The sequence below is a fragment of the Ricinus communis genome, chromosome 2 (genome assembly GCF_019578655.1).
Source record: "Ricinus communis isolate WT05 ecotype wild-type chromosome 2, ASM1957865v1, whole genome shotgun sequence".
Lineage (NCBI taxonomy): Eukaryota > Viridiplantae > Streptophyta > Magnoliopsida > Malpighiales > Euphorbiaceae > Ricinus > Ricinus communis.
This window is the reverse complement of record NC_063257.1, coordinates 33,980,674-34,052,762: the sequence shown is the minus strand read 5'-3', so window position 1 is coordinate 34,052,762 and position 72,089 is coordinate 33,980,674. Positions and strand designations below refer to the sequence as shown.

The 72,089-nt window shown below is 34.1% G+C and overlaps 1 protein-coding gene, 1 long non-coding RNA gene, 1 other non-coding gene and 1 pseudogene across 3 annotated transcripts; all 4 read right to left on the bottom strand.

The window, feature by feature from the left end:
• Window positions 1-34,754: 34,754 nt before the first annotated feature.
• LOC125369110 lies at window positions 34,755-40,202 on the bottom strand. Its single transcript, XR_007214602.1, has 2 exons — window positions 39,802-40,202; window positions 34,755-39,700 (listed from the first exon to the last, which is right to left on the bottom strand). It is a non-coding gene; the product is annotated as an uncharacterized LOC125369110 (long non-coding RNA).
• Window positions 40,203-45,381: 5,179 nt separating this feature from the next.
• LOC125369340 lies at window positions 45,382-55,575 on the bottom strand (annotated as a pseudogene).
• A 43-nt stretch (window positions 55,576-55,618) lies between these two features.
• On the bottom strand, window positions 55,619-56,542 carry LOC125369339. Its single transcript, XM_048371351.1, has one exon. The coding sequence runs from the start codon at window positions 56,282-56,284 to the stop codon at window positions 55,619-55,621; it is 666 nt and encodes a 221-aa protein (XP_048227308.1). The 5' UTR covers window positions 56,285-56,542.
• A 7,239-nt stretch (window positions 56,543-63,781) lies between these two features.
• LOC112534030 lies at window positions 63,782-63,888 on the bottom strand. The gene has a single exon (XR_003078356.1). It is a non-coding gene; the product is annotated as a small nucleolar RNA R71 (small nucleolar RNA).
• Window positions 63,889-72,089: the final 8,201 nt, after the last annotated feature.

The following is a 72,089-nucleotide window of genomic DNA, read 5'->3' as shown; positions in this document are numbered from 1 at the left end:
TTGACAAATATACTTCTTTTGCGGGGTTGTTTTCTCATATTTTAAAATTAACTCATTTAAAGGGTTGTTTTCTCATAGTTACAAATTTATAAAAATTATGGGGTTATTTTCTCATATTAAAAAATTTAACCCTTCTAAGAGGCTGTTTTCTAAGACTCGCTATTACACTACTTTTACGGGATTATTTTCTTAGATTCATAAATATGCACGTTTTACGGGGTTATTTTCTTATATTGATAAATATACCACTTTTACAGGGTCGTTTTCTCATATTAAATTATTAGGACTATTATGGGGTTGTTTTCTCAAATTCATAAATATACATGTTTTACGCGGTTATTTTCTTATATCGACAAATATACCCCTTTTACGGGGTTGTTTTCTCATATTATAAAATTAACCCATTTAAGGGGTTGTTTTCTCATACTCACAAATATACCAAAATTACGGGGTTATTTTCCCCAATTGATAAATATCCCCATATTACGGGGTTGTTCTCTCATATTAAAATATCTACCCCTTCTACGAGGCTGTTTTCTCATATTAAAAAATTTACTCTTTCTACGAGGTTGTTTTCTCAAACTCGCAATAACATTAGTTCTGCAGGGTTGTTTTCTTAGATTCATAAATATACATGTTTTACAGGGTTATTTTCTTATATCGACAAACATACCCTTTTACTGGGTTATTTTCTCGCATTATAAAATTAACCAATTTAAGTGGTTGTTTTCTCATACTCACAAATATACCGCAATTACCGGGTTATTTCCTCAGATTCATAAATATCCTCGTGTTACGGTGTTGTTTTCACATATTAAAAAATTTAACCCATCCACGAGGCTGTTTCCTCATATTAAAAAATTTACCCGTTCTACGAGACTGTTTTCTTAGACTTGTAATGACACAACTTTTCCGGGGTTGTTTTCTCAGATTCATAAATATACAAGTTTTACAAGGTTATTTTCTTATATTGATCAATATACCACTTTTACAGGGTCATTTTTTCATACTAAATTATTTGCACTATTATGCGGTTGTTTTGTAAAATTCATAAATATACACGTTTTACGAGGTTATTTTCTTATATTGACAAATATACCTCTTTTATGGGTTTATTTTCTCATATTAAAAAATTAACCTGTTTAAAGGGTTATTTTGTACTGACAAATATACCAAAATTACTGCTTTATTTTTTCATATTAAAAAATTTACCCCTTCTAAATGGTTGTTTACTAAGAGTCGCAATTACACTACTTTTACAGGGTTATTTTGTCAGATTTATTAATTTACACGTTTTACGAGGTTATTTTCTTATATTGATAAATAAATCACTTTTACGGGGTCGTTTTCTCATATTAAATTATTAGCACTATTATGGTGTTGTTTTTTCAAGTTCATAAATATACACATTTTACGGGATTATTTTCTTATATAAACAAATGTACTCTTTTTATGGGGTTGTTTTCTCATATTATAATTAAGGGTTTATTTTCCCATACTCACAAATATACCACAATTACGGGGTTATTTCATCAGATTCATAAATATCCTCATATTACGGGGTTGTTTTCACATATTAAAAAATCTACCCCTTCTACGCGGGTATTTTCTCATATTAAAAATTTTAATCGTTCTACGAGGCTGTTTTCTCAGACTTGCAATTACACTACTTTTACGGGGTTGCTTTCTCAGATTTATAAATACACATGTTTTACGGGGTTATTTTCTTATATTGACAATTATGCCACTTTTACGGGGTTGTTTTCTCATATTGTAAAATTAACCCAATTAAGGGGTTGATTTCTCATATTCACAAATATACCAAAATTACAGGGTTATTTACTCTAATTTATAAGTATCCCCATATTACGTTGTCTTTTCTCATATTAAAATATTTACCCCTTCTATGACGCTGTTTACTCAAACTCGTAATTACATTACTTTTACGGGGTTATTTTCTCAAATTGAAAAATATACACGTTTTATAGGGTTATTATCTTATATTGATAAATATACCACTTTTACGGGGTCGTTTTCTCATATTAAATTATTAGCACTATTATGGGGTTGTTTCTCAAATTCATAAATATACACGTTTTACGGAGTTATTTTCTTATATCGACAATTATACCCCTTTTACGGGGTAGTTTTCTCAAATTATAAAATTAACCCATTTAAGTTGTTATTTTCTCATATTTACAAATATGCCAAAATTTACGAGGTTATTTTGTCCGATTAATAAATATCCCCGTATTATGGGGTTGTTCTCTCATATTAAAAAATTTACCCCTTTTACGAGGCTGTTCTCTGATATTAAAAAATTTACTCCTTCTACGAGGCTGTTTTCTCATACTCGCAATTATACAACTTTTGCGGGGTTATTTTCTTAGATTCATAAATATAAACGCTTTACGGGGTTATTTTCTTATATTGATAATTATACCACTTTTACAGGGTCGTTTTCTCATATTAGATTATTAACACTATTATAGGGTTATTTTCTCAAATTCATAAATATATACATTTTACGAGTTTTTTTTATATTACAAACATGCCCGTTTTACGAGGTTGTTTTCTCATATTATAAAATTATCCCATTTAATGGGTTGTTTTCTCATACTCACAAATATACCATAATTACCGGGTTATTTCCTCAGATTCATAAATATCCTCGTATTATGGGGTTGTTTTCTTAGACTCGCAATTACACTATTTTTACGAGGTTATTTTCACATATTGATAAATATACACGTTTTACGGAGTTATTTTCGTATATTGATAAATATACTACTTTTACGGGGTCGTTTTCTCATATTAAATTATTAGCACTGTTATGGAGTTGTTTTGTCAAATTCATGAATATACACATTTTATGGGGTTATTTTCTTATATCGACAAATATACCTCTTTTACGGGGTTGTTTTCTCATACTCACATTATTCTAAAATTAAGGGGTTATTTTCTCCGATTGATAAATATGCCCCTCTTACGGGGTTGTTTTCTCATATTAAAAAATTTACCCATTCTACGAGGCTGTTTTCTCAAACTCGCTATTACACTACTTTTACAGGGTTATTTTCTCAAATTCATAAATACACGCGTTTTACGGGGTCGTTTTCTCATATTAAATTATTGGCACTACTTTTATAGGGTTATTTTCTCAAATTCATAAATATACATGTTTTATGGGGTTATTTTCTTATATCGATAAATATACCACTTTTACAGTGTCGTTTTCTCATATTATAAAATTAACCCATTTAAGTAGTTATTTTCTCATACTCACAAGTATACCACAATTACGGGGTTATTTCCTCAGATTCATAAATATCCCCGTATTACGGGATTGTTTTTACATATTAAAAAATTTACCCCTTCTACGAGGGTGTTTTCTCATATTAAAAAATTTACCCATTCTACGATGCTGCTTTCTTAGACTCGTAATTACACTACTTTTACTGGGTTATTTTCTCAAATTCATAAAGATACACGTTTTACAGAATTATTTTCTTATATTTATAAATTTACCACTTTTACGGTGTCGTTTTCTCATACTAAATTATTAGCACTATTATGGAGTTGTTTTCTCAAATTCATAAATATACACGTTTTACGGGGTGTTTTCTTATATTGACAAATATACCCCTTTTATGAGGTTGTTTTCTCATATTATAAAATTAACCCATTTAAGGGGTTGTTTTCTCATGCTCACAAATATACCAAAATTACAGGGTTTTTTCTCATATTAAAAAAATTTACTCATTCTACGAGGCTGTTATCTTGGACTCGCAATTACATTACTTTTACGGGGTTGTTTTCTCAGATTCATAAATATACACATTTTACGGGGTTATTTTTTTAATATTGATAAATATACCACTTTTACGGGGTAGTTTTTTCATACTAAATTATTAGCACTATTATGGGGTTGTTTTCTCATATTCATTTATATACACATTTTATGAGGTTATTTTCTTATATTTACAAATATACCCCTTTTACGGGGTTATTTTCTCGTATTATATAATTAACCCATTTAAGGGGTTGGTTTCTCACACTCACAATTATATCAGAATTACGGGGTTGTTCTCTCATATTATAAGATTTACCCCTTCTACGAGGCTTTGTTCTAAGACTCGCAATTACACTACTTTTACGAGGTTATTTTCTCAGATTCAAAAATATACATGTTTTACGGGGTTATTTTCTTATATTGATAAATATACCACTTTTGCGGGGTTGTTTTCTCATATTAAATTATTAGCACTATTATGGGGTTGTTTTCTCATATTAAAAAATTTACTCCTTCTATGAGGCTGTTTTCTCAGACTCGCAATTACACTACTTTTACGGGGTTGTTTTCTGATGATGATTGGCTTTGATTGTGCTTTAGTGCAAGTAGGAGATTGTTAGAGTATGCCCTAAAGACAAAGAGTTGTCAGATTATCTATGTTAATTTATACATCATAATGGATGGCATACAATCATACTAAAAGAACTGTTCGACTCTAATGGTAGGAATAGTGGGGTATTTTTAAGGAATAATCCAAACCGTTAGAGATGAACACCATGGAATATAAACACAAATGTAAGAGAAATTATAAAGCGAGTTTATAATGATGAGGTTCTCATTAGATATGTTCCTGAACTTTGTTCATAATCGATGTTTGATCAAGAATTAGATATTGATCGTTGGATATTGATAAAATGCTGGAGACTACTAATGCATTATTACTTACTTATGAAGTAAGCAATCCGTCTCATAAGGTTGAAGAATAGGAATTCTGATATAAGCATATGGGTGCCTGTTACAAGAATAAGTTCATTGAACACGACCTCACTGAGTAGTCCATATGCAATTTACTCCAAGTGTCTATGGACAATACTCTTATGATAATCATGTAAGAAATGATCCTTAGACTTGAGATAACTATATATTATCTTATATGAGGATTACTATACTATCTTATGTTCTTCTATCCATGGAGCGCTCAAGCAATAGTTATTGAGTATAGTAAGAGTCATATGAAGATAATAAGTTGTCAATAAAGAATTCATTGCCCAAGATAATATGCCACGGGACTTATCATAATGATTCTTGATATGTTTTAACATGGAGATCCTTGGACAAGGTTGTATGAATGAAGATTTTGAAAAAGTGTTTCATAGATCTTATTCAAGATGTTATATGCAATTATCAAGAACAAATATGGTTCAATTATAGAGTTGACATTTGCATCCATTCTTTATGAATCAATTGGGATAAAAGTACAATGAAAGGATTGAATTAAATTATAGGATTGTTCACTGCAAAGGTTGATTAAAGCACTTTAATCATTCCCACACATTTGGGTGATCATGATGCATTGCTAGATGTCAATCTTGATATGTGAATATGGATTAAGTTACATTAGAGAATTAACATTAAATTAAAGAAGTTTAATTCATAAACCATAATTATTGCCAACATGTTAGGAACCTTTTGGGTCACACACAAATAGGCTTTAAGTGAGGATTAAAATGAGGCTTTAAGCATTAGGCTTAAGATCATATATATTAGGCCTAATTAAAGGTTAATCAATTAAGAGCTAATGGGCCTTGTATAATGATGGGTTTATTATCTATGGATTAGTTCTTATATTAGTTAAAGTCCATTTAGGATAACAAAGCCCAACTTAATGTAAGCTAGGGTTTTGTAGAAACCTAAACCCTTAAGAACTTTGATTAAAGGCCATATATATAGAAAGAGATGCATATGGGGCGACAATCTTAAGGGTTATGGTTTAAGGTTGGTGGCACATCTAAGAAAGAAAAATATTTTCTTTGAGATACATAACCTAAGTGAATCAATCAATAAGATTAATTGATTCATCCCCCTTGCTTAGAACAAGCATTCAATCTCCAACATCTCTTCTCAATCTCCTAAAAGTAATTTAGTGAGATCTTTGCTTAGAAGCTTGTATGGTCACTTGAGTAGCTTTAAAGTGCATCAATCATCTTTGAAGAATCAAGAATCAACATAGCAAGAAGCACTCCTTGGACTGGCCGAAAACTCCCTTGTAAGCATTCTCTATCTTTTGCTTGTTTTGTGTGTTATAAGTATCTTAATTAATGAGATCCTTAGTGAGAATTGAGAAAAATTTTAAATTGCTTCCGTTGCATCTTTCCTTATGTTTTAATATCAATTCCTAATAGATATGTTGATGACCCAATATTTCTCAAGCTTTAAAGCACTCATCAGCATGGTTTAAAAAATAGCAAATTATATCTAGAACAACAAGAGTTCTTATTCAAACACCCAGTATACAACAATTGATGCTAAAAGGCTAAACAAACTTGCCTAACAGAAGATGTAACAGTTTTCATAAGAAGCATAAAAGAGACTAGTGCATAACTAAGCTCTCATATATCCAAGATCGTCATCTGAATTTGGGCCACCCTACTGTCATTTAAGCCTTTAACAAACCTGACCTAGCTGTTCAACTTACAAAATGTCTTAAGATAATTGAACAGGTTGAAATGGATCAAACCATGTACATTTATCCAACACCTTGGGGAGTTTGATTCTAGTCCGAGTCTAAGTCCAAGTTTAAAGAGTTCTATTTTCTAGAGCCTGTAAACAAGCCTTCATCGCTTATTTTCATTATTAATAACGAGTCATTAAAAAATAAAAAAAAATTGAGAAGAAATTACTAAAAGGAAACATTGGAAAATATTAAAAGAAATGAATGAGATACAAAGCTAAAGAATCATGAGAATAAAATGATCCAATTGCATGATCCATAAAGAGTTTTGACACATTGCGAAGATTAGCATTATCAATAATCACAAGTTCTTTTATGGAATATCAAACTTCCACACAAGCCCTTCTAAAAGGCAACCAAATCTAATGCCTCAAATCCAATCCAAGTCCCAAATGATTTAAAACTGACCTGAATCACAATAGACTCAAAATCAGATTTGATTCATTCTAGAGTTAACTAAACCAGATACCTAATGTTGGTTCCTAAATAAAATAAAAGACTCATATCATATCTGAGTTATTCATTATCCTTCCATATTCAGAAAAAGGCAAGCCTAACTCAAAAATATATTTGAGTCATTCATTATCTTATTCTTTTCCAAAAGATAACCAAACCCCGAATTCCTCAATACATACCTTGAGTCATTCAAACTCTTCTCAAACTATACTCAAAATTAGATTTGAGTCCTCCACCACAAAGCCCTTTCGAAAGGGAACCAAGATTCAAAATCATATTCGATTCATCCCCCATAAAAGCACTTTCTAAAAGGCAAACTTGACTCAAATTATATCTGAGTCATCTTTCAACCTGCTGTTTTCTAAAAGGCAACCCTAACTCAAAATCATATTCGAGTCATCCACTAAAAGCTCTTTTAAAAGACAACCACAACTTAAACTTACATCCGAGTCATTCATAAATGAAAACTAAAATCAAAATCAAGTTATCCCATAAAATATAATTGAAGTCATTAAGCAAGACCTCCAAGGAAAATCAAACTTGTTAATTGAACAAACTTTTAGGTTCATGCAATTTGGATAAGTTACCAAGGTTCAATATTGCTGTAAAATAAACGAACAAATAACAGAATTAAAAAGATAGAAGCTCACTAAGTTAAAAATTCAAAAAAGCAGCTTAGGCAAAAATTAAAATAAAAGAAAAGAATGAAAAGAGAAAGATAAAAATCTCCTTTTTAGATTCATCTTTAAGGATAAAGAACTCTTGGGTATCTCTAAGTCAAGTTGTCTCCTCTTAAGAGTTGAATAGTCTTAGAGTCATCTTTTGTGTCACCCTTGTAAATATACCTCCCACTAGAGTTAGCCAATTGGTTTCAAAGAGTCATCTTCTATTGTCATTTAAGAATCAATTAATTTTCCTCCAAGAGTCCTCTTTCAGGTCGCCCTTGTATATTGATAAATATACCACTTTTATGGGATTTTTTTTTCATATTAAATTATTAGCACTATTAGGGGGTTGTTTTCTCAAATTCATAAATATACACGTTTTACAGGGTTATTTTCTTATATAAACAAATATACCACTTTTACGGGGTTGTTTTCACATATTAAAAAATTTACCCCTTCCACGAGGCTGTTTTCTCATATTAAAAAATTTATCCGCTGTACAAGGCTGTTTTCTTATACTCGCAATTACACAATTTTTACGGGGTTGTTTTCTCAGATTCATAAGAATACACGTTTTATGGGGTTACTTTCTTATATTGATAAGTATAGCACTTTTACGGGGTCGTTTTATCATATTAAATTAATAACAATATTATTGGGTTGTTTTCTCAAATTCATAAATATACACATTTTACGAGGTTATTTTCTTATATCGACAGACATACCCCTTTTACGGGGTTGTTTTCTCATATTATAATATTAATCCATTGAAGGGGTTGTTTTCTCATACTCACAAATATACCAAAATTACAAGATTATTTCCTTAGATTCATAAATATCCCCGTATTACGGTGTTGTTTTCACATATTAGAAAATTTACACCTTCCATGAGGTTGTTTTCTCATATCAATAAGTTCACCTGTTCTACGAGGTTGTTTTTTAGACTCATAATTACACTACTTTTACGGGGTTGTTTTCTCAGATTCATAAATATACACATTTTACGGGGTTATTTTCTTATATTGATAAATATACCACTGTAAGTTGTTTTCTCATACTAAATTATTAGCACTATTATGGGGTTGCTTTCTCAAATTCATATATATACATGTTTTATGAGGTTATTTTCTTATATGGACAAATATACACCTTTTACAGGGTTGTTTTCTCATATTACAAAATTAACCCATTTAATGGGATATTTTCTCATACTTACAAATATACCAAAATTACAGGGTTGTCTTCTAATATTCATAAATATACCTTGCTTACTAGGTTATTTTCTCATATTAAAAAATATACCCCTTTCTACGAGGCTGTTTTCTCAGAGTCGCAATTACACTACATTGTAGGGTTGTTTTCTCATATTCATAAATATATACGTTTTATGGGGTTATTTTCTTATACTGACATATATACCCCTTTTACGAGGTTGTTTTCTGATATTATAAAATTAACCCATTTAAAAGGTTGTTTTCTCATACTCTCAAATATACTAAGATTACAGGGTTATTTTTTCTAATTGATAAATATCTTCGTATTATGGTATTGTTTTATCATATTAGGAAATTTACCCCTTGTACGAGGCTGTTTTCTTAGACTCGCAATTGTGCTACTTTTATTTGGGTTGTTTTTTCAGATTCATAAATATACACGTTTTACAGGGTTATTTTCTTAAATTGATAAATATACCACTTTTACGGGGTTGTTTTCTCATATTAAATTATTAGCACTGTTATAGGATTGTTTTTTCAAATTTATAAATATACACGTTTTACGGAGTTATTTATTTATATCAACAAATATACCCCTTTTACAGGGTTGTTTCTTCATATTACAAAATTAACCCATTTAATGGGTTGTTTTCTCATACTCATAAATATACCACATTTACGGGGTTATTTTCACATATTAAAAAATTTACCCTTTTGTACGAGGCTATTTTTTTAGACTCGCAATTACACTACTTTTAGGGGTTGTTTTTTCAGAATTATAAATATACATTTTACGGGGTTATTTTCTTATATTAATAAATATACCACATTTACGGAGTCATTTTCTTATATTAATAAATATACCACTTTTACGGGGTCATTTTCTCAAATTAAATTATTAACACTATTATGGGGTTATTTTCTTAAATTCATAAATATACACGTTTTACGGAGTTATTTTCTTATATCGATAAATATACCTCTTTTACATAGTCATTTTCTCATATTATAAAATTAATCCATTTAAGGGTTATTTTCTTATACTCACAAATATACCAAAATTACAAGGTTATTTTCTCCGATTAATAAATATCCCCGTATTATGGGGTTGTTTTCTCATATTAAAAAATTTACCCCTTCTTCGTGGCTGTTTTCTCAGACTTGCAATTACACTATTTTTATAGGGTTGTTTTCTGAGACTCATAAATATACATGTTTTACAAGGTTATTTTCTTATATTGATAAATATACCACTTTTACAGGGTCCTTTTCTCATATTAAATTATTAGCACTATTATGGGGTTGTTTTCTCAAATTCATAAATATACAAGTTTTACGGGGTTATTTTCTTATATCGACAAATATACTCCTTTTACGGGGTTGTTTTCTCATACTCATAAATATACCAAAATTAAGGGGTTATTTTCTCCGATTGATAAATATCCCCGTATTATGGAGTTATTTTCTAAAACTGATAAATGTATCCCTCTGGATCATCAAATAACACTCAATTTAGAGCTTCCTAGCTCAAGATATTATCAAAACTGTCACAACCCCACCCGTGGGCCCGTGACCGGCACTAGGGAATAGGTAGGCTTAAGGCCACCAAAACCCGTAGTAAGCCTGACACTCACTGATTTAAACAAATCTCATCTCAAATTAATATTATTAAAGCCACAAATTATCTTAAATGCTACATTTTACATAAATACTTCGGTCTGCCAGAAAAACTAGGCGAGACCTGAAACTCAGAAAATTTACAACTGATACATTTACTATTACTACTGCGGAGAATCTAAGATTTACCAATTTACATACCAAATCAAATACATCACCCGATGATGAAGGAGTCAAGATTCTTGAATAAGAGTCGGCGGAGAACTAACGATCACGAATCCGAAAAAACATAAATGGAGACTCGGTCTGAGAGTGAGTTAAAATCAAATAATCTAGGGACTATTGCTTCTTCCTCGGAAAACATAGATTATTCAAATCAGTATATCAAACCATACTATAATCATACCCTATTATTTCCTTCACATAAAATATTAATCATTCAAATCAAAATATCAACCATGCACGTAAATACAATCCATATTATAATCATACCACAATAAATTAATAAATGAATAAATAAAAATATATTTTTACTTTCACGGGACGAGTGGCTCAAGAGAACCCTAAACCCCAAAATCTAGTAGCCATTCGGCTCTCTTAATCCAATAAGATCGGGCGCCCCGAGAGCAATGCTCGACCGGGGACCTTACCTCCACCGGTCACTTAAGTATCCAAATAAGAAATCTAGTAGCCATTCGGCTCTCTTAATCCAATAAGACTGGCCGAGAGCAATGCTCGACCAGGGACCTTACCTCCCGTAATTTACTCAAATCAGCCCAGAGAGCCATGCTCGACCGGGCAAACCCATAAATATCTTATTACATGTCCATGATTATTACCGGCAAGACGCGTCCCTGATGTAACCCATCAGTGGCATGTTCTACAAGCCACATTTCCCAAATCGCAATCACCACATTTAATAAATATTATTGTCTAAAGAAGTCATTCAACTATATCAAAATAACGATTAACAATTTTAAAGTAAGACATCATGCAACTCATGTGGAAAATCGATAATATTTGATATTATTATAACATTACTAATAATAATATTTATATTATCTTCAATAATCCGAGTGAAATTATTTATGTTGCGATACTAATAACCATATTATGCATAAACCTTCAAAATAACATATTAAATTCGGACTTAGCAATAGTGCAACGATTAAGTGACTTTAACTCACGGGCGACCTCCTAGCTCGCTCCCGGTGCCTCGGTTGGAGCGAGCCGAACAAACAGATCATCTAATCACGGAAAATAATTTATCAAAACGCTGAAACAATCGATCATTAATCCTAGGTCTAGACTCCTGGGGTATCTAAGAATCTCGACTCGGAAAATTCTACGAAAATCCGTGAACCTCCCTACAACACGAACATTACCCCCCGTAAAAAGCGGGTCCAGGACTGCCGGAAAAACACTCCAAATATCCAACAATTTAAACAACGGGAGTCGGGTCCCCAAACTTCACTATTTCCGACCACACAAAGACAAAATACGACTATGGCAGGCCAACTGACAGACAAATATTTTGACTCACAAAAATCATCAAATACTCAATATAATCCAATAGACACAAATTTAAAATCAAGGATTTCCAAAAATTAAAGGGCCAAAGAAAATTAGGGAGCGCTCGGTCGCTCGGTCGACTTCGCCTCGGAGTCCGATCGACGATCCGAACACACCATCGGACTACAACGGCGATGACGATCCCCGCTTCCGATTTTTCGATCGACACCGATCATCCGGAGAGATTTGCGGACGATCTCGACCGTCGATTCAAACGAAGCCCGATCGCCACGAAACCGGTGCCATCGCGAAGCTTGAGGCCGAGGAGAGTCGGGATACGTCCTCCGATCGTCCATCCCCGGGAGCTCGCCGAAAAATCGGAAAACACGCCACCACTTCGCCAAAACTCTCTCCTACCACCAAAACCGAAGCCGGCCGCCAAAAGGAAGCTCTCTAAGGGGAGCTGGGAGGCCTTGGCCGCCACACGCGCGATTCCCGCCATTGGCCAACAAGATTTCGCGCCGGAGCTCGCCACCGACGTCTGCAGCGTCCCTCTCTCTCTCTTCCGCACTCTCTCTCTACCTTCTCTCTCCCCGATTCCATTTCTTTCAATATCGACATTAGGCCCCCGAACTTTTCCTTATTACAACTTGGTCCCTCAACTTTCTTAATTACTTACAATTTCATCCCACAGAATTCCAATTTGACCCCCAAACTTCTTTTTAGACTTTCAATTAAGCCCCTAACTATTTAATTTGGGCCAAATCCGAATTATTGAAAATACACAATTATAAAAATACCCCTGACCGACATATTTATTTACAAAAATACCAAACTCACAAATTTCCATTAAAACCCCATAAAAATAACATTATACTTTCAATCCTTATTCCAAAATAAATTTCCAATTTAGTCCTAACACACAATTAAATTAAATAATCAAATTCCAACTTAAAATTTAATACTACTAATCAATTATAATACCAATTTTCCCAAAATTCTTTTATAAAAACATCCTTTATAATTTCTTCCAAAATTTTTCAATATATAATTTTACTTATATAAATATGCATTTGGGAAAATTTTGAATAACCAAAATATAATCATTTCAAATTAAACCCAATAATAATGAAGCTAAAATTAACTTAAATAAAAACTCATTATTAAATATATAAAAATTCCGGGTGTTACAAAAACAATAAGACTGAAAAACCAGAATCATCAAACTCGAATTCTGTAATTTGCCCTAATTTAAATCAACCAAAACATTAAAATTACTTACCAAATCAATCACCAAAGGCTTCTAGGATGAAATTAAAGCTTGGAAATTATTTTTTATCACCAATTTCACTTGCAAATCAAGCCTAAACTTGAAGGATCAAGCAGCCCCCTTCAAGCTCTCTCTTTTTTTTTTCTTCCTTTCTCACCCTTTCTCTTTACTTTTCTTTCCATATGTGTCTCTAGAACCAATTTGGGTAAATAAATGGTAAATTATTCAGTTAAGCCCTTAATGAAATGGCTTTGTTACCTATAAACCCTCAAGCTTTCAATTGTGCAATTAAGGACAATCATTTGGTTCAATTGAATCCTTTCCACTATAACTATATCTATATATATATACTAACTTATACTTAAATTCTATCAACATATGTAAATGAAATGTAAAAATGCAAAAATGAATGCATATATACCTATAGCTAAAGTACAGGTGTGACAATACTACTTTTACAGGATTGTTTTCTCAGATTCATAAACATAAGCGTTTTACGGGGTTATTTTCTTATATTGATAAATATACCACTTTTACGGGGTCGTTTTCTCATATTAAATTATTAGCACTATTATGGGGTTGTTTTCTTATATCCATAAATATATACGTTTTACGGGGTTATTTTCTTATACTGACAAATATACCCTTTTTAGGAGGTTGTTTTCTCATATTATAAAATTAACCTATTTAAGGGGTTGTTTTCTCATACTCACAAATATACCAAAATTACGGTGTTATTTTCTTCGATTAATAAATTTCCCGTATTATGGGATTGTTTTGTCATATTAAAAAATTTATCCCTTCTACGAGGCTGTTTTCTCAGATTCGCAATTACACAACTTTTACGGGGTTGTTTTCTCGGATTCATAAATATACATGTTTTGCGAGGTTATTTTCTTATATTAATAAATATACCACCTTTACGGGGTCGTTTTCTCATATTAAATTATTAGCACTATTATGGGGTTGTTTTATCAAATTCATAAATATACACGTTTTACGAGATTATTTTCTTATATCGATAAATATATCTCTTTTACGGGGTTATTTTCTCATACTCACAAATATACCAAAATTAGGGGTTATTTTTCTCCGATTGATAAATATCCCTATCTTACGGGATTGTTTTCTAATATTTATAAATATACCCCCCTTACGGGGGCTATTTTCTCACACTCGCAATTACACTACTTTTATGGGGTTATTTTCTTATATTGATAAATATACCACTTTTACGAGGTCGTTTTCTCATATTAAATTATTAGCACTATTATGGGTCGTTTTCTCAAATTTATAAATATACACATATTACGGGGTTATTTTCTCATATTCTAAAATTATCCTATTTAAGGGTTTGTTTTCTCATACTCACAAATATACTAAAATTACGGGATTATCTTCTCTGATTTATAAATATCCCCGTATTATGCAGTTCTTTTCTAATATTTATAAATACTACCCCTCTTACGGGGCTGTTTTCTCATATTAAAAAATTTACTCCTTTTACGAATCTGTTTTTTCAGACTCGCAATTACACTGTTTTACAGGGTTGCTTTCTTATATCCATAAATATATACGTTTTACGGAGTTATTTTCTTATACTGACAAATATACCCCTTTTACGGGGTTGTTTTCTCATATTATAAAATTAACCCATTTAAGGGGTTATTTTCTCACACTCACAAATATACCAAAATTACAGGGTTATATTCTTCGATTGATAAATATTTTCGTATTACGGTGTTGTTTTCTCATATTAAAAAATTTACCCCTTCTACGAGGCTGTTTTCTCAGACTCGCAATTACACTACTTTTATGGGGTTGTTTTCTCATATTCATAAATATACATGTTTTACGGGTTATTTTCTTAAATTGATAAATATACCAGTTTTACGAGGTCGTTTTCTCATATTAGATAATTACCATGATTATAGGGTTGTTTTTTGAAATTCATAAATATACATGTTTTACAAGGTTTTTCTTTATATCGACAAATATACCCCTTTTTCGGGGTTGTTTTCTTATATTATAAAATTAACCTATTTAATGGGTTGTTTTCTCATATTCACAAATATACCATAATTACGGGATTATTTCCTCAGATTCATAAATATCCTCATATTACGGGGTTGTTTTCACATATTAAAAAATTTATCCCTTCTACGAGGCTGTTTTCCCATACTAAAAAATTTACTCGTTCTATGAGGTTATTCTCTTAGACACGCAATTACACTACTTTTACGGGGTTGTTTTCTCAGATTCATAAATACACACGTTTTATGGGGTTATTTTCTTATATTCATAAATATACCACTTTTACGGGTTCATTTTCTCATACTAAATTGTTAACACTATTATGTGATTATTTTGTCAAATTCATAAATATACACGTTTTACGGGGTTATTTTCTTATATCGACAAATATACCCCTTTTACGATGTTGTTTTCTCATATTATAAAATTCACCCATTCAAGGGATTGTTTTCTCATACTCACAAATATACCAAAATTACGGGTTATTTTCTCCAATTAATAAATATCTCTGTATTACGGGTTTGCTTTCTCATGTTCAAAAAATTTACCCCTTCTACGAGACTGTTTTCTCAGACTCGCAATTACACTACTTTTATAGGGTTGCTTTCTCAGATTCATAAATATACACGTTTTACAGGGTTATTTTCTTATATTGATAAATATACCACTTTTACGGGGTCCTTTTCTCATATTAAATTATTAGCACTATTATGAGGTTGTTTTGTCAAATTCATAAATGTACACGTTTCACGGGGTTATTCTCTTATATCGACAAATATACCCCTTTTATGGGGTTGTTTTTCTCATACTCACAAATATAACAAAATTAAGGGGTTATTTTCTACGATTGATAAATATCCCTGTATTACAAGGTTGTTTTCTAATATTTATAAATGTACTACTCTTACGGGGTTGTTTTCTCATACTAAAAAATTTACCCCTTCTATGAGGTTCTCTTCTCAGATTTGCAATTACACTATGTTTACAGGGTTGTTTTCTTAGATTTATAAATATACACGTTTTATGAGGTTATTTTCTTATATCGATAAATATACCACTTTTACGGGTCGTTTTCTCATATTAAATTATTAACACTATTATGGGGTTGTTTCCTCAAATTCATAAATATACACATTTTTCGAGGTTGTTTTCTCATACTCACAAATATACTATAATTATGGGATTATTTTCTTAGATTCATAAATATCGCCGTATTACAGAGTTGTTTTCACATATTAAAAAATTTACCCCATCTACGAAGCTTTTTTCTCATACTAAAAAATTTACCCGTTCTACGAGGCTTTTTTCTTAGACTCGCAATTACATTACTTTTACAGGATTGTTTTCTCAGATTCATAAATATACACGTTTTATGGGGTTATTTTCTTATATTGATAAATATACCACTTTTATGGGGTTATTTTGTCATCTTAAATTATTAGCACTATTATGCGATTGTTTTCTCATATTCATAAAGAAACACGTTTTACAGGGTTATTTTCTTATATTGATAAATATACCACTTTTACAGGGTCCTTTTCTCATATTAGATTATTAGCAGTATTATGGGGTTATTTTGTCAAATTCATAAATATACATGTTTTACGGGGTTATTTTCTTATATCGACAAATATACCCCTCTTACGGGATTATTTTCTCATATTTAAAAATATACCAAAATTAAGAGGTTATTTTCTACGACTGATAAACATCCCCATATTACAGGGTTATTTTCTAATATTTATAAATATATCCCTCTTACGAGGTTATTTTCTCATATTAAAAAATATACCCCTTCTACGAGGTTGTTTTCTCATATTCGCAATTACACTACTGTTACGGGATTGTTTTCTCATTTTCATAAATATACACGTTTTATGGGGTTATTTTCTTATATTGATAAATATACCACTTTTAGGGGGTCGTTTTCTCATATTAAATTATTTGCACTATTATGGGGTTGTTTTTTGAAATTCATAAATATACTCCTTTTTTGGGATTGTTTTCTCATATTATAAAATTAACTCATTTAATGGGTTGTTTTCTCATAATTACAAATATACCACAATTATGGGATTATTTCCTGAGATTCATAAATATCCCCTTATTACGGGGTTGTTTTCACATATTAAAAATTTACTCCTTCTACGAGGCTGTTTTCTTATATTAAAAAATTTACCCGTTCTACGAGGCTGTTTTCTTAGACTCACAATTACACTACTTTTTCAGGATTGTTTTCTCATATTCATAAATATACACGTTTTACGGGGTTATTTTCTTATATTAATAAATATACCACTTTTACGGGGCAATTTTCTCATATTAAATTATTAGAAGTATTATGGGATTATTTTCTCAAATTCATAAATATACACGTTTTACGGAGTTATTTTCTTATATCAGCAAATATACCCCATTTACAAGGTTGTTTTCTCATATTATAAAATTCATCCATTTAGGGGGTTGATTTCTCATACTTACAAATATACCAAAATTACGGGATTATTTTCTCCGATTAATAAATATCCCCGTATTACGAGCCTGTTTTCTCATATTAATAAATGTACCTGTTTTATGTGGCTGTTTTCTTAGACTCGCAATTAGACTACTTTTACGGGGTTGTTTTCTCTTATTCATAAATATACATGTTTTACGGGGTTATTTTCTTATATTGATAAATATACCTCTTTTACGGGGTTGTTTTCTCATACTCACAAATATACCAAAATTAAGGGGTTAATTTCTCCGATTGATAAATATCCTCGTATTACGGGATTATTTTCTAATATTTACAAATATACCCCTCTTACAGGGTTGCTTTTTCATATTAAAAATTTACCCCTTCTACGATGATGTTTTCTCATATTCGCAATTACACTACTTTTACGGGGTTGTTTCCTCATATTCATTAATATACACGTTTCACGAGGTTATTTTCTTATATTGATAAATATACCACTTCTACGATATCATTTTCTCATATTAAATTATTAGCACTATTCTGGGGTTGTTTTCTCAAATTTATAAATATACACGTTTTATGGAGTTATTTTCTTATATCGACAAATATACCCATTTTACGAGATTGTTTTCTCATATTCTAAATTATCCTATTTAAGGGGTTGTTTTCTCATACTCACAAATATACCAAAATTATGAAAATTTTTTCTGTGATTTATAAATGTACCCATATTACGGGATTTTTTTCTAATATTTATAAATATACCCCTCTTACGGGGTTGTTTTCTCATATTAAAATATTTACCCCATTTACGAAGCTGTTTTCTCAAACTTGGAATTATACTATTTTTACAAGATTATTTTCTCAAATTCATAAATATACATATTTTATGAGGTTATTTTCTGATATTGATAAATAAATATACCCCTTTTACGGGTTATTTTCTCATATTAGTTTTCTCATGTTCACAAATATACCAAAATTACGGGGTTATTTTCTCCGATTGATAAATATCCCCATATTTCGGAGTTGTTTTCTATTATTTATACATATACTTCTTACCGGGTTATTTTCTCATATTAAAAAATTTACCCCTCCTACAAGGCTATTTTCTTAGACTCGCAATTACACTACTTTTACGTGGTTGTTTTCTCATATTCATAAACATACACGTTTTATGGAGTTATTTTCTTATACTAACAAATATACCCCTTTTACGAGGTTGTCTTCTCATATTATAAAATTAACCCATTTAACGGGTTGTTTTCTCATTCTCATAAGTATACTAAAATTACAGGATTATTTTCAGCGATTGATAAATACCCTTATATAACTGTGTTGTTTTACCATATTAAAAAATTTACCCCTTCCACGAGGTTGTTTTCTCAAACTCACAATTACACTACTTTTAGGGGGTTATTTTCTCAGATTCATAAAAATACACGTTTTACGGGATTATTTTCTTAAATTTATAAATATACCACTTTTACAGGGTCGTTTTCTCATATTAAATTATTAGCACTATTATGGGGTTGTTTTCTCAAATTCATAAATATACACATTTTTACAGGGCTATTTTCTTATATCGAAAAATATACCACTTTTACGAGATTGTTTTCTCATATTATAAAATTAACCCATTTAATGGGTTGTTTTTTCATACTCACAAATATACCACAATTACGAGATTATTTTCTCAGATTCATAAATTTTCCCGTATTACGAGGTTGTTTTCACATATTAAAAAGTTTACCCCTTCTATGAGGCTGTTTTCTCATATTAAAAAATTTATCCGTTCTACGGGGCTGTTTTCTTATACTCGCAATTACACTACTTTTACGGGGTTGTTTTCTCAGATTCATAAAAATACACGTTTTACGGGATTATTATTTTATATTGATAGATATACCACTTTTACGGGGTCGTTTTATCATATTAAATTATTAGCACTAATTTGGGATTGTTTTCTTAAATTCATAAATATACACGTTTTACGGGGTTATTTTCTTATATTAACAAATATACCCCTTTACGAGGATGCTTTCTCATGTTAAAACATTAATCATTTAAGAGGTTCTTTTCTCATACTATCATATATACCAAAATTACGGGGTTATTTTCTCCGATTAATAAATATTTCCATATTACGGGGTTGTTTTCTCCGATTAATAAATATCCCGTATTATGGGGTTGTTTTTTCATATTAAAAAATTTACCCCATCTATGAGGTTTTTTTCGCAGACTTGCAATTACATTACTTTTACGGGGTTATTTTCTCATATTCATTAATATATGCATTTTACGGAGTTATTTTTTATATTGATAAATATACCACTTTTATAGGGTCGCTTTCTCATATTAAATTATTAGCACTATTATGGGGTTGTTTTCTCAAATACATAAATGTACACGTTTTACAGGATTGTTTTCTTATATCGATAAATATAGCCATTTTACGAGGTTGTTTTCTCATATTATAAAATTAACGCATTTAAGGAGTTATTTTCTCATACTCACAAATATACTAAAATTACGGGGTTATTTTCTCCGATTAATAAATGTTCCCGTATTACTGGGTTATTTTCTCATATTAAAAAATTTACCCCTTCTACGAGGCTGTTTTCTCAGACTCGCAATTACACTATCTTTACGGGATTGTTTTCTCAGATTCATAAATATACATGCTTTATGGGGTTATCTTTTTATATTGATAAATATACCACTTTTACGGTGTCCTTTTCTCATACTAAATTATTAGCACTATTATGAGGTTGTTTTGTCAAATTCATAAATATACACGTTTACGAGGTTATTTTCTTATATCGACAAATATACCCCCTTTACGGGGTTGTTTTCTCATACTCACAAATATACCAAAATTACGCAGTTATTTTCTCCGATTGATAAATATTCCCGTATTATAGGGTTATTTTCTAATATTTATAAATATACCCCTCTTACCGAGTTATTTTCTAGTATTAAAAAATTAACCCCTTCTACGAGGCTGTTTTCTCAGACTCGTGATTTCACTATTTTTACGAGGTTGTTTTCTCAGATTCACAACTATGTGTTGAATGATTATGTTAGACTATGATTATTATATATGTGTTGATTGTGATATTAGGATGAGGCTTTAGTAGAACATGCCACCTGATGGGTTACATCAGGACCGCGTGCTCACCGGTAATGATTAAAGACAGGTAACAAGGTTATTATGGATCTTTGTCCTGGTCGAGTATAACTCTCTAGGCTGTGAAAGTTGACTGCCGCAGAAAGGTCCCTGGTCGAGCAATGCTCTCTGGACGCTGGCTTAGTTGGGAATCAAGTGTTCAGGCTGGATGTAAGGACCCTGGTCGAGCTTCGCTTTCTAAGCGTCAGACCTCTTGGAATTAAGAGAGCTGAAAGGCTGCTAGTAATTGGGATTAGGGTTCTACTGAGCCACTCGTCCCACAAGTGTTAAAATATATTTTATTTTTAAGATTATGGTATGATTATAGTATGACTCATATTTGATGTATATGGCATGTTATACTGATGTAATAATTATTATTTTTCTGAGAATACTTGTCACGACCCACTCTGTGGACCCGTGACCGGCACTAGGGAATGGGTAGGCTTAAGGCCACCGAATCCCGTAGTAAGCCTGACACTCACTAACTCAATCAAATCTCATCTCAAATTAATATTATTAAAGCCACAAATTATCTTAATAGTTACATTTTATATAATTACTTTGGTCTGCCGGAAAAATTAGGCGATACCCGAAACTCAGAAAATTACCACTGATACCTCTACTATTACTACTGCGGAGAATCTAAGATTTTTACAATTTGACATACCAAATCAAACACCATCTGATGATGAAGAAGTCGGGTTACTAAGTAAGAGTCGCGGGAAGACTAATAGTCACGAATTTGAAAAACAGTAAATGGAGACTGTCAGTCTCGAGAGTGAGCTAAAATCATATATCTAAAACAGTTTCAAACATCTCAATATCACATTATTTAATTTTAAAATAATTAATAAATCATGCAAACCATACGTGTCATGCCATGCTTATACAAAAAGAATAACACATGCAACGGGATGGAGTACTTCAGTAGAATCCTAATCCCAACTCTAACATCTTGATTTAATTCAACACTTACATCTCGACTAACCTCAACTCTAACATCTCAATCTCTCATTCCAACAGAACTGGCGCCCAAAGAGCAAAGCTCGATCAGGGACCTTACCTCCAGTCTGGTCACTTGACTCTCAGCCTTAGCCTTTCGGCTCTCTTATCCAATAAGACTGGCGCCCAGAAAGCAAAGCTCGACCAGGGACCTTACTTTCAGTCTGGTCACTTAAATCTCAGCCTTGGCCTTTCGGCTCTCTTATCCAATAAGACTGGCACCTAGAGAGCAAAGCTCAACCAGGGACCTTACCTCTAGTCTGGTCACTTAAATTTCCAATTAAGCCGGCGCCCAGAGAGCAAACCTCGACCAGGGACCTTTACTCCGGCAACCACACTCAACTAAGCCTAGAGAGCGATGCTCGAACAGGGTAGGTCCTAATCTTTCTTTCTTAAAATTTTACCTAATTATCCTTTCTCTATTTCCCTCAGATTTCTACTGGAACACTCATCCAACTCCTATGTTCTACTGTCGTCCCATCCCGAGTCATCATACAATATTAAAATTGGTGATAAAGGAAGAACATATTTAAATAGTAATTAAAAAGCATCATGCATATAATAATAATTAAATGAATAATTGGAATTGCAAATGAACAATCACAGTAGCAAATTAAATTTTATGCATGACACGTGCATAAGCGATATATGACTTTAACTCACTGGTTTGGCGACCTCCTAACTCTGCTCCGGTGCCTCGGTTGGAGCGAGCCGAACAGACAGATCATCTAATCAGGGAAAACAATTTATCAAAACGCTGAAACAATCGATCATTAATCCTAGGTCTAGACTACTAGGACTGACTGTCTAAGAATCTCGATTCGGGAGAATTCTACTGAAAATCTGGCAGAACCTCCCCTACAACACGGACATTTACCCCCCGTAAATACAAGTCCAGGACCTGCCAGAAAAACACTTAAAATATCCAACAATTCAAACAATGGAGTCGGGTCCCCAGACTTCAATATTTTCCTGACTCCGCCACACAGCACAAAACACGAGGCAGGCAAATCGACAGACAATTATTTTTAATTCACAAATATCAAATACTCAACACAAAACAATAAGCATAAATTAAATCAAGGAATTCCAAATCAATGGGTCAAAGAATTACCGAGACGCTTGATCGCTCGGTCGACTAGCCTCCAACCGCCGGAGTCCGATTGACGATCCGAATATACCATCGGACTCGAAACGACGTGCTGATGACGATCCCCACTTCCAATTTTCTGATCTGACCCCCGATCATCCCGAGAGATTTACGAACGATCTCGGCCGTCGATTCACAAACGGAGTTTGATCGCCATGAAACCGGTGCCATTGCGAAGCTTGAGCTGAGGAGAGTTGGGATACGTCCTCCGATCGTTCATCCTCCATTTGGAGCTTCTTTGAAAAGATGAAAACGGTGCCACGTGCCGGAACTCCTCCTCCGGCCACCAAACCGACGTCGCCGCAAAGGAAGCTCTCTTCGAGGGGAGCCAATCGCCAACAAGATCGGTAGGAAGCGGTAGAGCCTTCAAAAGCCGCCCCTTCTTTTTTTTTCCTCAATGCCATTTCATTGGACTCGCCATGGCGAGCAGCGAGCCATCTACCTCTCTCTCCCGATTTTTTCTTCTCTCCCCGACACTCTCTTCTCTTTTCTTCGACTTTAGGCCCCCAAACTTTCCTTTCTTACAATTAGGTCCCTCAACTTTCTAAATTACGACAATTTTACCCTGCAGAATTTCTAATTAACCTCCAAACTTTTATTTAGCCTTTCAATTAAGCCCCTAGCTAATTAATTTGAGCCAAATTAGAATTATTGAAAATACACAATTACATAAATACCCCTGCCGACACATTTATTTACAAAAATACCAAACATCCAAATTTCCATTAAAACTCCATATTAATGAAATTACACTTTTAATCCTCATCCAAAAATAAATTTTCAATTTAGTATTAACACAATTAATTTAAATAATCAATTTGCTAAATATTTTCCAACTTAAAATTTAATACCACTAGTTAATTAAAATACCTATTTTCCCTAAATTCCTTTTATAAAAACACCCTTTACAATTTCTCCACAATTTTCTAATATAAAATTTTATTTATATAAATATGCATTTGGAGAAAATTTGAATAACCAAAATATAATTATTTCTCAAATAATTTACTTAATTAATTTCTTAAAAATTCAAACTAATAGGATATAGAAAGAATGACTCCTTTATTAGTCTAATATTAAAATTCAAAATTTGTATTTAAATTATTCCAACTAGACCAAGTAAAAATTAAATTAAATTAATTTTAAATAAAAACTCATTATTAAATATATAAAAATTCCGGATATTACAATAGTGCAATAGTCACAAGATTATTTGATTTTAACTCACTCCCGAGACTAACAGTCTCAGTTTTATTTTTCAGGTGACAGTTAGAATTCTTCGCCGTCCTGCATTGTGACAGTCCGACTTCTTCATCAGGCTTTTTGTAAATAATCTGTACTTCCATATTTTAAGTTATTTTATACTCTAGACCTTCCACAGTAGAGTACTTTTAGATTTGTTTTGATTATTCCGGTTCATGATGCATGTGGGATGTTATAAAGACTAGTTAGAATTATTTATGGCATGTCAGTCATGATTAATGATATTGTATAAGCTTTTTATTTGAATTATTGGTCTGTAAGGCTTACTATGGGATTCGGTAGCCTTAAGCTTACCTATTCCATAGTGCCGGTAACGGACCCACAATATCGGGTCGTGACATTTTCTTAGATTCACAATTACATTACTTTTTACGGAGTTGTTTTCTCATATTCATAAATATACACGTTTTACGGGATTATTTTCTTATATTTATCACTTTTACGAGGTCATTTTCTCATATTAAATTATTAGCAATATTATGGAGTTGTTTTCTAAAATTCATAAAAATACACGTTTTACGAAATTATTTTCTTATATTAACAAATATACTTTTTACGGGGTTGTTTTCTCATATTATAAAATTAACCCATTTAAAAGGTTCTTTTCTCATACTTACAAATATACCAAAATTACGGGGTTATTTTCTCCGGTTAATAAATATCCCCATATTATGGGGTTGTTTTCTCTGATTGATAAATATCCCTGTATTACGGGGTTATTTTCTAATATTTATAAATATACCCCTCTTACGGAGTTGTTTTCTCATATTAAAAAATTTATCCCTTCTACGAGGTTGTTTTCTCATACTCGCAATTACACTACTTTTACGGGCTTGTTTTCTCAGATTCATAAATATGCATGTTTTACAGGGATGTTTTCTTACATTGATAAATATATCACTTTTACGGGGTCCTTTTTTCATATTAAATTATTAGCAATATTATGGGGTTGATTTGTCAAATTCATAAATATACAAGTTTTACGGGGTTATTTTCTTATATCGACAAATATACTCTTTTACAGGGTTGTTTTCTCATATTATAAAATTAACCCATTTAAAAAGTTTTTTTCTCATACTCATAGGTATACCAAAATTACGGGGTTATTTTTTCCGATTAATAAATATCCCCATATTACAAGGTTATTTTCTCCAATTGATAAATTTCCCTGTATTACGGGGTTGTTTTCTCATATTAAAAAATTTACCCCTTCTTTGAGGCTATTTTCTCATACTCGCAACTACACAACTTTTACAGGGTTATTTTCTCAGATTCATTAATATATACGTACTACGGGGTTATTCTCTTATATTGATAAATATAGCAGTTTTACGGGGTCGTTTTCTTATATTAAATTATTAGCACTATTATGGGGTTGTTTTGTCAAATTCATAAATATACACATTTTACAGGGTTATTTTCTTATATCGATAAATATACCCATTCTACGGGGTTATTTTCTCGTATTATAAAATTAACTTATTTAAGGAGTTGTTTTCTCATACTAACAAATATACCAAAATATGAGGTTATTTTCTCCGATTAATAAATATTCCCGTGTTACTAGCTTGTTTTCTTAAACTCGCAATTACACTACTTTTACAGGATTTTTTTCTCAAATTCATAAATATACACATTTTACAGGGTTATTTCTTGTATTGATAAATATACCACTTTTACATGTTGTTTTCTTATATTAAATTATTAGCACTGTCATTGGGTTGTTTTGTCAAATTCATAAATATACACGTTTTACAAGGTTATTTTCTCATTATAAAATTAACCCATTTAAGGGATTGTTTTCTCATACTCACAAATATACAAAAAATAAGGGGTTATTTTCTCCGATTAATAAATATTCCCGTATTACTGGGTTGTTTTCTCATATTAAAGAATTTACCCCTTCTACGAGGCTGTTTTCTCAGACTCGCAATTACATTACTTTTACGGGTTATTTTCTCAGATTCATAAATATAAACGTTTTACGGGATTATTTTTTTATATTGATAAATATAACACTTTTACGGGATCCTTTTTTCTCATATTAAATTATTAGCACTATTATGGGGTTTTTCTTAAATTTATAAATATACACGTTTTACGGGATTATTTTCTTATATGGATAAATATACCCTTTTGCGTGGTTGTTTTCTTATATTATAAAATTAAGCCATTTAAGGTGTTGTTTTCTCATACTCACAAATATATCAAAATTACGGGATTATTTTTTTTTATTGATAAATATTCCCGTATTATAGGGTTGTTTTATAATATTTATAAATATACTCCTGTTATGGAGTTGTTTTCTCATATTAAAGAATTTACCCCTTCTATGAGATTGTTTTCTCCAAGTCGCAATTATGTTACTTTATAAGGTTGTTTTCTTAGATTCATAAATATAGACATTTTACATGGTTATTTTTTTATATTGATAAATATACCACTTTTACAGGATCGTTTTCTCATATTAAATTATTAGCACTATTATGGATTTATTTTCTCAAATTCATAAATATACATGTTTCGAGAAATATACCCCTTTAACGAGGTTGTTTTCTCATATTATAAAATTAACCCATTTAAGGGACTGTTTTCTCATACTCACCAATATATCACAATTATGATGTTATTTTCTCATATTTATAAATATCCCGTATTACGGGGTTGTTTTCACATATTAAAAAATTTATCCTTTCTACGAGACTATTTTCTCATATTAAAAAATTTACTCGTTCTACGAGGATATTTTTTTAGATTCGCAATTACACTATTTTTTATGGGATTGTTTTCTCAGATTCATAAATATACACGTTTTACGGAGTTATTTTCTTATATTGATAAATATACCACTTTTACGGATCGTTTTCTCATATTAAATTATTACCACTATTATAGGGTTGTTTTTTCAAATTCATAAATATACATGTTTTATGGGGTTATTTTTTTATATTGACAAATATACCCCTTTTAAGGGGTTGTTTTCTCATACCCATAAATATATAAAAATTATGGGGTTATTTTCTTCAATTGATAAATATCCCCATATTACGGGGTTGTTCTCTCATATTAAAAAATTTACCCGTTCTACGAGGCTAATTTCTCATATTAAAAAATTTACCACTTATACAAGGTTGTTTGCTCAGACTCGTAATTACACTACTTTTACAGAGTTGTTTTCTTGGATTTATAAATATACACGTTTTACGAAATTATTTTCTTACATTCATAAATATACCACTTTTACGGGGTCGTTTTATCATATTAAATTATTAGCACTATTATGGGGTTGTTTTGCAAATTCATAAAAATACACATTTTACGGGGTTATTTTTTTATATTGACAAATATTCTCCTTTTACGGGATTGTTTTTTCATATTTTTAAATTAACCCATTTAAGGTGTTGTTTTCTCATAGACACAAATATACCAAAATTACGAGGTTATTTTCTCCGATTGATAAATATCTCCGTATTATTGGGTTGTTTCTAATATTTATAAATATACCCATCTTACGGGGTTGTTTTCTCATATTAAGAAATTTACCCCTTCTACGAGGCTGTTTTCTCGTATTAAAAAATTTATCTGTTCTACGAGAATGTTTTCTTAGACTCGCAATTACACTACTTTTTACGGGGTTGTTTCCTTAGATTCATCAATATACGCGTTTTATGGAGTTATTTTCTTATATTGATAAATATACCACTTTTACAGGGTCGTTTTCTCATATTAAATTATTAGCACTGTCATAGGTTTTTTTTTTAAATTTATAAATATACACGTTTTACGGAATTATTTTCTTATATCGACAAATATACACATTTTATGGGTTTCTCATATTATAAAATTAACCCATTTAAGGGATTGTTTTCTCATACTCATAAATATACAAAAAATACAGGGTTATTTTCTCCGATTAATAAATATTTCTGCATTACTGGATTGTTTTCTCATATTAAAAAATTTACCCCCTTCTACGAGGCTGTTTTCTCAAACTCGCAATTACACAACTTTTACGGGGTTGTTTTCTCAGATTCATAAATATATACGTTTTACGGGATTCTTTTCTCATATTAAATTATTAGCACTATTATGGGGTTGTTTTGTCAAATTCATAAATATACACGTTTTACAGGGTTATTTTCTTATATCGACAAATATATCCATTCTACGTAGTTATTTTCTTATACTCACAAATATATCAAAATTACGGGGTTATTTTCTCCGATTGATAAATATCCCCATATTACGGGATTATTTTTTAATATTTATAAATATACCCCTCTTACGGGGTTGTTTTCTCATATTAAAAAATTTACTCATTCTACAAGGCTGTTTTCTTAGACTCACAATTACACTACTTTTACAAGGTTCTTGTCTCGGATTCATAAATATACACGTTTTACGAGGTTATTTTCTTATGTTGATAAATTTACCACTTTTACGGAGTCATTTTCTCATATTAAATTATTAGCACTATTATAGGTTTTTTTTTCAAATTCATAAATATACACGTTTTACGGTGTTATTTTCTTATATTGACAAATATGCCCCTTTACGTGGTTGTTTTCTCGTATTATAAAATTAACCCATTTAAAGTGTTCTTTTCTCATACTCACAAATATATCAAAATTATGGAGTTAGTTTCTCCGATTGATAAATATCCTCGTATTATGGGGTTATTTTCTAATATTTATAAATATACCCCTCTTATGGAGTTGTTTTCTCATATTAAAAAATTTACCCCTTCTACGAGGTTGTTTTATCCGAATCGCAATTATATTACTTTTACAAGGTTGTTTTCTTAGATTCATAAATATAGACATTTTATGGGATTATTTTCTTATATTGATAAATATACCACTATTACGAGGTCGTTTTCTCGTATTAAATAATTAGCACTATTATGGGGTTGTTTTTTCAAATTCATAAATATACACGTTTCGAGAAATATACCCCTTTATGGGGTCGTCTTCTCATATTATAAATTAACCCATTTAAGGGGTTATTTTCTTATACTCAGCAATATACCACAATTACGGGGTTATTTCCTCATATTCATAAATATCCCGTATTACATGATTATTTTCACATATTAAGAATTTTATTTTTTTTACTAGGTTGTTTTCTCATACTAAAAAGTTTACCCGTTCTACGAGGATGTTTTTTTAGACTCGCAATTACACTACTTTTTACGGGGTTGTTTTCTCAAATTCATAAATATACACGTTTTACGGAGTTATTTTCTTATTCTTGCTCTTATTGATGCATATGCTTCCCTAGCTTGAACAAATGCTTCGTTCTGTTCGACCCGCAACTCATCGAGCTTCCTAGCATTCCACTTGCATATATGAGTACAGACTCAATCATAAAAAAATCGCCCTCTTGATTCTATAAATTTTTAAAATAAATAAATACTAAAATAAAACCAGTACAAACAATCCCTTTCAATGTTTATATACTCAAATGACATAATTTATACTTAAGTTACATTTTTGCATGGAGAAATGTAATATTGCCTCTAGTTGCATATTGATAAAAGAGTTGTCAAGTACAACCAGATTTCCACCAATCACATTGAATATTAAAATTCCCACCTTCCATTTATATGATGATATTTGATATCCTTGATATTACACATGTTTGCATGCTTGATGTTTAGTTGTTTTAGGGCAAATTATGTGTTTTTGTATTAGAATCACCCTGTTTTAGTTTTTTTTTGTGTCTCAAGTATTTTTCTAGGTACATCATCAAACTTAGAGAGAAATCGAACCAAAATCAGGAAGAAATGGACGAATCGGGTGATTAGACTATTCAACACGCCCTGCCAACACGTCAGTGTTGAAGTTTCTTACCTATAGTGAGAAGAAACAATTTGCAACACGATTCCGGAGAGTAACACGACCTAGGAGCATGCCCGTGCTAAGCAGTTCGGCCCAAATTCAAGTCGTGCTGAAAGAAGGCTAGATGTACAATTTTAGCCCAACACAGCATGGATCTAGGCCGTGCTAGTCAGCACGGTCCAAATCCGAGCCGTGTTGGATCCCGAAGCCTGATTTAAAAGAAAAGAATAAAGAAAGAGAAAGGGAATTCTAAAGAGATAAAACTTTGGGGTATTCAAGACACACTTTGAGAGCAACCTTCCAGACGATCAAGAAGAGGAAAACGGAGATGAATTCCACTTCAACATCATCTAGATAGCTATTCTTAAGGATTGGATTGAAGATTCAAAAGAAAGAAGAAGGAGATCTTGAGCTACAGAGATTGGATTCAGAGTTATTCAAGAGGGGATAGCATTTCCACCATTTGAGAAAAGGATGTGCATGTTCTTTTCGATTCTTGTTTACTTTGTATTTGATTCTTGTATTAGTTTAATCATGAACATGTATAACTAATCTTATTAAACTCATTTGAGGGTGATCTTTAGCTATGCTAGGCTTATTTTATGCTTAATTGATTGGATTGTTGATTTAGGATTGTAGTTTTCATTCAAGTATAATAAAATCTATCGTTTCTTTTTCATTGTTGAATGAATTTGAGAACTTCTTAGTAATTGAGAAATTCAATTGAGTTTGGACAACTGTTTGTGTGATTAAGTGATTTGCATCTTAAAGATAAGTGTAATAACTTACTAGAATAAGAACTAGACATTGTTATTAGCGGTAATTTAGAGATTAATGATATTCTAAAATCAATTGTTAGGAAGAGATTCCAACTTTAGATCTTTAGGATTAGGAATTGGTTAACTCAAGAAAGAGGCCAATTCATTTAAGAGATTATCCACAGATTACAATTCTTAATCAATCAATTCATAAATTATTATTTTTAAGCCGGCTAGCTAAAGAGATCCCTAATTGGATTAACTCAACTCATTGTCTTTTTCAAACTTTCATTCTCTTTGTTAAAATTTAGTTTTCATTTGCATTCTCAATCATTTTTAGTTAATAATCTTCACTACCTTTTTATCGGTTAGATAATAGAAATAGCGTAGTAGCAGTAGCTTCTCAGTTTCCATGGGGTACGACATTGATACTTGCCATAACTAGATTACATTCCATAGGTGCATTTGCCTATAGATTGTTAGTCATGTTTAGCTCGCATCAATATCCGTCTTCACCTTTGATGTTAACCAAGATATAAACCTACCCATGATTGCGCAATAAAGTCAATTTATGTGTTCAAACTTATTATATAAATAGGAAATGTTTTATATAAGATTCGCATCGAAAGAAAAACTTGTCTAAGAGTTTGAACCAACCTTATGATTTCATGCCTATCGATCATGTATGAATATAAAATATGTCTGAAAGTTAGAATCTCAACAACCGATTGATTCCTAACTTATTTCATTAGCCTTTACTATTGATAACATGTAGAGGAGGTTGCAACATGTTTATGCACTTAGAATTCATGTATACTCTGCATCAAAAATATGCATAACTTCATTATGATATTACTTCATATTACTTTGCCTGTTTAAAACTTAAAAAAAAAAAAATATTCAAACATTTGAGAAATGCATACTACAATTCTGTCAACTTTCTCACTACTGCCATTATCCAACCAAATCATTTACCCACCAATATTTCCAAGAGTAACTATAAGCAAACCAAACTGCATATTTTTAGAAATTTATTGATATTACAAACATATTATAGTAAAATTTAATCCAAATAAGTAACTAGAATAATTACGGAATTATGAAAAATACATAAAAAAAACCTTTCTACAATCAATTTGTTCTATGGCTAAAAATTTCAAAATTCCACCTAAATGATATCCTTAATAATAAATTATAATAGTTACCTTTACCCAAACACCGAAGACAAACTTGGTTCAATAATTTGAAGAATGAGCAAACAAAAGAGAACAAGATTTTTAAGAAAGTATTCTGGATAAATTTCTCCTTTTTCTCTTTTCGTAAAATAATTAAACAAGCTTCTTGGGCAAGCTTTATTTAGTAAAAATGTTTGTTTAGACCCCTACTACACAGTGTACATGTACGTGAGTATACATTTATGATATTCCTTATAAATTATATACATACTCAAATGGGGTCATAAAGGAATATAATAATATATTGAATTCACTATTTGCATAAAAGGAATAGGTTCTTCACAAAACTACGTTTTTTTTACAACAATATTTATGTTTTTACATTAATTTTATTTTTCCAAAAATACTTTTTTCAAAAATTAAATTTACAAAAATACACTCAAATAAAATATCTCAAAATTCAACTAAACATCAACTAATCATCAATCATTACCAAATCTTAAAAATTAATCATCAACAAAAACAACTGCAACATTAATAAAAAGATCAACAAAATTATCCAATTACCTAACAAAATGTAAAATAAAAAAGTGAAGACAATTTTCTATTTATTGAAAAATCAACCTAACATCAATCAAATATAAATCATACTTGTCTTAACATCAACCAAGCATCAATAAAATTGTAATACCTTAATTATTTTAAATGTTATTTAAATGTAATGTTATTTTAGTAATTTATCAATATTTTTTGAACTATTAAATATTTTGAGATATGTTTAAGCATGTTAGTTTATTTTTATTAATTTAATTTTAATAGCTATAATTTCTTAAATTATTTTATTTTATTTTATTATGTTTTCTTTTTGTAGTTTCTATTTTACTTTTGTATTGATTTAATTTGATTAATAAAATATATGCATATTGGAATGCATTAATAAATAAAATATTTTTTTTCGAATTCAATTCTTATTTTAAGCACGAAATGAATTGCCAAATTTACCTTTAAGAATTTCGATTACTATATATATATAATATTCTGTGGGTACTGTAGCAAATATATTATTTATTTTGGATGCCTAACAGTAATTTTTTTTAAGATGACAAATTTTATTTTGACCCTTAAGACTCTCTCTCCCCGACGCCCCTCTCTCTTTGAACCATCACCATTTGGCCATCATTGGCCATTAGACTTTAGCTAAATCTTTCCCTCGATACTACAAGCTGCTCCCCGCAATTGGTTCTATTGGAAACCGTCAAAAATTGATGGTTCAAAGGAGGGAAGTTGGCGCCACTGTTGGAACCACCATTTACGGACATTTTTTGGCCGATTTGAGGCTAGAAACGAAATCCTCACCTCATAAAACATAAACCTGGAGAATTTTAAACCTTCACGTTGATACAACTGAGATTGTTGACTAAGAAAAGAGAGAATAGAATGGACGGAAAGAAGAAGATGATGCAGTTGAGAGAGAATTTTGGAAAGAATGTATTAACAACTAATCAACAGATTATGTATCTTTACAAAGAAGTTCTCAGCTCATATAGCTGTTGTAAAGCTGTTACAATACAACTAATCAGTCCAAGACACGTGTGCTACTATAACAAACATCTAAGTAAGTAGTTCAGCTTAAATCCTTGCCCTACAACTCAGCAATCCAAATCCAACGACTCATAAGCTAAGCCTAATTTCACATGTAACATAGCTCCCCTCTCTAAGAACTCTTGTCCTCAAGAGTGGCAGTAGGGAATCGAGCAACCAAGTCATCATAATATTCCCAAGTAGCATCCTCAGGTTGAGAATTGTCCCATGTGCAGCAGCTTGCTGGTTCCTATTAACTAACCTTCTATCCAAAATTGCAACTGGAGTAAGACCAATAGAAGGAGGGAATAACGGATTAACAATTTTATTAGAGTGAACTCTTTTCTTCAATTGAGAAATATGGAAAGTTGGATGGATAGAACTAGAATTAGGCAAATCCAACCTATAAGCAACCTTCCCAATTCTGTCAAGCACCTTAAATGGCCTATAAAACAATGTTGAAAGCTTATGATTACCACATTGCTGCAAAGATTGTTGTGGATAAGGCTACAATTTGACAAACACAAGATCACCAATTTGAAATTCTCTATCTATCCTATGTTTATTTGCCATTTGTTGCATTCTACCTTGTGCTTGTTGCAAATGATACTTCAAAAGATGCAGCGTATTTTCCCTTTCAGTCAAAAGCTTGTCCACTGTGGCTACATTAGAATCCTTACTGAATTAAGGAATGTGCAATGGAGGGGGATATCCATATAAGATCTCAAATGGTGTATGCTTTGTTGTTGAATGGAAGTTAGTATTATACCAATACTCAACATGAGAGAGGAATTTAAACCAAGAGTTTGGTTGATCAAAGCACATACATCGAAGGTATGTTTCCAAGCAGCGATTAACCACCTTAGTTTGGTCGTCTGTCTGAGGGTGATATGTTGTAGAACGAGACAATGTAATGCCCTGTAACTTGAATAGCTCCTGCCAAAATATGCTCATGAAGACAGCATCTCTATCACCGACTGTGGTGGATGGCATGCCGTGTAACTTGTAAAGGGTGTCCAAGAACCATTGACCAATTGTTTCAGCAGTATAAGGATAAGAAAGCCCAATAAAATGAAAATATTTACTCAATCTATCAACCACAGCCAGTAAGAAGAAGGAAGTCCTTCTATGAAATCCAAAGTTACATCAGTCCAAACACCCTGCGGAATTGGTAATGGCTTAAGTAAGCCAGGATAAGCTACTTGCTAAGGTTTACACATTTGACAAGTATCACACCCTTTAATGTAGTTCCTCACATCCTTATCCATCCCCTTCCAAAAGAAAACTAAAGAAAATCTTTTTGTACTAATAAGAACACCCGACTGACCAGCAGAAGATGGCAGTTATAAATGAGTTGGAGTCTGAGATCAGGATCGTTGCCTTCAACTACCCTGCCTTTCCTCAAAAGAGTTCCATTAGTCCATAAGTAGGGACTATCTGTAATAGAACCAGCTCGTAGTTTTTAAATAATAGGTTGATACTGAGAATCATGCTGCAAACTAGAGTGAACCTTAGCTAGAATGTCACAATAGATAGAAGAAACCACTAATGATAGCAATTTAACATATTGCATTCGAGAGAGAGCATCAGCGGCCAATTTCTCTTGGCCCTTCTTATAACAGATCTGAAACTCAAATCCCATCAATTTGGTTAACCACTTCAATTGACTAGGAGTAGAAACTCTTTGCTCCAGCAAGTACTTTGAGCTTTAATGGTCAGTATTAATAACAAATGGTCTGCCCATCAAGTAATGCTGCCATTTAGAAACAGCAAACACCAATGCCAATAATTCCTTTTCGTAAACTGAAAGAAGTCTATTCTTAGGAGAAAGTAATTTTCTGATATATGCTATAGGGTGTCCCTTTTGCATTAATTAATACAGCCCCAATTCCATCTGTAGATGCATCCCTTTCAATGATAAACTTCTCAGAAAAATTGGGAAGAGCTAAAGCAGGTGCTGAAGTCATAGTGGACTTCAAAAGATCAAAAGCTTGTTGAGCCGCCTCTGTCCAAGCCAACTTATCAGACTTCAATAATTCTGTAAGAGGTTTGGAAATAGCACTATTATTCTTGAAAAACCTTCTGTAGTAACCTGTAAGCCCAAGAAAGCCACGAAGTTGTTTCAATGTAGTAGATACTGGCCATTGTTGTACAACAAGAATCTTGTGTGGATCAGTAAAAGCACCTTTTTGAGTGATTACATGCCCCAAATATTCAACATGTACACCACCAAAAACACATTTGGATCTTTTAGCAAAGAGAGTATGAGATCAAAGTATAAAGAGAATAGTAGTATGATGTTGTTTATGAGTTTCAATGTTTGGGCTGTAGATCGGAATATTGTCAAAGAAAACTAAAATAAACTTTCAAAGGAAAGGTTTAAAAATAGAATTCATCAAAGCTTGAAAAGTTGAAGGAGCATTAGTGAGACCAAAAGGCATTACAAGAAATTCATAATGGCCTTCATGAAATTTTAAAAGCAGTTTTAGGAATGTCTGAAGTGGGCATTATGATTTGATAGTAGCCCGACCTCAAGTCAATCTTTGAAAAAATCACTGAACCATGTAATACATCTAGGAGTTCTTCTATTACAGGAATAGGGAATTTATCCTTGACTTTATTCTTATTTAATTCCCAATAGTCAATGCACATTTTCCATGTGCCATCTTTCTTTTTAACCAAAATAACGTGGGATGAAAAAGGGCTTGTACTATTCTGAATCACTCCAGAAGTTAGTAACTCATCAACCGTCTTCTCAACATCTTTTTTCATAGTAGATAGCTTATAAGGCCTCACATCAATGCAATCTTATGATTATAATCTCTAAAAGGTGGCAACTCAGTTGGTACAGCAAAAATGTCCTCAAACTGCTGCAAAATAGGCTGTAATACAGGTTGAAATACCTCAGGATCTATAGCTTTAATCAATTTTGCTGGTGCTGTCAAAGAAGAAGAGGCCACCAAAATCTGAAACAAGTGAATTATTCCTTCAGCTTGGTCTGGCATTTTCTGCAGCAACTTTGCCATTCTCAGCTTCGTAATTTGCTTAACTACAGTTGAATGAACTCCATCAATTTCCAACTGTCTCCCATTAACCTGGAATTTCATTTTCAATGTGCCTAAATTCCAAGTGATATCTCCTAGAGTAGACATCCATTGAACTCCCAAAACCATCACTGTTGCTCCTAATGGGATAACATATAGATCAGTTTTAAACGTAACCCCTTATATCTCCCACTCAAATTATTTGCACATCGCAGAATAATAAAGCTCCTTTTCTTCAGCAGCCTCTACCATCATAAGAGTGATTTGAGTTAACTGACATCGCATTGCTTTTGCCACTTTTGCATCTAAAAGATTATGAGTGCTTCCTGTATCAATGAGAATGTGCAATTTCCTCTTTTTATGTTGTCCCAAAATTCTCATAGTTTGAGTAGTATTATTTCTGCCTTTGCCACACAAAGCAAACACAGAAACTTGAGGAAACTCTTCTTAATTTGCATAACCACCTGAATTTTGTTCTTGATCATCAACATATTCTTCGTCAACTACCTCCTGTATTGTAATCATTTAATTTTCGTTTGGAACATTTGTGTCCAGGCACAAACTTTTCATCACACCAAAAGCAAAGCCCCTTACTTCTCTTCTCATTTAATTCAGCATCGATCAATCTCAATGGTGGGTTTGATTTAGCAATAAAGGGTTGCTTGGGTTAAGGTAAAGTAATTATTGGGTTTGCCTGGTTGTTAACGTGATTTGGTTTTGGAAAGAATGATGGGTTTGGTAATATTGCTTTTGAAGTTGAGGTGTATGTAGGTAAGGTTGACTGTTTGTTTTGGTTGGAAAAAGGTTTGAAGAAATTTTTATAAAATTCGACAGTATTTTGCAGGTTGTGATCTTGTAAACGTGCTATAGAGTAAGCTTTCTGTAAAGTTTGAGGGTTGAAAATTCTCACCAATCCTTGTAGCTCCATTTTTAACCCACTGATGAAACAACTAATGGCATGCTCTTGCGAAAGTGAAACCCGACTCATAATCACATCAAAACTCTCCGTATAACTCTGCAAAGAACCATTCTGCTCGAGATTCATCAAATCTGACATAGGATCCTCATACACATTAGTACCAAATCTCACGGTAAGGGCTTTAACATACTTTTCCCAAGAAGGTGGGTCTCTGGTTAATCCTGTTTTAAGAAAGATTTGGTGCCATTATAAGGCTCTACCCTCCAAATGAATGGACGCAATCCTGACCTTCCTTATAGATGGAGTCTCGTCTATCTCAAAAAATTGCTTAGATCTATACAACAACCCCATCAAATCCTCACCTTCAAATCTAGGAAATTCAATTCTTGAATACCTAGTGTGCATTTGGTAATTGTTATTAATCATACCAGTGTTTGAATTGAAAGAATCACCTCTTGTTGCTCCACCACCATTAACATTGGCAGCTGTATTGATCTGTAAATCTGTAAACTTGCTAACAACTTCTTCAACTCAGCTAATGATTCATCGGTTTTCTTTGAGCAATTAAAGTCTTCACGTATTGCTTTAATCCTTCTTCCATTTTCTTGATTTCTTGAGATCGTGTATTTTCCGCCATTTTACCAAAACTATCTCCACAGATTCGAGGATTTAGCTCTGATACCAGTGATACAATTGAGATTGTTGACTAAGAAAAGAGAGAATAAAATGGATGGAAAGAAGAAGAAAATGATGCAGTTGAGAGAGAATTTTGGAAAGAATGTATTAACAACTAATTAACAGAATATGCATCGTTACAAGAAGTTCTCAGCTCATATAGCTGTTGCAAAGCTGTTACAATACAACCAATCAATCCAAGACACGTGTGCTACTATAACAAGCATCTAACTAATTAATTCAGCTTAAACCTTTCTTTTACAACTCAGCAATCCAAATTCAATGCCTCATAAGCTAAGCCTAATTCCACATTTTACACACATCTATCTTTAATGAGAGAGGATATGAAAAAATGTATAAATGTTAAAAAAGAAAAGGTAAAATTGCAAAAAAGAAAAAAAAAAAGTAAAAATGTAAGAATTCAAAAAAAAAAGAAAGAATGCGTATTCTCTGTAATTTCTCTAAAGAATAAGCAGGACCATGAGTTAGTCTTATTGCTATAGCAAACTTGCGTTAGTCTTATTGTTATAGCAAACTTGCCAAACAGATATAATCCTAACTTACGAGACAAATACAGTTTCAGTTGCATCAGAGGGACATTTAAGAGAAAACCCCTTAAAATTACAAGAAAAAGAACATTTTGGTTAAAAATTCTATGCTATCAAAGAAGAAAAAAAAAAAAAGCCACTCGGGGTGGTGGCTTTGGCGAGAACATTTTATATGCATGCCATATGATCAAGATTTGATCCTCTACTCTTCCATCATGCCTCGGTCATAAAGGGGGTGAAGTGGTAAAAAGAACTGGTATATCATCATGTTTATATGGTGTAGCTGTAGTGGAATTCTTCAATACTCGGATCGATTGTACACGAGTTTCAGGAATTAGGTGTTTCTTTGCATTCCTAACTTGAGCTTCTGAATTAAAAAATAAAATAAAAAACAAACAAACAAACAAAAAACAAACAAAATCCAAAATGAGCTCTCATCCACGTGCATGTATATGCCCTAACAAAAGATTGATCTTCAAGATCATTTTGATATTCTGTATTAAAGAATTTTATCACGCCTGAAAGCAAGATTCGAGGTGCTGGAACTAACTTTCTTTATCTCGCCAAGAAACTGACAAGACTTGGCTTTCAGTTCTTTAGTTGATGTAAGCAAAACCATAACTCAGCTCCCACAAGCTGATTTCTTTCTTCGTCTGTAGCACTTCAATTCTTTACTGTCATATCTGATTTCCATGTTTGCAGCGTTTGAATTATTATCATTCTCCCCTTTTTCCTTCTTGAGAGAGGGATCCTCAATAGAGGACTCTAGATTGATTTCCCCAGCCTGAGGCTCACATTGCATTTCAGTTTCTGGGTTAACCTGTTGATTATAGAACAGCACCAAAAAAAAAAAAAAAATTAAAGAAGAAAGAGTCAACGAAGAAAAGCAAGCTGCAGAATGAGGAGTTCTGAGGCACATACCATTAATCCTGGATTGATAGGCCCTTCTCTAACATTACTGCTACATAATGTAAAAGTTCTAGTCAAATAGATGTGATCAATACTCAGGAAGCACTGTGTAAGCAACTCCATAACAGAGACATTATGAAATGAGAATATTTTAGCAATTTTTTGAGCAATATAACCTATATGCGGCGGAACCAATATGAGGTCTACAAGGTGTTAAATAGAAAAAAAAAAAGAATAACTAAATAAAAGGAAACAAGGAAAGTTCATCAGCTTTCTTTAAAATGAAGTGATGAAAAGCACTAAGGTTAAAAAGTTGAATTCTTTTTTGTTATAAAGAATAAAGAAAGAATTTAAACCCGTGCATATTTAGATAGTTTATAGTCTAAAAAACTGGAAAACCAAAAAATGACATAGCCTATTTTATTATTATTTCAGTTCAATTATTACTGGATTTTTTATTTTCTCAATCGAAAATAAAACCAAAAAATTCAGTTTCAAAAACTATTAAATCATAATAATCCATGGAACATCTTGAAATAATCCATGCATTACCATGTTAAAAACATGTCCCTATACATTATTGGGGTAATACTATTTTGACAACCTAACTCGATTGATCAAATGCCTTCAAGAGTTCTAGGTTTCAAGAGTTCGTTACAACAATTCAAAAGTATCTATGCATTTGCATTCGAGGGCCATTTTCCATCCTGCCCTGCATGCATCTATTACCTTGTGGAGGCCTGCGCTCCATAGAAACTGTCTATGCAAGAGGATTGATGAATGATTTCCTTTTTTGGAAATAAAGGGACAAAACCTCATTGAAATAATCCTTGGCATTATCATTTATAATGTCTTGATAAATTCCAAACTGGCCTTTTATCATGTTACAGGCATTAGGAAAAGTTTGGCTTACTTCTATTTTTTGTTTAAGAAGAAATGCCCATGTCATTACTGTAGTGCAATGATCAATAAAGGATACAAACTACCTCGCATCTAAGATATTAACAATTCTAGATGCCCCCAAATATCAAAATGATTCAAAGCAAAAGGAGGAAAAGAGACCTTGCATGACTACACAGAAAGGCCATATTGATATTTGCAAACTCACAGACATCACAATGAAAGTATTGAACAAATAAGTCCTTGACAACGGCCAATCTATTGGTATAAAAAATTCAAACTTTATCATGTCTTGACCGTTATGTAAAATTCTTCTAATTTTGACAAATTAATTTAGAAATATAAATGTCCTGTCAATTTTGGCCAATCGACAAGGCCGGCTCAAATGTACTAACATGTTTTATGTAATATGATACAGAGTACATGTTGCTTTTTAGTGTCTAAAATGCCAAGGATCTGCATGGTACCTCAATTGTCCCCTTTAATAATTAAAGTTATTATCTTTAACTATAATTACATAAGAGTTTTAACCTATACATAAAATATTACTAAAAACAAAGTTTACCAATTCTTAATCTATTTGCAAAGAACGATTCTAGATTTAGTGAATTACTGTTTCAACACAACCATTAATTTGGATTACAAAAACTAACCCAACTTGGTTAGGCTTAAACACTAATGCTAATGGATGTTTCATATCATGTTACATAAAACACATCAGCCAACTTTTTATAGGCCTAACCAATTGGCCAAAATTGACAGAACATTTGTGTTTTTAGATAAATTTGCCAAAATTAGAAAGATTTGATATAATGGTCAAAACGCTATAAGATTTGGATTTTTTTCATACCAACCGACCTCGAACAGTTATGGAAGTATTCATTTGGGTGAACTAAATTAGGGGTGAGCACGATTCGATTAACCGAACCGAGCTCAAAAAATACCCACCATTTGATTTTATTATTTTATTTTTTTGAATGAAAAATCATATTCAGTTAATCAAAAAAATCAAATTTTAACCATGGTTTATTTGTCAACCAATATAATGAAAAATGAAAAGAGAAGGAAAAAAATGTGTTTGGTTTCTAGTTTTTTAGTTAATCGATGAAAATTTTATAAGTAGTTCATAAAAGATTTAATTTTTGAAAAAGGAATATAAAATGTAAATATTTTTGAAAGATTATATAAAAATAATATAAAAAGTATCTTTATCTAAAACATATAGATATGTATAATAAATTTATAGTAAAAATATAACCAATCAATTTGGTTAAACATCAGTTTTTTAATTTAAAAACCAAAAACCAACCGGTTAACCAAATTTTTTGAAAACAAACACCAAACAGACCAGTTTGACTAACCGAATTCTTTTTGGTTTGGTTTCAATAGTTTTTCTAGTAGGTTCGGTTTGCTTGGTTTTCTTTTAATCACCCCTAAACTAAATGACGGATGCCTTAAAGAAAATGATGATTCAAAATATCATCTTTATTTAAGTTGATTGAAACATAGGATTGAGAGAGTACTTGCTTCTACCTTCAAGGAGATAGAATTCATCATTCATTCTAGCATGCCCAATCTTCTTCCCCAAAGCTCAACCCTAAAATACACAATAATTGAGAAAGAAAGTCGCACAACAACTTAAATTCTTGGTTATAGATGGATAGATAAGAGTTGAACAACAACTTATAGAGTAAGAGTTGAACAATAATAATAGCTAATGAACCGTTTGCTACCTTAATGTTTTTTATTGTCGAGACTTTGGTATTTGTTGAAAGAACCTAGTGCACATGTCATATAATCTGCAGTGCTCGACTCAGTGACTGAGTGAGGACATGGATTATTTGAGATACTAGAGGCTTAAAGATATAAAAGAAGTTTACCATTATGAGCAATAGAGCAAAAATCTTGATGGCTTGTCCAAGGTGATAACAAAGTTTTTGAAATGTTCAATCTCCTCTTTTCCAAACCAACTTTCTTATAAAGTTGATCCTCCACATTCGTGAAATGAATTTGGCTCGTTGTGTTTCATTTATATCAACCATTGAGATCCATTCTTGAGGCTTTCAATAAAGTTTCCAACAATTGTATTTGGTGTCCTCTTCTTGCAGTATGCACACCATAGTCCTATTATGGAATACTTTAAAACCCTCATTCTTCATAGTATTTGCACAATGATTAACACCTCACCAACAGCGGTAACATATCACCAACAGAGTTAAGGGAAACATAAGCTTACATCAAAGTAGAGCTATCAATAACAAGGACATTAAGCATCATTGTCCTCTTGCCCTTTTCGGTCGTACCAATGAAAACACCTCATTAAGAGATGGCAAATTTTTTCTAAATTCTGCACACCAACTCCACACTAAGTCCTGCAAGAAACTAAAAAGTTCTCTCATAATGTTTCAAAGTTACAGCATCTTCATTGCACTTTAGTTTGAAGTTATGTTAAGAATCAAGTTCCAGACAAAAGCTTTTACATTATATTGTCATGGAAAAAGTACCAAAGTGTACCTATTCAGTGTTTCCACACTTATGCGTTTGTGATTTTCTTGATATTTTTGGGGCATTTTCTTTCATTTTCCCTACACTTTGATACACCTCTATCTAATATTGTATTTTATAGTAAAACATTAATATAGCATGAATTTTCAATAACAATTTTATTTCATACGTGACTTACCATCAAACTATAAATATATTAGGATACTTCTAAAAATATTATAAATTTATTCCTAATAAAATTGAATACATATTGTTTATTGTGAGTTTTTTTTATATTTATTTGTCTGTTAAATCATTTAATCAATGGTTTTATTATTGAAAGTCCATATTATATTATTATACTAGGGTATCAAAGTACAAGTAAAATGAAACCACATACCCCAAAATATCAAGAAAAGACCACAAACTCTTAAATGCAAAAGGGTTCTTTTTGTACTTTCCATTGTTGTAATACTCAATAATAAAATATAAACCTTGTTTGGTAACTGAAAGCTTTTACTCTTAAATTAGAGTTGCATCTTTAACTTTTTGATAGGTTTTGTTGCACTGCCTCCCAAATCTCAAATGTCAAATTCTGGATCGCAAATGTTAAAGTTTGGACCTTCTGAACTTGGAAATGTACCCATTAGATAGCTAAGCTTTCCTTTTCTCTTCAAGATTGTCTTCATAATTTGTGACCATTAAGGTACCATTCAAACTGAAGGAAAGTTGGAACTTTTGGTGTTCTCCAACAGTTTGGTTTGGTTGGGCCTCAGCATTTGATGTGTTGGAGGGGATAGGGATAGCTTTGGTGATCTCATAAATGTTGAGAAAAGGGTTGGACTAAAACCAAAAGGAAAGTTACAAAGGTCTGGAGAGTTCAGATGTATCGACTCTACCATGAAAAAGACCACAGCAGCAGATAATTAAACTTTTCCCGAACAAAACTGCTACTTTGATACCATAAAGGAAAAATCTTATCATTTAGATCTACAGGCAGAATATATATCTTGGTTTGAAAGAAAAGAGACCTAGTTATTAATTAATCAATTATTAGTTAATTGGGATAACCGTAATTCTTAGAAACAAATTGTTGCCAAGACGTGATTTGGACCCCTGACTTCAAGATTTTGTATCAAGAACTTTAATCAAATCAAAAATCCTTCCTGATTTATAGTAGTAAATAAATGATTTTATCCTATTTTAGACCCAATTACATCTATATACAGTTGTCAGAAATTTTCTAGGCATTCCCCATGATTCTAAGATTTCCAACAGTATCATAAACAAATCCTTAGATAGACTAAGAATTAATAAATAAAGTCACATGTCATCGTGAAATTAATTTAGTCTATGAATGACATGGTAGATTGAGTCTGCCTAAAAATTTATCCAGCATCATATCATCTTTTTCCTGAGAAATATGCTAATTTAATTGAATTATAATTATTAGTTAGTTCAAATATTGAGGTATATCAAGAGTCAATTTGATTTGACAAGAAGAATGATGTTATATAGTAACTGTTAACCCAACATTCATTAGTCTTCATTTATTGGACAAGAGTTTTGCAATTTCAGATAACTTCACATCCAGAAGAATGCAGAATAGTAAATGTAAGGGATTAAGCACAAGATAATCTAAGGAATTAAGCATCAGGAAATCTGTATTATTCTTTGCAAATAAAGTCGAAAGCAATGTAACATAAGGATTAATGTGAATATCTTACTAAAGCAATGCATGTCTTCCCTATAAACCCACAGATCATTTTTGAGAAACAAATTCTACTCTTTAGGTAAAAATATTAGATACTCTTGCAAAAGTTCCATGGATAAATCTGCTTATGCTACCTCTTCCTCTCTACTAGCTTGCCAGTCTAAAGTATCAACTAATTTACTTCGAAATTAATCAGATTTATTTGTTACGAAATTAAAATTTTCAAATAAGGGACCTTGTAATTGTCTTCCTTTTGTACCTCATTGCATATCTCAGGTTTCAACAAGCTTGCTATTGTTTTCCCACAAGGAACAATTTTGATTTTTGTACTTTTAACTAATATTTTATCTTCTTTCCATCCTTAAATCTAATCTAATCATTAATAAAGCAAAGCTGTTTTTACCATGGCCATGGGGTTTACATAGCCAATTCTCATGAAGCCATGAAGCAAAAAATCACAGAAACAAAAGAATGTGCTTTTCTGAGAAAAGAAATCATGCAGTTTCTAGATAAAGTAAGTGAGAAAACACATATTCTAATTTCCCGTATCCCTTAAAACCACCAATTTGATATGCTTGAAATACTTTAGACATAGCACTGGATCCATCAACGATATTACCATTCCCACTAGCATCATTGTCTAGTCTAGGTTGGATTTCTGCAAATGGAATTAAAAACATGTCTTAAGTGTGAGTACAGCAATGTCAATAGTTTGCGTACCATCAAATAATGCAAGTGAAGCTATTATAAAAGAAACCTCTTGATGGACTTGATTGTACAGAGGGGATCTTCGTTAATAGTTTGTGACACATTATGGTATCCTGGAAATCCAAGAAAGTGTAATCTAGCAACTGCAATCTGTCCAACTCTGTCAGTTTTGAAAATCCAAATGAACCAATCCATGTGTTTAACACACTAGGAACAACAGGTAAAATGAGGGGTAATTATCCCAGCTGGTACCAATACTAGGCACTATATATCAATTTGGTACCAAGACTTTAATTTGAATCGATTTGATAACAAACGTACGTAAAAATATATCAATTTAGTACCAACAGTTAAATTCCGACGGCCGATTCTGACGTGGCATGCTGAGTAGAAATTTTCTGGGTGTTTTGCCCGCTCAGTGTGTGCCACGTCAATTAATGACGCTGAGCGGGCAAAATCCCTACATCCTATTAATTTATCCCAGTTTCCCCTAATTAATCCCTAATTTCCCAAAATCCCTAATTCTATTTTCCTCTCCCCTCTTCTTTCCCGCTTTCCTCTCTTCTTCCCCGCTTCCCTCTCTTCTTCCCCGCTTGCCGCTTCCCTCTCTTCTTCCCCGCTTCCCTCTGTTCTTCCTCGCTTCCTTCTCTTCTTCCCTGTAACTCCTGTTACCCTCAGTGTGCGTTTTACAGCATTGTTACCCCCACTGTCACAATATTTCACATTGCAGAGTGTGTGTTTTACAGCATTGTTCGCATCGCACAATGTCTCTTGAATGGAGGCAAAGGGAAGAAAGCGAAAGGCAACCCGTGTACTGTAAGTCATATAACTTGCATTTTGTAACTTGTGATCTGTATGTAATGGTAACTTCAGTTAAAATAATGGTAACTTGTATTTTGTTCTTGTGCTCTGTATGTTGCATGTTGATGGTTGTGCTTGGTTTTTGGTAACTTGCAAATGATGATCTTCTATTATGTGTTTTATTGTGGTGGTTGGTGTTTGGTGATTTGGAACCCTTTTCCTTATTGATTTTCATTGTATTAAGTGATTGTAATATAAAGAATGACATTGATTTGTTTTATCCATTTTACCATATGCAGTGCCTGATACAGAGTACTTCAGTATAGAATGGCATTGTTTTAGAGTAGATAGTAGGGGTAGGCCAGAAATTAGAGATGTTGGGAGCATAGATTTTTGTTCTGCTGATATGATGTCAAGATTAGAGATAGATGCAATGGCCAGAGAATTGGAGTGCAGTACTGCATCATTTTCTATGTTTTGGAAGCATCCAAAGAAAAGTGACACAGATGGTTTGAGAAAGTTAGATAATGACAGTGATAGTATTGAGATGTCTTTAAGTGTTGATGAGTCAAGAGTGATTCATGTCTATGCTAGGGATAAGGTAAATATGCAACAAGATAATTTAGAACCAACTGAGAATGTTGTGCATGCTGATAATATTGAATCATCTGAGGAAGTGAGAATGCTAAGTAGTGATGGCACTAGCTTAGAAGAGGTACAAATTGAACAAGATGGTTATGGGAATGATGATAGTGAGGAGTTTGACAGTGAAGCTGATGAGGAGGACCCTGAATTTGTTGATTCTGATTATAACTTGCATGATGAAGATGATGACGATTTATTTGAAAAATTTGTTGATATGGAGTTAGAAAAGGATAAAACAAGGGTTAATGAAGAAATAATTGGAGGTGAGGGTTCAGATGAGACTGTTTATGCACCAAATGATGAGCTTAGGTCATGCTCTTCATCTGATGAAAGTGATATTGATTCGAGGAAGACAAAATGACCAATTTTTAATGAGGAGACAGATATGGCCAACCCTAATTTGAAGATAGGCATGTTGTTTAATACTTTTAGGCAGTTTAAAGATGCAGTAAAGAACTACTCAATAAGGAGCAGGAATCAAGTAATTTTTAGTCCAAATACAAAAATAAAATGTAAAGCAAAGTGCAAAAAAGGATGTGAATTTTTTATTTGGGCTTACTTGAAGACAGATGATAAGAACACTGTGCAAATCAAGTCTGCAAAGTTTGATCACATTTGCACTAAAGAGCACTATAACAAACATGTTAATGCTAAGTACATTGCCATGAAGTATGTGGAAAGGTTTAGGGCTGATCCAAGTTGGGCAATTCAATGTATTATTCAAACTGTTAAGGAGGATATGGCAGTTGATGTCTCTAGGCTAAAGGCTTGGAGGGCTAGGAACATTGCTCTGAAGTTCATTGATGGTGATGAAAGAGAGCAATTGGGTAGACTGCATGATTACAAACTTGAGTTGCTAAGGAGTAATCCTGGGTCCATAATTGTGCTACATTTGGAGGAACAAGTGTTCAAGGGTTTATATGTCTGTTTTGCTACCCTAAAGGGGATTTATGGTTGCTGGTTGAAGGGGATTTATGGTGGGCAGCTACTAATAGCTGTGGCAGTTGATGTCAACGACTGTATACATCCAATTGCTTGGGCAGTTGTTTAAAAGGAGAACAAGGATAACTGGAAATGGTTCCTAGACCTACTAGCAGCTGACTTGGAACTCAACAATAGTCACCACTGGACCTTTGTGAGTGACAGACAGAAGGTACAAGCTTCTAATCCTTTTATTTTAATATTTCTTTAGTATATATGTGAATTAATATATGTTGGAGTTGTTAATTATGGTTTATTATTTTTTATGCTTAATTAGGGTTTAATTCCTGCAATTGAAGAGATGTTTCCCAATGCAGAACACAGATTTTGTGTTAGACATATCCACAATAATTTGAAAAAAAAATTTAATACATTAGGACTAAAAGAGTTAGCTTGGGGGACTGTTAGGGATAGTTATGTGCAAATGTTCCAGAAAATCATGGATAAAGTTGCAGAAATTTCTACAGTGGCCATAACTACATGAATAATTCCCCCCCCCCACCATTGGTCTAGGTCACATTTTAGGACAACCCCTAAATATGACATGTTATTAAACAATCTTTATGAATGTTTTAATAGCTTCATTCTAGAGTCAAGGACTAAGGGAGTTATAACAATGAATGAGATCATTAGGACAAAGTTAATGAAAAGAATTCACAAAAAGAGAGATGCCATGAAAAGAATTGCCATTCAATATTGTCCTAAGATTATAGCTAAGTTAGAGAAGTCTAAAGAATTCTGCTGGATGTTCAGAACTGAGTGGTCAGGGGGGGATAGGTTTCAGGTGGTTGGTCCTGGGGGGCAGTTTGTGGTTGACATCAAGGACAAAACATGTACTTGTAGGAGGTTTGATTTAATTGGCATACCATGCTACCATGCAGTGTGTGCAATATGGTATAAGCATGATAATCCTAAGAATTATCTAGATGATTATTACAAGGTCAGTACTTATTTAAAAACATATAGTCACTTGTTAAACCCTACTACTAGTTATGAATTTTGGCCAAGAGCCATATCATCACCTGTGCTACCTCCTGCTCCAGTTCAACCAAAACAGAGAGGCAGATTTGTTACAAAGAGGAGATTAGAAGAAGATGAGATGACTGTTGTACTACAGAAGGGCAAAGTAACAAAAAAAGGCTCAGTGATGACTTGCACCATTTTTGGAGCTAAAGGCCACAATAAGAGATACCACGGTCATGCCAAATCTACATCAAAACAGCCTAAGATGAAAAAATTACAAGTAAGAGTAATTTCAATTCAAGCTTTTGTATATTAGGTTTCTTTAAAATATAATGAAATTATTATTTTTGTGTTTTACTAGGTACAAAGAAGAGCAAACCAGATAGACCCTACTGACCAACTCCCCAATGACCCTATTGACCCTACTGACCAACTCCCTATAGACCCTACTGACCAACTCCCCAATGCCCAGTACTTAGAAAATGATCCAATTGGGACTGCACAGGTAATAAGTTCATTTACTTAACTAAATATATTTGTAATAACCTAATGTATATTTACTTTAACTTATGCAGGTGCAAAATGTAACTCCTTCACTGTCAATCCAAACTGTGTTTGACATACCTGGTCATCTAGTAGATCTAGATGATTTTAATCTTCATTGGACAAGTTTGTCCCAAACTATTGCAGGAACACAAAGACCTCATCAAAATACAAGAAGCATCAATGAGTTGCTAAGTGGTATTCCAACTCAATCAAGTGGAGTGAATGAAGACTCCCAGCCGAGTAAGAAGAATGGCAAGGGCAAGACAGTGAAGAACAAGGGCAACAAGCCATTTCTGGCTCCTAGATCTGCATCTCTTTCAACAGCATCAAAGAAAGCTTCTGGATCTAATCCTACTCCAAATGAAAGTTTGGGAAAGGGGAAAGATAAGGTGCAAGCAACAACTAAGAAGGCTAAGAGGAAAGAAAATGTTGAGACTGCAACCTCAAAGAAGAAGAAGCCTTGGATGCCTGCTGGTCTTGGAGACAACAGCAAGCCTTAGCTAGGCATTATGATTGTTTAATACATTAGGAACTTGTTTATATGTAGGAACTTTTATTTTTTGCTTTTAGGACAGATGGCGCTTTTGTGGTCCATAAGACAGATTTCACATGCTTGTTTATTGTGCTCAATGGCAACATTGTTTTTTGATTAGGACCATAAAATCATTTAATTATTTTGTCATGTTCTTGTGTTCCATACTTAATACAAGTTGCTATTTTGTAATTACTTAAAGTGCATTACTTAATACTTTTGCTTAGAATTGTCCTTAGTGTCAACAATGATGTCTTCTACTAGTCCTTTTAACACTAGCCCTGCTTAGAATTGTCCACCATACAGGTTACATGGTTTTCTTAACCATAATTTACCACTGGCTGAATTTATGATTATTCTCTTCTTGAACTTCGATTATGACAATTAGTTGGTCTCAAGTGGTAGTTAGTGTTGCCCATGGCCGAAACGAGCTAAGTATGGGCATGAGAAAGCTGAACATAGTCGTGTTGGTTTCAACACTGACCGTGTTCCCAACACGGCCACCAACACGGCCGTGTTGGATGCATCAAACATCAAAGAAAAAGAAGCTTTTAGGGAGCACGACCACGGAGAGTAACACGGGCATAAACACCAGCCCGTGTTGGGAACACAGGCATCAACACGGCTGTGTTGGCGTCGACAGGGGGAAGCGGCAAGCGAGGAAGAAGAGAGGGAAGCGAGAAATAGATATAGGAATTTTGGGAAATTAGGGATTAATTAGGGGAAATTGGGATTAATTAATGGGATTTAGGGATTTTGCCTGCTCAGCGTCATTAATTGACGTGGCACACGCTGAGCGGGCAAAACACCCGGAAAATTCCTACTCGAGATGCCACAAGATCGGCCTTGAATTTGACTGTTGGTACTAAATTGATATATTTTTACGTACGTTTGTTATCAAATCGATTCAAATTAAAGTCTTAGTACCAAATTGATATATAGTGCCTAGTATTGGTACCAGCTGGGATAATTACCCAAATAAATGCTTCGGATCAGTGTTTTCTTAGATATAAATCAATCATTCTCTGAGACAAGACCTCTTCCTTGACACAAATATTCATAGTTTTCATTGCTTTATAACTGGTCGTTTGGAGTGTCATCACGTTAAATAATAATTTAGCAATACAAATATTCTAATTCTACATGCCTTAATGACACTGCAAAATTTTTACAATTTATAGAAGTTGTGAAGTACTGAAGTTGGAGGAAAAGCACTCGAGCAAAATGAGGTTCTTGACAAAGAAAAAGGAAACACAATATGTCCCGAGCATTAGTACTTTTTCACATACAAAGAAAGTTACCTTTTCCAAAGCACATTCATTAGTATGCAACACATTCCAAGTCGACGATCACTGAAATCTAGTGCCAATAAGTGGTATTTATGCCACCTTCTCTCCATAGACTCGGAAAAGAATACAACATTTCGGATGCGAATTATGTAACTATGCATAGATACAAAGAAGCTTATGATCCTATGCGGCTTGTAAGGTTTCGGATAACGTTCAACAAAGTGCACCTTACGGTAGACACCGAAATAAACTCATCATCTTCCTGCAATCGATAGAATCCACGAAAATTTAGACGGTTGAGCTCCGACCTACAAAAGTGAAACTAAGAACTTAACTGAATGGTACAGTACCAAATGTCAATTACTTGGACAAAATTGACAAGCCAAAGTCCTAAATGCCTACAAGTGTAGCTCAATATGATATAATAGAGAATCAACACAGGCAAGCTCAGTCACTTATAATTTGAACACAGAGAAAGCTGCAAAATAGGTCCAAGAAAGGAAAACATTGTCCATCAAGATGAGCCAATGAGATGCTCAAGTCTTTGCTACCCAAGTGTGTGTTCAGTAGGAGATCAGCATTTTCATAACTGAACTTCACAATGAACTTTCAGAATATTCATAGTCCGGTGCACCGGTGAATCTAATATGACATTTTCAGATCCAACCATCTACAAAGAGAAGTGCAGAAAGACCTTGACACTCAGAGTCAGATGGCTTGAAAGTAAATCTAGATACATCAAGGCTTTCTCTTTTCATTAGCAGAAGACAAGCTCAACTGTAGCTTTTCCCTTACAGACATTGTTGGAAGAAGTTCGAAGATAATCAATAACTAGAAAGATCTATAACCAATCCACATCTCCATAGACTGAAGAAATTCCTACATGGCATAAAATTAAAGAAATATATGATACAAAAAGGTTAAACATGAAAAATCTGAAAGAAAAAGAGAAAGAAAAAGAAAAAGAGGATACATTTGAGACAAAATGGTAATAAAAAAAGTGCTATTAATACCCTTTCTGATTGCAGCAAAGTAAATTAAGTTCCTAGTGAAAAAGAAAATTAGAAAGGACTAATGTTAAAAAATAAATTCTTGCCTTTTGCTGAAAATAACATCTTTAAGAAGATCTAGATCTCTCTTAGTGTGAGGTTCTTCAACAGGATCAAAACACTCATGCATCATATCAAGTGCAATATTGAGCATGCTGTAGTTCTCAGACAGGGTCTCAATATCAGAAGCTTCATACTGATCATTGAATTGGATGGATTTCAACAATGTCCAAGTGAGATTGTGTAAACCCACTGGAATTTGCTTTCCTAGAAGCTCATGCAGGCCCAAGAAAATCTGCAATAATTGTACAATCATTAGTGCCATATTAAAGATGTGGTCCTAAAGCCTTGGAAGCTCTATAAATCTAAGAATAAGGAGACTATATTGCAAATAGCAACTACAAAGATCATAAATACTTCTTATCTAGCTCCACTTTTCGTGGGCTAACTACTTTCCCAGAGAAGCAGAGACAACATACCTCTATATTGCAGATTCTTCGGTCCTATATTTACTTCAGGCCTAAGTTCTCAAGGTCTTTTGCCCCAAAAAATATCTTTCTTGACACAATAGGTAAATGCACTACACGCAGTGTATGAATCAACAACAGCAATGTGCAACAGCTACTTTTCTGTTAATTAAAGATGAGAACAACTAGTTGTCTATGTAACTGGCTTTGACTCCAAACATTGAACACATTGAGCATTGTGGAATTAGAATGGAGATTTCTAGTTGCAATATAAATAAACCAGCTAACTAAGCTATTTTGCTAAAAAGAAATTGGCAAGCAATGCAAGTCATTGATAATGTCGTAGTTTTCTAGGTGGATGAGCATATGATGATTTAAATGCCCATCATTTCCGTCATGTGAGCAAAAGTCAGAATCAAAATTGTATGCAAAATGAAATTAAATCAATAAACCACAGGTAGATTTTGGTACCTCTTGACACCTTTTGCTGCAAAACCAATGTTCTTTGGGAAAATATTCCAAGCACTCCTCTCTTTTATTCCCTAGGCATACTACATGATCTATACCAAATAGGCAAAAGGCACATAAGAGACATTCCAAACATTTCTCTCTAATATACGCATTAACTATGCTACAAAGAGAATTTGACCAACATTTACGCTCGCATTGTGTACAATCAAGAACACCATCGTCCTCCATGGAAAGGTAAGAGTCTCTTTTCAGGCATTGGCCACATATCTTACAACAACATGATGAACATAACCAATCTCCATCTGGAATATCCTAAGAAATCCATATATATATATTAAAGAAAATGCATTAAACATGAGAATTTAAATACCTAAATCATGAAATACTAGGAACGAAAGAGAGATAGACAGAGCAATCAAATATAAATATTTTAAGCAAGTATTAGAAAGAGACTAAATGAATGACTTACCATCAGACCAAGGCAACTTTTATGGAAAGAGGATGGACATTGATTGCATAAAATTAGTTCACCACCATAGTGACAAACAGAACATATATGATCATTCTCAACTTGATCCTTACTACTCTGCCACCTTCCAAGTGGCTCTTCCCCCAAATTCTTTGTGTGATCATGCATTATTTGCATCTGGCAATCTAAGAGAGACCTTCCATCTTCCAGAAAAATGTTGGCAAAGATGCTGGTAGCTGTTCTTCCTTGTTTGCCACTAGCATGATAATCAAAGCCACAAAGAGTATACACCTTCCCGCAACAATTACACTTGATCCCGCTGCCACTTATACGCCTTTCTGCAATTGAATGCTGACCCTTACTGCAACAGTAATTTATTTTCGCCCTAGGCAGCACATGAGTGCTGTCTATCAACCAAGACAAGACTGTTATAGGCTTTCGATGTGAAGGATTAGGAACCACAACCTGCTGCACTCTTTTGCTTGATCGAAGAACACGATTAGGCCAAGAATCTTTTCTATTATTTTGTAATTTGATCAGATCTCTGGTTTTACTTCTTTTTCCTTGAGAAACTGATTTGGCATTTTGTTGAAGAAAGAAAGATGCTGAAATTTCCTTTCTTTTGTTTTTGATTTTTCTAACTTTTAATCTTTGAAGCACAGAAGGTTTCTTGAACTCTGACCTACAAGCATACTGAGAAGAATAATTTTCAAGCTTCAGAAAGTCTGTTTTACTCAAATATAACTCTCTCTCAACTATCTTGCTGACAGTTTTCCTTACTGGATGTGTACTTGTACAAGTGCAACCCCCAGAAGCTATTCCATTTTTCGAATCCCTGCAGGCCACTCAAAGTGAATTATAATGTCTTCCCCATGGTGAGATATAGCGTAACTCACGCCTGCCTTTGCGGTATATATAGCAAAAACTCCATCCCAAAGATGAGAGATGCTTCTTTGCTTTCAGTATTAATTCTTGAACATCCTCTATCTTCTTGTTGCTCCTGAATTTCTCCTCAAATCCAAATCTATACCACTCTGCAGCTGTCTCAGGGCAATATTCAGGTTCAACAGCATGCATGTCAAAATGAGTAGAAACCACAGAATCCTGATTATCTGATGGTTGTTCGATAAGATGAGATAGTGAATTACCAGGACGACTGAACAGACTTCTATCCTCATTTTGGTTCACAGAAGAAAGAATGCCCTTATGTTGTTCAGCCAAAGCTAAACAGACCTCACGAAGAGAATAGTATTGCTTCCCATCAGGGGAAGTGTAGCGAAATCTATTGAAACGGTTGCTAAAGTATTCAATTTTCCAGTTCAAATATAAAAGATGTTTCCTACAGTCAAAAATCAGAGCATCCTGCCTTTTATTGTCCATCTGAGCATATTTGATAATAGCTTCTGGGCAAAATTCAGGTCCAGGAACTGTTTCTGGGCCAACAGGTAGCCAACTGGATTTTCTGTGTATATAACTAGGGTACTTTCTGTTCTTGGCCTGAGAACTAGAATAAACATCTTCACTGGTTGCAGTAGTAACAGAAGTTTCATCCTGGTTAGAAGGTAAAACCAACAGAACCTGAGGCATCTCACAAGTTGCTTTGCCATGGCAGGATAAATTTGATTCAGCCAAAGGATTCATATTTAATTCATTGTTTCGTGAGAGAGATTCTAATTGGTGCACAATAGATCTTTCTTCAATGGAACAATTATTAGGAATGTTGGAATTAAAGATACTGCTATTTGGCGTGTTTTCAGCTAGTATCATGGCATAATTTTCAGCCAAATCTGATTCACTATATTTATTAGCATCAATAAAATGATACAGGAGTCTCCACCTGCTCCCTTGCATCCTCTGGTAGGCCTATTACCTGTAAAAGATGATGAATAACAACTTTCATATTATCATCAATTGCCTCCAATACCAAACTTTTCCACAAATCTTTCTCATAAGAAGTCCACTTGCCAAGTTTCTTAAAATCATCTTTCTCTCGCAAATCATACCAAATTTGCTTTATGGAAACAGGAACATAATGTTCTTGCTCATATTCCTCAATCAACTCCAGAAACAACCAGGTCCCACGATTCTGCCAAGTACCAGTGACATCATTCCAGTCCTGAGTAATCCTAATTTTATCAATATGAACCATCATTTCATCACCCAAATCTGGGAAAAATATATTCCTCTTCTCTGAGCCATCTTCATGATCAAAAACTACACCTTCCCACCAACATTCATTGTAATAGACATCAACACATCTTCCATAACAAAGGTTCCATATACCAGACTGAACACGAGGTTGTAATGGCCTAATGTGTCCACGAGTATCACACAGGTTACCAGTAGCACAATCATTATCATCCAGAAGCTCGGACACATGATAACAACCGACCAGATTGTCAGAGCCATCAACAACTAGTATATGATCGTATCTGACATGATATATGAGTTGCCATCCTTTCCTGTCAATTGACATAACATTACCTGGGTGCTATGAACCCTGAAACCCTTCTTCCTCACTGAATGCCTACAAAAGTTTCACTTTTGAATTCGAAGACGAAGTTGGGGGGGCCAAGAAAGGCCCAATTCCAATTGAACGAAGAAGTATGAAAATTGAAATTGTAAAGATTTGATATCCCAATTTAATGGTAGATAAAATAGGTAAACTTGAACAAATTTTGATATTCAATTAAAAAGAGGCAAACAACTAACTATCGGTGTCTAAAAATAAATGGCTTCTAAGGGGAAAAAAATTAAAATTAAAAATGTTTTTACATGAAGATGGTATTAGTTTGTTACCATTTGAGAGAATAGAGTCTTAAATCAAGCCTTGCATGCATGCCAGATAGAACAAATAGGACAACAATAACAAACAAGCAAACAAAAAATCACAATGCAGCTTTAATCAAATAGAAAATTTTGTTGGAAACATAACATTGAATCCACATTTTGATAAACAAATAAAACAGAAACATTCAAAATCCAAAAGGGTATCATACTAAACACCAAACCCCTCCATTTTCTACTTCAAAAACATTATACAAACTCGCACAAAAAGTAAATCAGAAAGAACAAGAATTAAAGAGAATGCCATGGCATTACCTCAACTCTATCATTGACGGAAAAATTACCTCAACTCTATCTTTATAATAAATATAAAGATTTTTATCTTAAAAAAGCTTTTTAATATCCTTTAATAAAATATCTTCTATAAAAAAATTAAAATAGATATTAAAATTGCCCTCAGCCTCATCCACATAAATATTAATCATTCCATATATTTAGCAGATTGTTCTATCATTTTCATTACACTAGTATCATCTTTCAATTCTTTATATTCACTTAAAGTTTGCATACCAAATCAAGGCCCAAACTTGTAATTTTCTCAAAAACTTTCCTTCACAGTATCAATCGCACTTCTATATATCTTTAAGACATATATGTAGGTTTATCCATTCTTATTTCTTTCACTTACTTATTTGCCTGATTTTTCTCTAAAACTTATTTTGGTATTTCTTTTATTCTTGCTCATTTCTTAACCAATTTCCATAAAATCAGTCTTTAAAATGGCAAGGTCATCTTCTAGACTTACTGGATGCACCCCAGCCGCATCACATTAGGAGTTTACCGCCCCGATTTTCTGCCAAAATGATCTTGGACTTGTGAAAGGAGAGGAAATTCCTCTTTTTAGTAAAATTAAGCTCACATTGCGCTTTTCGAGTCGTTCGAGAGGTAATTTCTTAACCTAAACTTATTTTCTGCAACTTAGGAACTCATATGCATGTTAATTACTCAAAATATATGTAAATTGGTGTAAAAATTAAGAAGAGCCAAAAACCCTATCTTATATCGATCGATCATTGTATATACTGATTGAACCAATATACAGACAACCGATCAACAGATGGTCGATTCAAGACTACAGTATAACACTATACACAGTCGGACTAAGGTGCTTTAGAGTTTTCTCTAAGAAAATAATTATCAGATAAACACATATTTACATCCTCAGAGACTTTTGTATGCATATGATACTTAAATACCTCACTTTTCCTTTCTAGGGCGACGTAGTGCCAATCTAGTTTGGCGAAAACTTCTACGGTGCACGAGAGTGGTTTGACGAGCTGCCTAGCTCAGTTCAGGCCAGGATTGGGGGACATTGGCTTTCCCTGGTTCGTGGCTACACTCTCTTCAGTCATTGAGAGAGTCAATCACTCTTTGATTTATGCCTTGCTGAAGAGATGGATAGATACAATACACACCTTCCATATTTCTGTTGGTGAGTTAACTCTTTCTTCCTTTGCATTTTCGGCTATCACCGGTATTGATTTCTTTGGCACGTCCGTGCCTTTTGACAATGCAATCTTTTACCCATGTCTTGAGGCTCGAGAGCGCTTCATCGTCGACCTACTAGGGTTTTCACTGACACTCGAGAATGCGAGGTGTATAGCTTATTAGTGCATCCCTCTCCACCACCGGGGCTTCATTCCTTAGAATGCACAAGAGGTTGACCAGATGGCCCGGGCTTTCTTGGTGTACTTATTTGGCACTACTCTGTTCAACGACTCCTGGAACTCGCTGAATTTTCACTACCTAGCACCTTTGCGACTTGGACCAAGTTTCATTTTATGAATGAGGGTCTGCGGCCCTCACATACCTTTATCAGTAGATGGACATCACCATCCGCAATGGCAAGAAGATTTGTAGCTTCTAGCATGCGATCCATGTAAGTCATCTTAATTCTTTTCCTTTAGTTACTCTTACATCATGTGCATTGATTCCTCATTTTTTTAGGTCTGGGCCTTAGAGATCGGCCTCTTGATAAGCTCATAATCCATTTGCACCTCCCATATTTTCCCTCGCTTGAGCTGTTGGGGCTTCAGTAGGACAGTCGTTTAGGGGTGGTCTCAGGTTCACGTGCACCATACGTGGATCAATGGCCTTACCTAGGATGTGGTAAACATAATTCCTTAGTTAAATTCATATTTTATTTCTATCATTGCTTACCTTTTCTAGTTTACAGATCCAAAGTGACTGGCTGGGAGAGCGACACTAGTGGTAGACTTATATACTATCTGCGGCCGACCTCGAGTAGAAGAGGATCCTGTTGGTTGGGCCCGCCTGTAGGGCTTGGTACCTTGGCGAAAGGATTTATGGTTGGGAGCGCAATCCTAACAAGCACCGAGTCCCATTATCTCATCCTTTCTCCATGTTCTGGATAGCGGATCTTACTAGAGAAGAGTTGGCGGAGTGCCTAAACGGGTATGACGAGCATATATATATATATGCTAAAAATAAGAAAAGAAAAAAAAATTTCAGACTTATTTCTTAGCTCTTTTCATTTAATTCTTGTGAGCATCCTTTGCTTCAAATAAGGCTTAGTGAGTATTTTTGTTGATTTGGCATTCAGCTCGTGAAGCATTCATTCTAAATAATTACATGATTTTTCAATATACTTTACACTTCTATCCAAATATTCTTACCTTTACCTTAGCCACATTTCAACCCCTGTAAAGACCATTTGATTTTGGTATTTATTTATTTGTAGTAGCGAAGATGAGATTTATGAGCAAGCTTATGGTAAACAGGTTTTGTGCAGCTGCATTGAGGGAATTTTCTTGTTTACCTGTAAACACTGTGAGTGATTTGAGAGATTCCTGTGAGGCAATGGTTCTTGGTCTTTAATGCTGAGTTGTTATATAAGTTGTACTTTGAGATGGTATTACTATAGTTCTTCTTTGAAGGTGTATGATTTGTTTAGCTACTCGAGTTTCATTCTTTATATGTTGAATAAGGTTAAGTTGTGAACTTTAGCATGGATTTTGAGAGGTGATTGTTGCTTGTATATGTATTGAGTTATTAATTGCTTGAGGACAAGCAAAAGCTTTAGTGTAGGGTGATTTGATATGCATTATTTTATACATGTTTATATGCCCAATTACTTTCATTTTTGTGCATAATTATCTTATTTTATGCCAGAATCATCTATATTTTGGTTCCTTTCATGTTTTAGGTGATAATCGATGGACATTATTAGTAGTCGAGGGAAATACGTGCAAATACAGACCAGAATCCATCAAAATTGAGCAAGGGCTACCATTTCAAGGTTAAGCACGGCTTGGACTCTAGCCATGATGAACCATTAACATTTGACCCTCAAGAGTGTCATTTTGGCATGGTTTCCGAGGCCACCACGACCTCCATCATGGTCCGTGGTGGCTCAGCATCGGCGACGGCACGGTAAAAAAGAATACCTAATTTACGGGATTCGAAGCTCCAGTACGGCCTGGACTCTACCCGTGCTTATTAGCATGGGCTTGACCACGGCCGTGCTGGAACAATTATATAGGCAAAACTGAATTATTTTATTTAGGGTTTGATTTTCTGACTTGATTTTTCACATACATGTACGAGCCACCCTTTTCCACACTTCGATATTTGACTTTGGGAGACTATTTCGCCTATTGAAGGACGGATTCCATTGGTTTAAACATCACATTGAAGATCAAGAGTGGATTTGGAGGCATTCAAGAGGCAATTTAGGGTTCATCCTTCAGATTTGGGGATTTAAGGCTGTTCATCTAACTTGAAGAAGAAGGGTGTACATATTTTCAATTTGCTTTCTGTGTTTGTTCCTTACTTTATTGTTACTTATTAGCATGAGTAGCTAGAACTGTTGAACCCATTGGGGTTCCTATGTTGTTGGATTGCATTTACTGTTTATGATACTTTGATTATCAATGCTTGTTTTCTTCTTGCTTTCATTATTAATAAGAAATTGCATTATTCATGAGACGTTGTGAATTATGATGTTTAGATTGCTTTATGTAATTAAGAAGTTCATTTAGTAATCAGAAATTTGAATAGCAAGAACTGGTTAATGATCACTTAGAGATAAGGGTAATTGACTAGCCGGATTAAGAATTAACAACTCTTAATAGTAGTGGATTTAATCTTAAGGGTAACCTAAAATCATTCGTTAGGAAGAGATTCCATTGTTTAGGTTCTTAGGTTTAGGGATTCAATTTTCTCAAGAGGGAAATTAAATTCAATTTAGAATCCGCTTACGGGTAATCACAATTAGTAATCAATATAATCTCTACCTTCACTAAAATTCGACTAGCTTAGGTCCTCTTAGGTTTGCTTTTTCCCTTGATTGTTTCACAAAATCTTTTTAGACTGTTGACATTTAGTTAATCACTTAGCTTCCATCTAGTCATAGAATTGTAACTTTATCGATTTTATTAAGGTTAGATAATATAAGACACTACAGTAGTTCTAGGATCATCCTTCCCTGAGAATACGGCCTTGATACTCGCCATTAGTGCTAGTTTGCATCGATAGGTTCACTACATTAGATTGTAGCTACATAAATAGCCTATCATCTAACTATAATGCGAGAATGAATGAGCAAAGAGAATAATTAAGACAAGAAAGCAAACCCAAAGAGGACCTAGACTAGTTGGTTATCAAACAAAGGATAACAGATTGTTGAGTCCGATTATGCTACCTGTGGACGGACTCTAAACTGAATTCAGTTTTCCTATCGAGACAACCGAATTCCTAAACCTAAGAACCTAAAGTTGGAATCTCTTCCTAACAATTGATTATTAAGTTAGCCTTAAGCTTTAATCCACCTTTATTAAGCTTTATTAATTCTTAATCCGGCAAATTAATTAACCTTACCTCTAAGTGAAAATTAACCTGTTCTTATAATTAAAGTTTCAAACTCAATTAGAATTTCTCAATTGCTAAAAGAGTTCTATGAATAGTAATCAATACAATCAATGTAACAACAACTAGATTTATATTATTAATTGCAAAAAGAATACAAGAAAGGAAACTCAACCAATCTCAACAATTTAGTACAAAGCTAACATAGCAAGGAACTCCAATGAGTTTGATATATTGCATTCTATACATGTTTTTGTGCTTCATTTATTCATGTTTATGCATGTATTGGAGTCATTTTTATGCTAGATTCATCACATTGGGTATCTATTTCTATTTTCAGGTTATTTGGACTCTCAGTATCATTTCTGAAGAAAAATTGAGGACTTTAATGCCTAAACAGGACTATCGAGTGAAATTTCCGGCTCGAGCATGACCCATGCTCAAGCGAGGGCAACATAGTTATTTTTTCAAGAGTACCGTGCTTTTTAGAGCCAGTGCATGGCCTGTGCATCAATCACGGGCCATGGCATGGCCCGTGCAAGTTACACGACCCATGGCATGGCCCGTGCACGCATTTCCTATATATATGAGTTTAGTTTACAAGAAAAGGGTTTGACATTCTGATTCTAAAATTCTTACGCACGCGCGACCATCCACTTTTCAGATTTCTTGACTGACCTTGGGAGACCATCTTCACATATTATTGAGGAGATTCAAGCTTGTTTTGAGAGATCGAGGAGACGAATTCTGAAGCATTCAATCTGATTTTGGTGTTGTGCACTTTGATTCGAGATGAGGGTGTACATGTTCCAATTTCATTTCTATTTTTCTTTTCTTCTAGTTATGTTTTTTGTGTGTATGACTAGCTAGAGCTGACGAACACATTGGGGTTCCTATTGTTGATGGACTGTTTTTTATTTGTTTGATTATTATATTTCCAAATTCTAATTCTTCTTGCTTTGCAGTAATAAAAGTCTGTTTCATTTTACTTGAGACGTTGAGTTGAATGTTGCTTGGATTATTTAATTGGTATTGAGAAATTCGTTAAATAATTGGAACTTGATTAAGCAAGAACTGGTTAATAACACTTAGAGATAAGGTTAATTAGCTAGCTGGATTAAAAATTAACAACTCTTAATAGACTTGAATCAAATCTTAATGATGTTCTGAGATTAATTGTTAGGCAGAGATTCCAGCATTTAATTTTCAGAGCTAAAAAATCGATGAGCTCGAGAGATGATCCGAGTTCATTCTAGGATTCAGGCACGGGTAATCAATTTGGTAATCAAGATAATCACCTTTAGTAATTCCATCGCAAATAGGTCCTCTTTGGGTTTGATTTCTTCTTATTTTTGCTTTATTATCTTTACAGTTTGTTTGGCATTTTACTTTTGCATTTAATCATTTTTAGTTTACATTTTAAGTTGAACTTTCACCAATTGCTTAAGGTTAGATAACACTTAGTACAGTAGTAGCTTTAGGTTCACCCGTTCCCTAAGGGATACGACCTTGATACTCACCATTAGTGCTAGACTATATCGATAGGTTCACTGCCTTAGATTGTAGCTACACAATTAGCCTATCAAGTTTTTGGCGCTATTGCTAGGGAGCTAGTAATGGTGAATTAAAGAGAATTGTTCATGTGTTAATTTAGCCACTATTTTTTCATTCTTTGTTTTATGTATATTTTATTCTTTTTATTTGTATTTCATTTGTTCATTATTATTTCCTTGGTTGTGATTTCCATTTCAGGTAGTTTATGACCAGGAGCTCTAACTCTGATCGTGTAGAGCCTTTGTCTGATCCAGAGTGATCCCTCAGACTTTTGAGGAAGCGTATGCAATTGGTAAAGGAGGAGATTGAGGTTGAGATACCTGTTGATAGACCAGTAGGGTTGGAGAATCAAAACAGAAATGCTGCGGCAGACGCCAACAGAACGATGTACGAGTTTGCTAGACCATCATTGGTTGGGACATAGACGGGTATACTCAGACCGCCGAAGGCAGCTAATAACTTTGAAATCAAGCCGAACGTGATTCAGATGGTTCAGAATAGTGTTCAGTTTGGAGGGTTGCTGAGCGAGGATCCTAACGCTCACATTGCTAATGTCTTGGAGATATGTGATACCTTTAAGATAAATGGAAATACTGATGATGCCATTCAACTGAGGTTGTTTCCATTTTCTTTGAGGGATAGAGCAAAGAGATGGATGCAGTCCCTTCCATCGAACACCATCACTACTTAGAACTCTTTGGCTGAGAAATTTCTTTATAAGTACTTTCCTCCAACTAAGACTGCTAAATTGAGGAATGCCATTTCTTCTTTTATGCAGATGGAAGACGAGAGCATGTATAATGCCTAGGAGAGGTACAAGGACTTGTTGAGATGTTATCCACACCACGGTCTACCAGTCTGGATGCAGGTTCAAACATTTTACAGTGGTTTGAACCTTATTACTAGACAGATGGTTGATGCAGCAGCAGGAGGGGCGCTGAACAGTAAGATGCCCGAGCAGGCTCAAAACTTGATAGAGGAGATGGCCATGAACAATTATCAGTGGCAGTCTTCTAGGAGCCAACCAGTGAGGCAGGGAGTGGTCAATTAGTTGGATTCTACAACAGCCTTGGCAGCTCAGGTGAAGCTATTGGCTAAGAAGATCGACCAGTTCCAGATGCTAGCCCATGCAACTCGACACGGGAGGTTTGTTTGCTAGTACTTCTATTCCTTCTTCCTCTTCTGTTTTATCCACTGACCTTGAGCAGGTAGATTATATGGGCAATGGCCCGAGGCAGCAAGGGAACCCGTACAACAACACTTACAACCCAGGGTGGCATAATCATCCAAACTTTGGTTGGAGAAACAACAATGCCCAAGGTCCATAAGGCTTTCAGAGACTGCATCAGCAGCCATCACAGTAGCAGCAGCAGGCTGGACCATCACAGCTTCCTCCACCAACCGAGAAGAAATCTAACTTGGAGAAGCTGATGATGAAGTTTGTCACGTCTATTGAGACATGGTTCCAGCAGATTGACAGTGCTCTTACAATTCAGCAGGCGTCCATTTAGAACTTGGAGAGTCAGATTGGATAGATTTCTAAGATGTTTTCTAAGAGGCAACAAGGAGCACTCCCTAGCACTACAGAGTCAAACTCAAGGGAGCACTGCAAGGCTATCGCCTTGCGATCAGGTAAGCAGTTATCTAGTTCTTTACCATTAGCTGATGGTGATGATGTTTCCATGCAGGATAAGCTAGCTAGGAAGGAGCCAGAGCCTGAGGCGATAGAAGTAGAGAAGGTGGAAGATAAGCAGAAGAGCCCTGTGAGAAAGTACTAGCCATCAGTCCCCTACCTACTCGACTTAAGCAGGAGAAGGTTGATAAGAAATTTGGTAAGTTTCTTGACTTGTTTAAACAACTACGTATTAACCTACTTTTTATTGAAGCTATTTCGCAGATGTCGAAGTATGCCAAGTTCTTAAAAGAAATTTTGAGTAATAAAAAGAAGCTGGAGGATTTAGGAGTAGTGACTCTGAATGGGGAGTGTTCAACTATTCTTCAGAACAAGCTGCCACTGAAAAGGAGAGATCTAAGGAGTTTTACTATTCCTTGCATTATTGGCGATTTGCCTATTAGTGGTGCATTAGCTGATTTAGGAGCTAGTATTAATTTGATGCCCACTAGTTTGTTTGATAAGTTAGGTTTGAGTGAACCTAAGCCCACTAGGATGAGCATTCAGTTAGCTGATAGGACTATTAGGATTCCTAGAGACATTATTGAGGATGTGCTTGTTAAAGTAGACAAGTTTATTTTTTCTATTGATTTTTTATAGTTATGGACATGAAAGGTGAGAGTATTGTGCCTTTGATACTAGGAAGACCTATTCTTGCAACATCTAGGGCTGTTATAGATGTTTGTGATGGAAAGCTTCAGTATAGGGTAGATGATGAGACCATTACCTTCGACTTAGCTACTACTATGAGACGTTCTTTAGACCATGATGATGCTGTGTTTTCTGTTGATATTCTAGATGATGTGGTTGAGTCTCATTTACAAGAAATATTTCTTTTGAAGGTAGCATTGCAAGGAGATGAGGAGGAGCTGTCCGACGAGCAAGTGTTGGAGCAGCTCGCTAATTTGTTGGCTACTGAGCCTAGCTGTTCTACTGACCCATTTCTTTCTCTTGACAGGTCAGGAGTGCAAAAGCTAAAGTCTTCTTTCGAGGACCCCCCTGGTCTTAGAATTGAAGGAGTTACCTAAGCACTTGAGCTATGGATTTTTGGATGAGGCAGAAAAGTTGCCTGTGATTGTTGTAGTAGATTTGACGCTTGAGGAACGAAAGATGACTCTAGACTCCCTCAAGAGGTATAAGAAGGCCTTTGCCTTCAAGATTGCTGACATTCCCAGGATCAACCCTAGTTCTGTTCTCATAAGATTTTGATGGAGGACAACTATAAACCAGTAGTTCAGCCACAAAGGCAGCTTAACCCGAATATAAAGAAAGTAGTGAAAAATGAGGTAATTAAGTTCCTTGACGCAGGTTTGATTTATCCTATTTCTAATAGTTCTTGGGTGAGCCCTATGCAGGTTGTGCCAAAGAAAGGAGGCATGACAGTAGTTCGCAATGAGAGGGATGAGTTGATACCCACATGGACGGTAACATGCTTCCGAGTTTGCATTGATTATAAGAGGCTTAATGATGCAACTCGGAAGGATCACTTTCCTCTTCCTTTCATTGATCAGATGTTAAAGAGATTGGCAGTACATAGGTTTTACTATTTTCTTGATGGCTTTTCAGGTTATTTTCCGATTCCAATTGCACCTGAAGACTAAGAGAAGATGACTTTCACCTGCCCCTACGGGACTTTTGCTTATAGATGGATGCCTTTTGGTCTATGCAATGCACCAGCTACGTTTCAACGGTGTATGATGGCCATTTTTGATGATATGATTGAGGAGTCGATGGAGGTATTTATGGATGACTTCTCTATTTTTGGTAATTCCTTTTCTCACTGTTTGGCTAATTTAGAACGCATGTTAGCTAGGTGTATTGAGGCTAACTTGGTGCTTAATTGGGAGAAGTGTCATTTTATGGTGAGAGAGGGAATTGTGCTGGGGCATAAGATTTCACATGCAGAGATGGAGGTTGATAGAGCTAAGGTAGAGACCATATCTAAGCTGCCACCCCCTAGTTCTGTTAGGGCTGTTAGGAGTTTCTTGGGCCATGCTGGTTTCTATAGAAGATTTATTAGAAATTTCTCTAAGATTGCTAGGCCTCTTACTCAATTGCTAGTTAAGGATGCACCTTTTGTTTTTGATGATGCATGTTTATCTACTTTTGAGTTATTGAAGAAACTATTAACCACAGCCCCTATCATGGCTTTGCCTGATTGAGGGCTGCGCTTTGAGCTAATGTGCGATGCTAGTGATTATGTAGTTAGAGTTGTACTTGGAAAGAGGTTTGATAAGAAGTTCCAACCCATTTATTATGCCAGCAAGACTTTGACAGGAGCCCAGGAGCATTACACTACTATAGAGAAGGAGTTGTTGGCTATTGTTTATGCTTTTGACAAATTTAGATCGTACCTCGTCTTATCAAAGACCATCGTCTTCACTGACCATTCAGCTTTAAGGTATTTGTTTAATAAGTATGATGCTAAGCCGAGATTGATTAGATGGATTTTATTGTTGTAGGAGTTCGACATTGAGATCAGAGATAAGAAGGGCGCAGAAAATTTGGCAGCAAATCACTTATCCAGACTGGAGAATCCGAGCTTGGAAGCACCTGATGAGAGCGCGATAGACGATCGATTTCTAAAGGAGCACTTGTATTCATTGAAGGTATATTCTGATTCTCCTTGGTTTTCTGATGATACTAACTACCTTGTGGCTAGGGTCTTACCAAAGGGTATGACTTATCAGCAAAAGAAGAAATTCTTTGCTGATTTGAAATACTACATTTGGGAAGACCCCTTCCTATATCGAGTGTGTGCAGACCAGGTCATTCGCCGATGTGTTTATGGCGAAAAGAGTCTCCAGATTTTGAGGCACTGTCATGAGGGACCCGCAAGAGGCCATCAAACGGCGAACCATACTACTAGGAAGGTAATTGATGCAGGCTTTTATTGGCCAACTATCTTCCAGGATGCTAGGACATTTGTTCAGGTTTGCGACGCTTGTCAACGCTCAGGTAACATCTTTGCCCATGATGAAATGCCCCAAACTAGTATGCAGGCTGTTGAGATATTTGATGTTTGGGGTATTGACTTCATGGGACCCTTCTCTTCTTCATATGGTAATAAGTATATTCTTGTGGCTGTTGAGTATTTCTCCAAGTGGCTTGAGGCAAAAGCTTTACCTACTGATGATGCTAGAATTGTTTGCAGGTTCCTTAGGAAGTTATTTGCTAGGTTTGGCACACCTAGAGCGTTAATTAGTGATAGGGAAACACATTTGTGCAACGCTCAATTGGAGAAGGCACTCAGACGCTATGATGTGACATAATAGTTCTCTACTCCCTATCACCCACAGACCAGTGGGCAAGTTGAGGTTACTAATAAGGGTTTAAAACATATTTTAGAGAGAATCATAGGTGTGAGTAGGAAGGATTGGGCTTTGAAACTGGATGATGCATTATGGGCATTTAGGACTGCATATAGGATTTCCATAGGTTTTACACCCTATCGGCTTGTATATGGGAAGTCTTGTCATTTACTTGTTGAATTAGAGCATAGGGCTCTTTGGGCCCTTAAAGCAATTTTAATGTTGATTCTGCAGGTAATGAGAGACAATGGCAGCTGAGTGAATTGAAGGAGTGGCGTCAGCAGGTGTATGAAAACTCTTAAATTTACAAGGCTAAGATAAAGAAGTGGCATGAACAGAGGCTCAGAGGTTCCAAGGAGTTTTAGATTGGAGATAAAGTATTGCTATATAATTCACGTCTTCGTTTGTTTCTAGGGAAGCTCAGGAGTCGATGGTCGGGGCCATTTGTGGTCAAGCAGGTTTTCCCATATGGCACAGTCGAGCTTCATCATCCTAAGAAGGGTGATTTCAAGGTCAATGGACATAGGCTCAAATTGTATCATGGAAACTCGTTGAAGATTGAGCAGCGGGTTGACATGGTTTTGTATTTCCAGGGATGATCCATTTTAGAGTCCAGCTATACGACTCGGGAACAAAAAGAAGCATTTTTGTTTACTTAGTTGATTTTTACTTTGTTCATTTTCGTTTTTTTAACTGTTTAAGTGTTAGTTTATTCAGTTTGATTGCAGAACGTTTTCCTTTGTTGGTTATTTTTGGGTTGATTTTGCATATTTGGGATGCTTTAGATCACGTATTTCATTTTTTGCAGGTTTTCGGAGAGTTTCAGAGCGGAAACGGAATCGATGCATAAGAAAGTGCTAGTGCACAGCCGGGTGCACGGCCTGGTGCACGGCCCGTGCAACTTGCACAACCCGTGCACCCACATAAGCACTCCATGCCCTTTCAGTCATTCTTCCATTTTTGCTCTTCTTTTGGCTTTCCGTTATCTCATTTTCTCTTTGAATCAGGATTTTTCTTTCTTTCTTTTCATTGCTATCACGATCCAAGTAAGTCTTTTACCCATATTTCTTTCATTTTTAATTGCATTTTTTTAATTCTGTTTTTTTTTCTGTTCTGTTTCATTGATTCTTTGTTTTTCCTTTACATTTTATTTCAGTTTTATCTAGGTACTTTAGTTGTAAATTTCATTATTATTCTTTCGCTTTTTCTTTTTACTCCATTTTTCGAATTCTGAAATTTTTAATATAGATTTTACTTAGCTTGATTCTATTTTTGATTTTATTTTTCTGCATGTTGGATTATAAGTTATATTGCTGGGTTTAATTTTGTGAATTATAGGGACTATCAATATTCTGTGTGTTGTATGCTGCTGGTTTATTGATATTTTTTTGTTGTGAATTGCTGCTGCCAATGTCATTGGGCATCCTATTTTCTATCCCTTGCAGGTTTTTGAGGCTTGGGTACCCTACCCCAAGTTTTCTGGCACCTAACCTTAACTGTTATGCTGCCGAAATGTTGGCTCAACCTGTTTGTTGCTTGATTCATTTACTTGCATTGAATGATTGTGAATGCTCGATGCTAAACTTTAATTTTTATCAGGTAAAATGGCAGATGATTAATAACGCCGACACAACCCCTCTTGCACTACAAGGAAAAGGGCAAGAACGGACAAGTCATCCTCTGAACAGCATGATCAGTAGCCACTTTCAGAGGCACCTCCAGCACCTAGAGTTGCAGAACACCCTAAAGCTCGACTGTGACTACCAGCACCACCCAGACATAGATTTCTGACCTTCATCAACACATTGCAAATAGACAGATTCAGAATAGTAAGGAACAAGACACTAGGTACAAGGAGATGTGTGGATTGGTAGGCATTGAGAGATGTCGAATTATTTGATGAGGTGTCTTCCCTTTTAAAGACAATTCCATGGCACAAATTTTTCGACATCAGAGAGCCCACAAACAAGGAGATTATTCAGGAGTTCTTCAGCACTTTCTGGCTCCAGCCGCATTTCCAGGATTATACCGCCCCAGGCACCATTATATTCTGACTGACTAACTGCACTTTTGCCATGTCAGTTGCTGAGTTCGGAGTAGCTTTGGGGATTTGGACAGCTGAGAAGACACAGTCAGATGAGTATATGATGTGCGTAAAATACACACATCTAAATGAGGTTTTTAAGATTGATTTTATGGACATTTGGATGTGAATTGGTCCCAACACTCACCCTATGCGTCTGTTTGTGTACAGTAGGTCCAAAAGAAATGAAAGAATGATAAAGGGAAGAATTGGAGCATAATTGGACATCAAAGCTGCCGAAATAAGCTAAGTATGTGCATGAGGAAGCTGAACATGGCCGTGTTGGTTTCAACACGTGTCGTGTTGGGTGCATCAAACATCAAAGAAAAAGAAGTTTTTAGGGAGCACGGCCATAGAGAGTAACACGGGCATAAACACCAGCCCGTGTTGGGAACACGGGCATCAACACAGCCGTGTTGGCAGCAACAGGGGGAATTAATTAAAAGAAAGAAGAGAGGAAAAAGAAAGAGAGCAGGGGAGAATGTCCCAGACCCTAATATTTCTCTCTCTAAGGGTTTTCTGAGCTGGAACCAAGGGAAAAGGAGACTTGGATCAAGGTTTTAATCGGATTCCCTTCAAAGATTGAAGATTGGGCGAGGTTCATTGATTGGTTTTCAAATCGAGCAAGAGGAACAAGAATTGATTCAATTCGAGCAAGAGGAATTGGGGCTGTTTACTCTCATCCAAGGGTGTAATCGGGTTTTCTCTATCTTTACTCATTGTTGTAATTGAATTCTTATGGATTTTGATAAGGAACATGATTAGCTAGATTGATTAAATCCATTATGATTTCTTTATTATGTTGGCTTGATATTATTTTGTTGGATTGTTTGGGTTAGTTTTGTATTCTTCTTGCTTTCAGTATTAATAAGATAATGCATTATTCATGAGACGTTGTGAATTATGTGTTTAGATTGCTTTGTGTGATTGAGAAGTCCATTTGGCAATTGGAATTTTGAATAGCAAGAACTGGTTAATAATCGGTTAGAGATAAGGATAATTAACTAGCTGGATTTAGAATTAACAAAGCTTAATAGTGGCGGATTAAAGCTTAATGCTAATTTAAGAATCAATCGTTAGGAAGAGATTCTAACTTTAGGCTATTAGGTTTAGGAATTCGGTTATCTCGAGAGAGAAACCGAATTCGGTTAAGAATTCATCCACGAGTAGCATAATTAGACTTACCAATCCTTTATCTTTTGTTTGATTGCCGACTAGTTTAGGTTCCATTTGGGTTTGCTTTCTTGTCTTGGTTATTTTATTTATCAATTACTCCTGCATCTCCTTTAGAATATAGCTTGTAGCTATTAGTTAGTTTAGAAATTATTCATCATTCATTTTAGGTTAATATAACAAAGAACAAAGGAGTAACTCTGGGCTTTCACTTTCTTGAGGAATACGACCTTGATACTCGCCATTAGTGCTAGACTGCATCGATAGGTACACTGCCTTAGATTGTAGCTAACACAAGTAGCACACATCAATATACAGAGGCTATTCACTACCTTAGGATAGACTATGATAGTTACTAGGAGGATATTCGAGCAGTCGGGCGACCATTTATCTCTAGTAGGACCAAGGCCTCTTGTGCTCGAGATAGTTTGAGATACCTCCATAATATCTTGGCTCACACTATCTCAGGCAGAGGAGAGAGTTGGGGATCTCTTAACCAGGTGGACGTAGCTCTTTTATGGCACATACATCATCGATCTCACCTAGATTTGGGGTTTGTGATAGCTACTTTGATAGATGATATTCACCGAGCTACGAGGAAGGCACACATTTATTTTGGGCCTTACAGGACTAGGTTGGCAAGAAATCTTGGCCTTTTGACTCCACTAGTGATTTCAGGGATGACAGTGATTGGGACTATGTTAGCCACTGGCATCTAACAGATGTATAATATGAGGATGGTGACTCGAATACAGACATTGACAAGAGTTGAGTATCATTTGACTAGTCCTATGGCGGTGAGCGGTTAGGAGGG

Coding starts and splice junctions, on each gene's coding strand:
- LOC125369339 (XM_048371351.1), bottom strand. CDS start 56,284: ATGTCAATTGACAGGAAAGGATGGCAACTCATATATCATGTCAGATAC.